Source organism: Coenobita brevimanus, chromosome 49, assembly GCF_032717465.1.
Source record: "Coenobita brevimanus isolate Jiangsu-jjx chromosome 49, ASM3271746v2, whole genome shotgun sequence".
Lineage (NCBI taxonomy): Eukaryota > Metazoa > Arthropoda > Malacostraca > Decapoda > Coenobitidae > Coenobita > Coenobita brevimanus.
The window spans coordinates 8,305,266-8,377,354 of record NC_137002.1 but is presented as its reverse complement, the minus strand read 5'-3'; the positions used below and the strand labels follow the sequence as shown (position 1 = coordinate 8,377,354).

The 72,089-nt window shown below is 43.3% G+C and overlaps 2 protein-coding genes and 1 non-coding gene across 6 annotated transcripts in view; 1 reads left to right on the top strand and 2 right to left on the bottom strand.

Annotated features, from left to right (window-relative positions):
- Positions 1-23,143, bottom strand: part of mahj (LisH and WD40 domain-containing protein mahjong) — a 104,094-nt gene extending 80,951 nt beyond the window's left edge. Inside the window, exons 1-3 of the mRNA XM_080272103.1 lie at positions 22,991-23,143; positions 19,106-19,336; positions 15,509-15,704 (exon numbers count right to left, since the gene is read on the bottom strand). Coding sequence (XP_080128229.1) covers positions 15,509-15,704; positions 19,106-19,336; positions 22,991-23,143 — 580 coding nt within the window. The remainder of the gene's footprint in view (positions 1-15,508; positions 15,705-19,105; positions 19,337-22,990) is intronic.
- Positions 21,888-22,006, bottom strand: LOC145399585 (5S ribosomal RNA). The gene has a single exon (XR_013897329.1). It is a non-coding gene; the product is annotated as a 5S ribosomal RNA (ribosomal RNA).
- Positions 23,144-33,560: 10,417 nt separating the features above from the next.
- Positions 33,561-66,859, top strand: Samtor (S-adenosylmethionine sensor upstream of TORC1). 4 transcript variants are annotated; one of them, XM_080272134.1, is made up of 6 exons: positions 33,561-33,670; positions 43,834-43,924; positions 50,481-50,593; positions 53,577-53,716; positions 56,360-56,471; positions 65,443-66,859. In XM_080272134.1, exons 2-6 carry the CDS (start codon positions 43,849-43,851, stop codon positions 66,475-66,477), a joined length of 1,476 nt encoding a protein of 491 aa, XP_080128260.1. In that variant the 5' UTR covers positions 33,561-33,670; positions 43,834-43,848; the 3' UTR covers positions 66,478-66,859. The 4 variants fall into 4 exon arrangements, with proteins under 4 accessions (XP_080128260.1, XP_080128259.1, XP_080128262.1 ...); XM_080272133.1 differs by lacking the exon at positions 33,561-33,670 and having other exon boundaries at positions 43,759-43,924; XM_080272135.1 differs by lacking the exon at positions 33,561-33,670 and having other exon boundaries at positions 43,923-43,940.
- Positions 66,860-72,089: the final 5,230 nt, after the last annotated feature.

The window sequence follows — 72,089 nt, the reverse complement described above, 5'->3', positions numbered from 1 at the left end:
GAGCTCGCCTGCCTCCCAGGATGCACAACCCCTACAGCCACTGTTCACCCTGCGCTCACCCACATCATTCTTCTCGCAGTGAGGAGCTCTCTTACACTCACCCACCCTGCATTGTGTTGCATCACCACCGTTATGCAAGCTGCTATTGTAGTGCATCGTAACTATTGTAAGTACGAGCAGTGCTGTGAGCACAGCAGTGATACTATACATGTGTAGAGTGCAATTTTGTGTGAATTTTGGCCTAAATAAGTGATCACGTCTGGTAAGGGAAATACACATGGAGGTGTTAGTGGAGACCCTACGCGGGGTGGTATGCGGCCTGCCAACACAGTGTTGGTGCTGGTGATGTTCCCGCGAAGCATGCTCGTAAAACAGTGTCTCTGGAAGTGAAGCCAGATATTCTTAAGTGCCACGACAAAGGCGAGGGTGTGTATGCCATCACCTCAGCTGTCCACCTGGCCCAGTTGACTGTCTCCACCATTACCAAGAAGGGGGAAGCCATTAAGGCTGTAGCTGGGAGGTTGCAACCTTATCCATCTCCAGTATCACCCACCAAAGACAGCCTGCAGTGGAGGAGATGGAGCGGATGTTGCGCATGTGGGTGAAGGACCAGAACAGGAGGAAGGTACCCATGAGTCAGGTTATCATTTGCACCAAGGCTCCCTCATCACAGGAGGAAGTAAAGGTGAGATGGAATCTTGACGATAGTGAAATATTTAAGGCTAGCCATGGGTGGTCTGACTGCTTCAAGAGGCGCGCAAACCTGCACCATGTGAAGATGTATGGCGAGGCGGCGAATGCGGATACGGTGGCGGCAGCAGTGTTTCCTGACAAGCTGAAGCGCATCATCGCGGAGGGTGGCTACAGTACGGAGCAGGTCTTGAATTTTGACGAGACTATGCTCTTTTGGAAAAGAATGTCCTCAAATACATTCCTTGAAACAAAAGAAAAGTCTATGCCCGGGTTCAAGACCTCAAAGGACGAACTTACACTGCTGATGGGGGGAAACGCTGAGGGCGACCTCAAGCTGAAGCCGCTGCTGGTCTACCACCCCGAGAACCCCAGGGTTCTGGTGGGGTATGTGAAGGAGAATTTAGGGGTGATTTGGAAGTATAACAAGAAGGCCTGGCTGACTTCCGACATCTGTTCTTCATATATTCACGCCTACCTCTCTCATGTCCCCAAGAGGCATGCCTCCTGGAAGAACTTAGCCAACAGATTTCTCGTGGTGGTAGACAATGCGCCTAGCCACCCTCCCATGACGAAGGACTGGGCAAGCAACGAGTGGTGATCCTGTCCTCCAACACCACGTCCTTGTTGCAACCCGGTGATCACAATGTTTAAGGCGTATTACCTCCACTGCATTATGCAGCAGTTGATAAGGGCCTGTGACAGCGACAACAAGACGACAGTGCAAACGTTCTGGAAAGAGTATAATATACGCCATGCCACAGAGAACATCACTGCTGGTTGGAGGAACTTAGCCAGCCCACCATGAACAGTGTGTGGTGGAAGCTGTGGCTGGAGTGCGTTCACTCCTTCACCGGCTTCCCCGTGGACATGCTAGTTCTGACCGTGCAGTGTGTGAGGCAGGAAATTGTTGAACTGTTGCACGAGGCGGGCTTCGGGAAGGTCGACGAGGAGGACATGGAGGAGGTCGTGGAAAGCCACAGGGAGAAGCTCAGCAATGAGGAGCTCCTCAATATGGAGATTCAGAAGGTGAACCAGAAGGCACAGGAGGAGGAGGTCATCCCTGAACTGAGAGCCCTCAACATGAACATTCTCAGGCAGATGGTGACCAAGTTGGACGAGTTCATTGCGCTTATGCGCACACATGACCCTCCTCCAGGATGAAGCATGGATGCAGCTGATTGGCTGGAGAAGGGGATGAAGGTGTACAGGACGACACTAAAGGAAAAGAAGAGGGCAGCCAAGCAAACTACAATCACTACCTTCTTCAAATAGGCCCCCACCATGCCAGCAACCCACAGAGGATCTCCCCAGCCCTCAACAAGCAGAGCATCTCCTCAGCCCTCAACCAGCAGAGCATCTCCTCAGCCCTCAACCAGCAGAGCATCTCCCCAGCCATCGACCAGCAGACATACACCCAGGGCCTCCTCCTACCGAGGACGTGCTTGGCCCCGAGTGCTGGACCTCACCTCCAGCCGATCCCTGTCTCCCATGTCACCTGTGTCTCCGCTGCAGCACTCTGCCACTCCGTCGGTGCCTTCCTCACCCCAGCCTCCATCTCCCACACCATTTTGGCCACCGCATCTGTCTCCCTCGCCACCTCACCGGTCATCGCAGCTGTCCCCCTCACCACCTCCTGTGTCACTGAATCGAACTCCATCGCCACCCCCGGAGCCATAGCATACCCCCGGAGCCATAGCATAGCACCCTATTGCCACTGCCTGACTGAGTCATTGCATTGCACCCCACTGCCACTGCCTGTCACATTGCACCCCACCGCCACTGCATGAGTCATCACATCGCACCCCATCACCACCCCCAGAGCCAGTGCATCAGTCTCCCACTACAATCACCCCACCTTGTCACGCTTCCCCCCCCCAACCCACCCCTGGAGATGGGGTTTGAGGGTTTTGAGGAGGAGGATTGAGTGCTAGGGAGCACCACATGTCCCCTGGCCTCAATTGGGAATGGCAAGGACGACAACCAGGACTGGACATGGACTAACAAGAAGAACGTGATGAAAGGTGTTACATTTTCTGGCCTAGCTATCTTTTATGATTTTTCAGATTTTATTTGTTGGTTTTAATGAGTTTGGAGAAAGCATATGACAGGGTGGATAGACAAGGATTGTGGAAAGTGTTAAGAATATATGGAGCAGATGGGAAGTTGTTGAATGCTGTGAAGAGTATGTACGATGGTGCGAAGGCTGCAGTGCATGTGGATGGTGAACTAAGTGAATTTTTCTCTTTGAAAGTTGGTTTGAAACAGGGATGTGTCATGTCTCCATGGCTGTTCAATCTGTACATGGATGGGGTAATAAGAGAGGTACTGTACAAGGTAGGGTAGTGGATGTTGGAGTGGCCCTGGTGAGAGAGGATAGTGTTTGGAAACTCCCTGTACTGTTGTTTGCAGATGATACTGTGTTGTTGAGTGAAGATGAAGGGGAGCTGCAAGGCTTGGTGGATGAGTTTGAGAGAGTGTGTAAGAAACGGAATCTAAAGGTGAATGTAGGGAAGAGTAAAGTGATGGTCTTTGAGAGAGGTGAAGTTAGTGAATGTAGAGCGAGGTTGGATGGTGAGGAATTGGAAAATGTGAGTACGTTTAAGTACTTGGGTAGTGTGATGAGTAAGGATGGAGGTTTGGAGGGTGAAGTGCTTGAAAGGGTACAGCAGGGAAGAAAGGTTGCTGGTTCTTTGAAAGCAGTGATAAGAAACAGGGAAGTAAGCATGGAAGTGAAAAAGTTACATTTTTTTTTTTTTTTTTTTTTTAACGTGTCCGACTCCAGGCAAAGGCTCAGGGCCTATTTCTTGGGGGCAGTGGCCTATCCCAAGGCCCAGTAGTCCTCCTACACCTCCACATGTCACCACTTCGGCGCTAACACCCACCGTCCATACTGAATACATGCTAGGGCTGTCTCATACAGGACTGGTGTATTAGTATTAGCGGGGGTAATTTTACGACATGTCGGCGGGTCATCTGGTAGATCAGGAAAGTCTGCTTTTTAGGAAATTCAAATCCTTAAACTGTTCCCTGCCCCAGCCGGGATTCGATCCTGGGTCCATTAGGACTGCAAGCCGCCTCTCTACCGATTCAGCCACCGCCTCAGTATTGTGATACCAACTCTAATGTACGGAAGTGAAGCTTGGACATTGTTGGAAGGACACAAGTCGAGTGAGAGCAGTGGAAATGAGTTATTTAAGAGGAGCCTGTGGAGTCACGTGGAGAGACAGGCTGACGATTGAGGATATAAAGGAGCGTTGTGGTGTGGATGTGGATGTGATAGGAAGCGTTATGAGGAACACACTGAGGTGGTTTGGCCATGTGGAGAGGATGGAGGGTGAAAGACTGACGAAGAGAGTGTATGTGAGTGAGGTGGAGGGGGGAAGAGGGAGGGGGAGGCCGAGGATGAGATGGAGGGATGGGGTGGAGAGGTATATGAGAGAGGGGGGTGTGAGTTGGGAGCAGGGCAGTGAAATGGTGGGGGACAGGGCGACTTGGAGGCGATTTGTTTGTGGCCACCCCAAACGGGATTGAGGCGTCTGGCAATAGATAGATAGATAGATAATGAGTTATTTACTGATGTCAGGCGTATGTTAGCATCTTTTATGGCTGTCAGGCCATTGAGACTGGCTTTAAACTTCTTTTTGGCCTCATTTGGGTGGGTTTTACAGCTGTTAGGCCATTGAGACTGGCTTTAAACTTCTTTTTGGTCTCATTTCGGTGGGTTTAGGACTTGGTTGGGGGTGAAACCCAAGGCTGAAAACACATCCCTATACATGTTAAATTTACCTCAACATATGATACCCTGCCCAGCGATGGGTTTTTACCTAACCAATTACATAATTAAACTAGGGTATACCTGTATCCGTTCTCGCAATATCTGGCCCAAAGCAATATCCACCACTTTTTGCTCAGCCCTATTAAAACAATATCCAGTAAAATTACGCAACATTCGACTCAGAAATGGGAAGCAATCAGCCCTCCAGCTCAGGCACGGGCCCCAATAGGCGCGTGGGCAGACTGCACACCGAGCCAATCACAATGCATTACAGAAGCAGCTCACCCGGAGTGCCAAGCCTACCACCACTCTCTCAGTCTCTTCCATGGACACCATACAATGACATATCGGTGAGCCCTGACTGCGGTGGCTAAACCCTAGTGCTGTGAATTAGTCTGTGGCCTCACATGCTTCACTCACTGCTGAAGTGCTGTGCCCTAGAGTTCTGACTACCGTATACAGTAATCCCTCCACTATCCGACGTAATAGAGCCAAAGGCACGTTCGGAAAGTGGTCCTGTCCGGATAGTGGACACCAGCCTCCTGGACTGGTACTTATGGATCCTAACTCAGCCTAACTTTGAAAGCCACCTAAATAACTCCCTACCGGACATGCATAGCACCTATTTAAACCTATTTAAGACCCTATTCACACCAATAATGGACATAAAGCATGAAATAAATGAAAAAGAACCAAAGAATGTGGAATTAGAAGTGACTGTACCTCAGCCAGGGTACTTACATCACTGTGGCTGCCTTTCTAAGGTTTTGGCAGTGGTGAAAATGCTCCTGAAGCACGTACAGTAATCCAGTGTTGTGCTGCACTTAATTCTTTACACTGTGAGTTATAATTGTTTAACACTGCACATTGTTCTTAAATGCACCGCTGCAGTTCTACCCGCCAGTTTAAACTGCCAATTTGCACTCCACAGTTGATCCTTTGCACTCTAAGTTCAAATTTCTTAACACTGCACAACACTGTAAATTCCCATGTGGTCTAGAGGCGAGGTATTGCAGTATATTCACTGTTTATTCACAAAAAACGAGCACGTGTGGCTTCCAGTGCGATAAGCATCTATTCACAATCGAAGTTAGGGAGTAACCGTTGATGTCGGTGAAACAGAGTTGCCAGATCGCAACAGCCACATTACCAATCTCCTCAGCTTTCATTACCAAATTTAACTTTTCATTACCAAATTCATAAAGTTAGCATTTATTCTTCAATAATTATATATACAAGTGGAAATACATGTAATCACTCTCCTTATAATTAACACCATGTTGATTATTTTCACGCTATGTAGGGTAGCAGATTAATCAGAGAGAGCAAACAATCCACCATCTCCTTCCTGTGTATCCTCATACATGTGAAAAATCCGTCTGGTAATGCATTATTCTGATTCATTACCAAACGAATTTTTCATTACCAAATTGGCCCACATTTGGTAATGAAAAATGACAAACGGCAACCCTGACAGGGAAGGAGGTAGGGGGCAGGAAGGAAAGAAGGGGTGAAGGGGCCATGGTGTAAGCAGCTGTTTGGCACCGCACGGCAATTTCAAATTACAGGTGGGAAAAAATTCAGATTTTGGGGGGATTTTTTTCTTTTTTCAGCCATTTTTTGGTTCCGATGGTCAAGGCCCACAATGACCGGTAAGTGGGGATGTCCGGAAAGTGGGTGTCCGGAAAGTACAGGGATTACTGTAGTGAGGACGTATCTGTAATTATCTAACCCCCACTGATGCAAACATTAGGTGGGTACAATATGATTATATTACATACTGTATAACTGTACTACATGTACTGTATCAATATGTATGTTATGTTTAATTTTAATCATTTACTGATGGGTAATATTAATAATAATAATCTGGCGTTTTGTTTCTCAAAAGCGCCAGTTCTTCCTTAGGGGAATTCACTAGCTCTCGACACATACATTATTTTTACAATTACAAGACTTGTGACATTTCTTGTATATAATACAAGCTACATCATATATACATGAAAGTGGCAATAATTAAACCCTATAATCATCCATCATAGTACCTCTCTCCAGGTCATAGCATTTTGAAAAAAGAAAGGCTTTCAGCTGTCTCTTAAAGGATTCAACAGTAGAGAGTTGTCTTATGGACAATGGCAATCTGTTATATAATCTAGGGGCTCTATATGCAAAAGAACGATCAGAGAAAGATGACTGGTGAATGGCTCCTGGCTCATCAAGACACAAGGAATCATCTTCATTGCGTAACATCACACCTGGGCGTGTCGATGGGAGTTTTAACAATTCAGCAAGATACTTCGGTTCACCAAACTTAAGAACCTTGAATGTAATAAGACACTGTTTAAATTCAGTTCTAGCCTTTACTGGTAACCAATGCAACTCAATCAGAAACGGGGTAGTTGAGGATCTCGGGGAGAGACCAAAGATAAGCCATGCCACCCTGTTCAACACAGACTGAACTTTTGTTAGTATATTATTTGGAAGACCAGCCCACAGTGAATTACAATAATCAACACGAGACAAGACCACTGCATGGACCAATGTTAAGAGGCACCGTCTATTCAGGAATTTTCTCACAGAGTACAGATTTCTGATATACAAGTTAATGAAATGTTTTTAGGATATAGGGTCAAGAACGATAGCAAAACATTATCCAGCTTGATGCCAAATGGACAGCCAGTTGGGGATACTATGTCATATTCCACGTGGGGGTTGGCTGAATAGATGAGTTTCCGGTCAATTTTTTTTTAAAGTAAGGTATTTGTCTATCTATCTATCTATCTATTGCCAGACGCCTCAATCCCATTTGGGGTGGCCACAAACAAATTGCCTCCAAGTCGCCCTGTCCCCCGCCATTTCACTGCCTTGCTCCCAACTCACACCCCCCTCTCTCATATACCTCTCCACTCCATCCCTCCATCTCATCCTCGGCCTCCCCCTCCCTCTTCCCCCCTCCACCTCACTCACATACACTCTCTTCATCAGTCTTTCACCCTCCATCCTCTCCACATGGCCAAACCACCTCAGCGTGTTCCTCATAACGCTTCCTATCACATCCACATCCACACCACAACGCTCCTTTATATCCTCAATCGTCAGCCTGTCTCTCCATGTGACTCCACAGGCTCCTCTTAAATAACTCATTTCCACTGCTCTCACTCTTGACTTGTGTCCTTCCAACAATGTCCAAGCTTCACTTCCGTACGTTAGAGTTGGTATCACAATACTGTCATGTAGTAACTTTTTCACTTCCCTGTTTCTTATCACTGTTTTCAAAGAACCAGCAACCTTTCTTCCCTGCTGTACCCTTTCAAGCACTTCACCCTCCAAACCTCCATCCTTACTCATCACACTACCCAAGTACTTAAACATACTCACATTTTCCAATTCCTCACCATCCAACCTCGCTGTACATTCACTGACTTCACCTCTCTCAAAGACCATCACTTTACTCTTCCCTACATTCACCTTTAGATTCCGTTTCTTACACACTCTCACAAACTCATCCACCAAGCCTTGCAGCTCCCCTTCGTCTTCACTCAACAACACAGTACCATCTGCAAACAACAGTACAGGGAGTTTCCAAACACTATCCTCTCTCACCAGGGCCACTCCAACATCCACTACCCTACCTTGTACAGTACCTCTCTTATTACCCCATCCATGTACAGATTGAACAACCATGGAGACATGACACATCCCTGTTTCAACCCAACCTTCAAAGAGAAAAATTCACTTAGTTCACCATCCACACGCACTGCAGCCTTCGCACCATCGTACATACTCTTCACTGCATTCAACAACTTCCCATCTACTCCATATATTCTTAACACTTTCCACAATCCTTGTCTATCCACCCTGTCATATGCTTTCTCCAAATCCATGAAAGTCACATACAACTTCTTTCCCTTCTCTAGAAACTTTTCCACTAAAGATCTAAGAATGAATATCTGATCTACACAACCTCTTCCCTTCCTAAAGCCTCCCTGTTCTTCTCCGACTAATTTCTCTGTTCTTTCTCTAACTCTGTCAATAAGTATCCTACCATACACTTTTCCTATTATACTAAGAAGACAAATGCCCCTATGATTACCACACACTTCTTTTTCCCCTCTTCCTTTGTACAAGGGAATAATTATACCTGACTTCCAATCCTCCAGGACTCTACCTTCCTCCCAGACCAATCTGCACATCTTCCACATCCATTCTACTACTATCTCTCCCCCATGCTTCAGCATTTCACCACACACTCCATCAATTCCTGGGGCTTTCCCTGATTTAACTTTCTTCATTGCTTCCACAACTTCTATCCTACTGATTTCTTCCTGTCTTCTCACCTCCCTCCTTCTCCCAGCCATTCCCCAGCCACTTATACTCGCATTACTTCCATCCTCTATGTTCAACAATTCCTTAAAGTGTTCTCTCCATCCGCTCACTTTTTCTCCCTTCTCCACTAGTAATCTACCATTTTTATCTTTCACTCCCCTGCTAACTTCACTTCCACCCTGTCTTACTCTTTTCACTTCTTTCCAGAACATTTTCTTACAGTCCCTCCACTATACAGTAAACCCCCGCTATAATGTGGTTCAGATATTGCCGGTTCACTTTATCGCGGGATTTTCATTGGAACCTAAGTATTTTTACATTGCGGGAAACCTCGCCTCATCGCTGTTTCCGCAAAGCCTACTACGGCTATTTTTAGGGTACAGTACATATTTTACATCTTTATTTTCAGTACTGTATTCTGAAATTAATATGTTTATGGTATTTTACATCTTTATTTATTCTAAAATATTAATAGCTGTATTAATTAAAATAATAATTAAAAATCGGCCAACATATCTGATAAAATACAAGTGAAATCGTGGCACGGGGTGAGGAAATACCCAGACTCATTGGTAGGTGGCACACAATTGCCTGGAGCCTTACCAGTAGCCAATTCAAACATGCTTTACATTTTTACTTGCCGCTGATTGGCTGCTGCCGACGCGCCCTCCTCAAAGGAGAAAGACCGCACCGCACCTCCCAGTTTACCTGACAAGCACAGGCGTAGGTGGAGACACTTCAGCAGTCTGATGCACAAACTCTCACTGCCTCCCATATGCTACATTCTGCCTTCTTTATTGTCCAAACAGTTGACTCATTCACCCCAAACATACGGTTCTGAGCCAGTTCACAGGCATAGGTGGAGACACTTCAGCACAGTCTGATGCACTAGCCCACACTGACTCCCGTTTAGTCCCGTATGCTACGTTCAGTCTTCTTTATTGTAAGAACAGTTGACTCACCCCAAACACACGGTTCAGAGACAATTCACCATCAAGTCAATTCACCATCAAAACATGGATGATTCCCTGTCATTCTATAAATATACTTATTATTGATTAATTAATACTTTAATAACTAATTTTCAGGGGGATTTTATAACTCATATAATTAAAAAACTAGTGTACTGTACTTGCTGAATAAACTGGTATGTAAATAAATGACGGGGAATTGTCCTGACGGAGAATTGTCGCTGACATTCCCCCCTTAAGTTTGTCCAACACTTTAACTTTCTCTGTCAGCAACATCACTTTACTAGTCCGTTTTGGTGTGTTACCACATGCATCACTAGCACTACGCTTAGGCCCCGTGTTGACAGACAAGGCAAGCAATCACTGGAATGCAGAAAAATAAGCCACAAATAATGATTTGCGAGTCACGCATGGTTCGACCATCGGATTCAAACTAACTGTGTGGTGCGTGGTAGACCGACCTCCCACACTTACGTTTCGCTCACCGCCCGCAGAAATGTCGTCATAGGCGCCCTCTCAAGAGCTGCACAACTAATATACACCTTGTACTGAACTTCATGATCATCATCATCTTCAATTCATCTCATTCATCATCAGTGAGTACCCGTACTGGTTTTTCTTATTAATAGACAATAAATAGCCATTTTAGGGGTAGCGTCGATACATCGCGGATTTTTGCTTATCGCGGGTGCCTTTGGAACATAACCCCGCGATAAAGTGAGGGTTTACTGTACACTCAAATTCCTTCCAAATTCCTCATCCAATCTCTTCTTACTCTCTCTTACTAATCTTTTCACCTCTCTCTTTCTTTCTACACATAACTCTCTCTTCCGCCACTCAACTTCTTCCACGCCCCTATTTCTCATCCATTCATTGTATGCTTTCTTCTTTTGTGCCACAGCCTGTCTCACCTCTTCAGTCCACCACGCTGTTCCTTGCACCTCCCTCCGTCTTCTCTTCCTTCCACACACCACATCACATGCTGCACATATTTCTTCTGTAAATATCCTACACACACCTTCCACGTCTCCCATTTGCTCTAATTCATATTTGCCCAATCGTTCCTCCACTTCTCTCTTATACTCTGCCTTTTTCTCATCCTCTTGTAACCTTTCCACTCTCCTTGCAACAGGTAAAAAATACACAGAAAATTACTGTGCAAACCATTTTTTCCAAAAAAAATTGTGCAGATATGAAAAAAATAACAGATAAAGTAGCTGAAAAATCACGTGACTAGGAAATGGTCTCTGATTGGTCGTGACGTCACTGCTCACACTGAGGCAGCATAGCAAACTTTGTTTACGTCTAGCACGCATACACTACGCATATTTCTGATCTCCAAGAGTGCCCAGTGACAAGAGGAATGATCGCAAGTGTTTCGTTCCAGTGTGTAAGAGCACAGACAAAAGTACACCTGGGAAATTATTCCTCTGTGTACCATCCAATAAGAATAAACGAAAGCAGTGAGGGCTGGCTGCTCATCGGAAGTTCCCAGTGCTGGAATGCAGTCTTTACTATCTATCTATCTATCTATTGCCAGACGCCTCAATCCCGTTTGGGGTGGCCACAAACAAATCGCCTCCAAGTCGCCCTGTCCCCCGCCATTTCACTGCCCTGCTCCCAACTCACACCCCCCTCTCTCATATACCTCTCCACCCCATCCCTCCATCTCATCCTCGGTCTCCCCCTCCCTCTTCCACCCTCCACCTCACTCACATACACTCTCTTCGTCAATCTTTCACCCTCCATCCTCTCCACGTGGCCAAACCACCTCAGTGTGTTCCTCACAACGCTTCCTATCACATCCACATCCACACCACAACGCTCCTTTATATCCTCATTCGTCAGCCTGTCTCTCCACGTGACTCCACAGGCTCCTCTTAAATAACTCATTTCCACTGCTCTCACTCTTGACTTGTGTCCTTCCAACAATGTCCAAGCTTCACTTCCGTACGTTAGAGTTGGTATCACAATACTGTCATGTAGTAACTTTTTTACTTCCATGCTCACTTCCCTGTTTCTTATCACTGCTTTTAAGGAACCAGCAACCTTTCTTCCCTGCTGTACCCTTTCAAGCACTTCACCCTCCAAACCTCCATCCTTACTCATCACACTACCCAAATACTTAAAAGTACTCACATTTTCCAATTCCTCACCATCCAACCTCGCTGTACATTCACTGACTTCACCTCTCTCAAAGACCATCAATTTACTCTTCCCTACATTCACCTTTAGGTTCCGTTTCTTACACACTCTCTCAAACTCATCCACCAAGCCTTGCAGCTCCCCTTCGTCTTCACTCAACAACACAGTATCATCTGCAAACAACAGTACAGGGAGTTTCCAAACACTATCCTCTCTCACCAGGGCCACTCCAACATCCACTACCCTACCTTGTACCTCTTTTATTACCCCATCCATGTACAGATTGAACAACCATGGAGACATGACACATCCCTGTTTCAAACCAACTTTCACAGAGAAAAATTCACTTAGTTCACCATCCACACGCACTGCAGCCTTCGCACCATCGTACATACTCTTCACAGCATTCAACAACTTCCCATCTACTCCATATATTCTTAACACTTTCCACAATCCTTGTCTATCCACCCTGTCATATGCTTTCTCCAAATCCATGAAAGCCGCATACAACTTCTTTCCCTTCTCTAGAAACTTTTCCACTAAAGATCTAAGAATGAATATCTGATCTACACAACCTCTTCCCTTCCTAAAGCCTCCCTGTTCTTCTCCAACTAATTTCTCTGTTCTTTCTCTAACTCTGTCTATAAGTAACCTACCATACACTTTTCCTATTATACTAAGAAGACAAATGCCCCTATGATTACCACACACTTCTTTTTCCCCTTTTCCTTTGTACAAGGGAATAATTATACCTGACTTCCAATCCTCCGGGACTCTACCTTCCTCCCAGGCCAATCTGCACATCTTCCACATCCATTCTACTACTATCTCTCCCCCATGCTTCAGCATTTCACCACACACTCCATCAATTCCTGGGGCTTTCCCCGATTTAACTTTCTTCATTGCTTCCACAACTTCCATCCTACTGATTTCTTCCTGTCTTCTCACCTCCCTCCTTCTCCCAGCCATTCCCCAGCCACTTATACTCGCATTACTTCCATCCTCCACGTTTAACAATTCCTTAAAGTGTTCTCTCCATCTGCTCACTTTTTCTCCCTTCTCCACTAGTATATATAATTTTCTTCACCATATAGGTTCATACACACCTAATTATCTCAAATCTGGTCAAAAAATTGTGCTTAATTTAACTATTAATAAAAAATTAGGATTCAGTGCACAAATGTGATGAGGTTAGAGAGTATTTCTGCTTTAGTTCACCAATACGCCTTGACAGACTTCTACTATGCACAAATACTGATTTACAGTGCAAATAAATGTATTTACATGTTATTTTTATAGACAGAGTTAGAGAAAGAACAGAGAAATTAGTTGGAGAAGAACAGGGAGGCTTTAGGAAGGGAAGAGGTTGTGTAGATCAGATATTCATTCTTAGATCTTTAGTGGAAAAGTTTCTAGAGAAGGGAAAGAAGTTGTATGCGGCTTTCATGGATTTGGAGAAAGCATATGACAGGGTGGATAGACAAGGATTGTGGAAAGTGTTAAGAATATATGGAGTAGATGGGAAGTTGTTGAATGCTGTGAAGAGTATGTACGATGGTGCGAAGGCTGCAGTGCGTGTGGATGGTGAACTAAGTGAATTTTTCTCTTTGAAAGTTGGGTTGAAACAGGGATGTGTCATGTCTCCATGGTTGTTCAATCTGTACATGGATGGGGTAATAAAAGAGGTACAAGGTAGGGTAGTGGATGTTGGAGTGGCCCTGGTGAGAGAGGATAGTGTTTGGAAACTCCCTGTACTGTTGTTTGCAGATGATACTGTGTTGTTGAGTGAAGATGAAGGGGAGCTGCAAGGCTTGGTGGATGAGTTTGAGAGAGTGTGTAAGAAACGGAACCTAAAGGTGAATGTAGGGAAGAGTAAAGTGATGGTCTTTGAGAGAGGTGAAGTCAGTGAATGTATAAGCGAGGTTGGATGGTGAGGAATTGGAAAATGTGAGTACGTTTAAGTATTTGGGTAGTGTGATGAGTAAGGATGGAGGTTTGGAGGGTGAAGTGCTTGAAAGGGTACAGCAGGGAAGAAAGGTTGCTGGTTCCTTGAAAGCAGTGATAAGAAACAGGGAAGTGAGCATGGAAGTAAGAAAGTTATTGCATGACAGTATTGTGATACCAACTCTAACGTACGGAAGTGAAGCTTGGACGTTGTTGGAAGGACACAAGTCAAGAGTGAGAGCAGTGGAAATGAGTTATTTAAGAGGAGCCTGTGGAGTCACATGGAGAGACAGGCTGACGAATGAGGATATAAAGGAGCGTTGTGGTGTTGATGTGGATGTGATAGGAAGCGTTGTGAGGAACACACTGAGGTGGTTTGGCCATGTGGAGAGGATGGAGGGTGAAAGACTGACGAAGAGAGTGTATGTGAGTGAGGTGGAGGGTGGAAGAGGGAGGGGGAGACCGAGGATGAGATGGAGGGATGGGGTGGAGAGGTATATGAGAGAGGGGGGTGTGAGTTGGGAGCAGGGTAGTGAAATGGCGGAGGACAGGGCGACTTGGAGGCGATTTGTTTGTGGCCACCCCAAACGGGATTGAGGCGTCTGGCAATAGATAGATAGATAGACATGTTATTTTAATATTTATACAAGAGAAGAGCCTCACGAAATGGGGAGATGAAATGAAGCACAAGGTTCTGAGGGTAAAATTAACTGCAAAAAAAACAAAAGTGATGACATATAGGGCAGGTGGCAGTACTATCAAACCAGAGAGAGTGTAGCCATATGCAGTTTGCCATTTGGGTGTCGGAAGTAACACCATCTTGTGCAGTGTTTGTGATAAGCGGATGCATAAGAGATCTAAAGGTATTAGGGGTTGACTGCGAAATATAGCTACTTTCGTGTGTACAGCGTGTTGGGGAGAGCATGTAGAGACTGTCAGATGTGAAAGGATTGATCTTGCCAGAAAGACAGTGTGAGAAGGAGTTCTGTTAGTTGGGGGACATGTTATGTGCTGGAGATGGGGATGGAGGAAGTTCAGAGAGCTGTTGCCTCTCCTAACATTGTGAGGGCTCTCCCTTCAGGCTACAGGATCTTTGTATGTGGTATGTGTTAAGGGTGCAATGCTGTACAGTAGTTAGACCTGGGCAGTAAAGGAAGAGGATATTCATAGGTTCAAACATACTGAAATGAGAGTGATTAGATGGATGTGTAATGTGTCTTTGAATGCGAGGCCCGGGGGAGCTAAGAGAAGTAAGGGACTGGAAAGTATTGGTGTTGTGATAAGGAGGGGCAGACTGAGATGGTTTGAGCACATTCAGAGGATGAAGGATGACAATTCGGTGTGGAAGAAAAGAAATGCAAACTCTGGAGGTAAGGGTGTGAAAAGCAGACTGAAAAAGACCAGGGATGAAGTCACGGAGTGTGATCTCAGGAATGAGAGACTGAATGGGAGGCTGCCACAGATCAAGCAGCATGAAAAGCTGCCATTAGGTGACCAAGGTTGACATATGCAAACATGTTGGAGGCTTTATAAATGATACAGAATGAAGCATCTCAACTGCCCATCTCTCTTATGTCAAAATACATCAAATGATGATGAGGTACTGAGAAGCCTCCTAAGCCACAAAGAATATAGCCTTGTCATCTACCCTTACCTTCATCCTTAAGCTGCCACAGTCTCCTCAACATAATGGGAACAAGGTGGTTGTTGTGATCCCTGAAAGAAGCTGCAATCTCTGGTACATCCATGGCCGCTGCAAGCAACCCCGTCGCATACGTCCGAAGGGGCTCAGGGCCTTTCTCAGCCCAGGTGTACAGGCGCATCACTGTAGTTTCAGACTCATCGAACACCTGTGGAAAGTGATCATCATCATTATCGCCATCATCATGCAGATCTCTTTTTCCCACTTAAATGTTGGGTGAGGTAGAGTATATAGAGAAAGAAAAAAAAAATCAGTTAGGACAAACCAACAAAAAGTCTGCCCAACTTAATTCATCACATGCTCCACCCACCATTCAAGTCCTCAGAATCCTGACTCCACCTCATGGCAAAAACATCAACACATACAGTACACAACTTAAAAATGTGTGTGTAAACGTAAACTGACAATGGTTACAAACATATATTTATCTGAATCAACAGAGAAATGTTAGACTTGTCAAGCATTGGGCCAGAAGGGAGATATACAGGGCAAAATCTGAGTCTCAAAAACTTTTACTGAATAACCTAAATAGTGCCAAAAGGAAGGCTGTGGTATTTAAAGTGGTGAGTCAAATGAAGTGGGAAAACATGGATATCACAGGTGAGCAATGTGTGAACATGAATGAAAGGTAGTGGTGGACAGCAAGGATACAGAAGATGCCAGGAGAGAGCATATAACTGGCTGCTGAGTGAGGAATTTGACTGGAACAGGGGTCTGTAGTCAGCGGATCTAGCATTTGGCCCTTGGCCTCTGATTGATGATGGTACTGTGAGCAGGGCAATAGGCATGATGCAGTTGGGGAAGGCAGTAGGTATGTCTGGGTTGACTCCTGAAATGATGAAGGCCTCATCAGATACAGGAGTGGAGTTACTGACTTGATAAATACAGTTATATATATATATATATATATATATATATATATATATGTGTGTGTGTGTGTGTGTGTGTTGTCCCGGATGGCTGGCTGAGAAGTGTGACTAAATATGTACAAGAGGAAGGGTGATGCCCTGGAAAGAGGATATTATTGAGGCATAAAACTTTTGGACCAGACAATGAAGGTAATAGAGAGAGTTCTAGAAGGTATGATTAGAGAAAGAGTGAATACTGATGAGATGCAGTTTGGATTTATGCTAGGCAAAGGGACTACTGATGCCATATTCACTGTTTGACACCTTCACAAATAATACACAGAAAAGAATTGGGATCTGTACTTTGTTTTTGTTGATTTAGGGGAGGCCTTTGACAGAATTCATTGTGAGGTGGTGATATGGGCAGTGAGAAAATTTGGGACTGAGGGGTGGGTGGTCAGAGAGGTTATGTCTATGTATGTGGGTGTCTGTACTCAAATGAGAGTGCATGGAGATTTGAGTGACGAGTTTTCTGTGAATGCTGGCATGAATCAAGGGTCAGTCTTGAGCCCCTTACTGTTTGTCAAGATCACTGAAGTTCTCTCACATGACCAGAAAAGGACTATCATGGGAGAGGTGTGCTGATAACTTGGTGCTGACTGCTGAAAATGAAAGGGAGGTCCAGACACAGAATGGGGCACATGGGTTTAAATGCAGATAAAACAAGTGATGATATACAAGGCTGTTGCTGGTGGCATAAAAGAAAAGGGAGAAAGGCCACGTGCAGTTTGCCACAAGGGTGTGGAAGGTAATTTCATCTTGTGCTTCCATTCTTCCTCTTCCGTCTTTCTTTCCTTCATTCTTTCCTCTTTCTTCTGCCTATGGGTGACTTTACATTCCCTCTTGTGTCCTTCTTTCCTTTTCCTTCTGCCTATGGGTGACTCTACACTGACAGACAAGCCAAATGGTTGCCCTTATACCAGGAAACCATTTACTATGCTGGGCAGTAACTATATAACCAAATTATGGCACCCAGTGGTTTAGTGGGTAAATAAGGTGCTCCAATCGGATTGAGCCTTGTGATGAGGAGGGGAAGATTGACATGGATTGGGCATGTTGAGAGGACAGAGGATGACAATTGGGTGCACAACGTGAGAGATGAGAACACTGAGGGTAAGGTTGCAAGGGGAAGACCAAAAAGGACCTGGGACAAGATCATGGTGTGACCTCAGGGATATGGGACAGAACAGGGAGGCTGCCACAGATCAAGCAGCATGGATAGCCACTATTAAGCAACCAAGGCCAAAGCATGCAAGCATGGAGCCTTTGTAAATGATACCAACCAACCTGTGGAATACCTAGATCAAGGCTACTGAAGTACTATAGGACTAGAGCTGGATTATGAAACTGAGACTGACAGAAGGGCCATACATTTATTTGAGCTCCATTTTTTCCTCTACCTAACCAGTGACATACCGGTACAACAAAACGAAAAATTCACGTGTAATTTGCCTTTAAATTTTCTGCTAAGCACATAAATAAAATGAAAAATGTAAAAGTTTCTGTTTTACGTTTATTTGTTTATCTGCATTCTTCTGTGTCTGTCAAAGGGTCAATGAAAAACAGTGCAGGCCACTACTTGAACAGTCCTAATCTTAGTTCGTTTGTTTGTTTTTGAAGGTTCCAACATGCTTGCATGCATTGGCCTTGGTCGCCTAATGGCAGATCTCTATGCTGCTCGATCTCTGGCAGCTTCCCTATTCACTCCCTATCCCTGAGGCCACACTTAATGACATCGTCCCAGTTCTTCTTCGGTGTACCTCTTACAACCCTACCCCTAGCATTAACACTTCTCACTTTCTGCACCCAGTTATCATCCCCCATCCTCTCCACATGTCCAAACCATCTCAATCTACCTCTCCTCATCACAACACCAATACACTACAGTCCCATCCTACCTCTCAACTCTTCCTTCGTAAACCTTGCCCCCCCAAAGGCCTCACACCCAGGGACGAACTGCACATCCATCTCATCATTGTCATTTCTGTACGTCTGAGCCTGCGAATATCCTCTTTTACTGCCCAAGTCTCACTACCATACAGTATTACACTCCAAACACATGCTGCATACGAAGATCCCTTGGCACAAAGGAGAGGCAGCAGCTGCCTGAACTTCTTCCAACCTCTCCTCACTCTGGCCAGAGAGCTAGCTCCAGCCCCACCTCCAGGACATAACATGTCTCCCAAACAACAGAACTCTTCCACACACTCAAGAGACTCACCAGCAAGTTCAACCCTTTCATGCCTAACAATCTCCACCTGCTCTCCCCAACACACCGCACACATGAAATAAGCATCATCTCGCAGTCTACCTCTAATACCAATACATCTCTTATGCACCCACTTATCATAGACACTGCACAAGATGGAATTACTTCCTATGCCCTTGTGGCAAATCGCACATGGCCACTCTTCCTCCTCTCTGACAGTACCACCACCAGCCATAGATACCATCAATTTTGTTTACCTGCATTTACTCTTAAGGCAGTAGATGTCTACAAAACACCCAGTAGATGTCTACAAGTAGCAGTACAGTATTGAATTCTGCTAAGTCTCCTGCACATTCCAGTGAAGAGAAATAGATGGAATTAGAGGGATAGGAAGGGGAACTCTTATTAACTCTCTCAGGCTCCTACACTTACCTCTGGGATATCTAGGCCATACAAAACATCCAGCAGCAGTCTACTAGCAGCAGTATTGAGTTCTGTTGAGTCTTGTGCCAGTCCTAAGGAGGTGAAGTAGTTGTCACGTAGATAGTGTGAGACCAGCTTGGTAACGAAGGCCTCTTTCTTGAAAAGCACTCGCAAAATCAGACCCACGGCACACTCAGGGTCTAATGTAACAGGATGGCGGTCGTCAAAGGGGTCAGGATCCTTGAAAGAGAGGAGAGAAAAAAGAAGCAAAATTAGCAAAAGAATAAGACTGGGGATCATGTCAGTTGGAGGGAAGGCAGCCTGATGGTGGAGGACACAGTGACAAGAAGGCAACTTGTCTGTGGGAACCCCTTCTAGGATTAAGACATCTGGTTATACACAGATGGAAAAAAGGACAGTGTGTATCACAATTAAAGTGGTGTTATGAGTCACTGCAACACCTTTACCTTGGCAATTAATTTTGTACATTGCACCTCAATATCCTCTTGTATATTACTGAAGCAATGACAATACACGCAATTTACAACAGTATTATTATTATATAAATAACAAACAAAAAATGTTACGATGTGATATGCAAAGTAAAGCAATAAGGAAGAGGTGCTATGAAGCCTCACATTTCACCTGGAATACAGCCATGGGTGTGTTAGAAAGAGGAACAAGATGACTTATGATATCTTTTCTGAGGAAGTTTTTTGTTTCTCGCTCAAATAATTCAAATTGGCTGATCAGGCATGGTTTGCTTGGGTTGGGTTATGGTGGGTTAGATTAGATTAGATCAGGTTAGGTTATACTATAGTCGTTCTATTTTATGAAGGCAGTTTGGGTGGGACGCTCTGGGACCTCACACTGTTAGCTCTGTTGTCACATCCCCGCCGACACACGTAATTATTTGTGTTCACCTCTCTCTCTCTCTCTCACTCTCCTATTTGAAGCTAGTAACTACTTATAAATGAATTTTAAACACTCTGTATAGATGTAATTCAATAAAAAAGCTGTAGTATAGTATACATCTCATAAGACTTGTCAGAGTTGCCTTTGAGACGTTGTCAGGTGGTGACACAAGGGACAGCCCTGCATGAGTGGGTCATACTCGGTCAGTCTCCCGCCATGGAAGCTATTTAAAAAAAGAAAAAAGAAAAAAAAAGAAGCACCTATAGACTTTTACCTCAGGGGTGGTGTGGAAAAAAAGTAGGATAGAAAAAATTAAGAAAATACAATTAGTAGTAGTTAATATATAATATGAGAGAGAGAGAGAGCGCACGTGTGTGGCGACGATGTGGCAACAGAGCTAACAGAGTGAGGTCCCAGAGAGCCCGACCCAAACTGCCTTGATAAAATAGAACGACTGTAGGTTAAATTATATTCATGCACGTTTGGTTAGGTTAGGTTAAGCTAAAAGGAAAAATATTATGAGAAATAAGAGGTGATTCATTTGCATATACCCCATATGGGTTTAAAGCATGTGGCTGCAGATAAATAGACAGACAGATATACCGTATAGACATAGAAATGACAAAGAACAAACCTTTCTAAGGAAGTTAGAAGCTTCTCTTTCAACCATTCACACAAGCTCATGAGGTGTGGTGTGCAGTAGATTAGGTTAGGATGGTTTTGGTTAGGTTAGGTTGGGCTAGGTAGCAAGGTGGCTTAGGTTCAGTCAAAGTACGTTACAGTAAACTGATTATGTTAAGAAAAATAATAAGAAAATTAATAAATAAGAAGACAATCCGACCTTTTCAGGAAGTAGGTAGTTTCTCACTCAAACAATTCACACTGATGATGTATGGTATGGGTAACTTAGGTAAAGGTTTGGTTAACTTAGCTTAGGTTCAGTTATGTAAGGTTAAGATTAGTTTAGGTTAAGTTAATTTGGTTAATCTATGTTAAGAGAAACAGTAAGTGAAATGAGGCGATTCATTTGCAGCTACCCCTTCCAGGATAAACAGACAGGTAGACGTAGAGACAGACTGACAGATAAACATACACACACATGGACAGACACATACTGTGGAATCTCATAAATCGCTTGATACTAAAGAGCAGAATCATAAAATGTGGCAACATCATACAACAGTTGGCAGCATAGGTAACTCATGGAAGTTACACAAAATTTGTGGATGCAGCCTCAAAAAAGACAGTTTTCCGATGCCCCATTTATTACACGCCACCATTACCTCAAAGTCAGCATGTCTAGTCAGGCATAAACCAATCATAGTCAAGAGTGTTAATTACTAAACCAATCATATTCAGACACAGCACTTCCTATAAGCCAATCACAGTGTTTCCCTCCCATGCTAAACATGAAGGACATGTGCACTTGATGCCCCAGTGCCCGGTTGTGTCTCCTCTCCATTGTTAGCATGAGGTTCTAGTGTGGTTTATGAGATCCCCCCCTCCCCACCCCGGTGCTTCCTCTGCCTGCCCAGTGTTACCATGGTCAACCATAACCCTCCTAAGCCTACAACTTCTTTGAGGAACAGGAAGCAGCCAACATTAACTTACACCCAAATGTTAGATATGATAAGGAAGACTGACAGTGGTGAGAAGATAGCCACAGTTGCCCACCATTACGGACTCAACAAGGTAATTCTTTACCAAATGGGCGCGGCGATTCCACCTATAACAAAATCACGATCTCACGTTATGTCCATCCATCCATCCATTGCCAGACGCCATGTATCCCAAATGGGGTGGCCAAGGGCTTAGAGTTAATTGTTTTACAGGGAGGGGCACTAATCCTCCACCAACCCCACTTGACACGTAGGGATGCCAACAGCATCTGGTGTTCCTAGGCGGTCACCCATCCAAGTACTAACCAGACCCAACGTTGCTTAACTTCGCTGATCGGATGGGAAGCGGTGTACTCAACGTGGCATGGCCGTTGGCTAATTCCGGCATATACAACACAGATAGTTAACTGCTGAAGTGTGACTGCAAGAAGTGAGAGGAAAAAACAGAATACAGTACAGTATATCTATTTTGGGGTATTTAAGGAAGTGGGCAGGTTGCCCATGGTAGTGTTTACTGATGATCTCTCCAACTGGCCACGCTGTTTACCAACCACCACTCCATCTGGACGCGTCAGTGTATTCTGTGTCAAAGCTATGGGAAACTTAATGAATTAACCTAACCAAACCAAACCTAAACCAACCTAACCTAACTTGCCTTAGACGGCCAGCTTTCGAATTTAAAAATGTGCATTAGGAATGTAAGATATGGCCATCTACTGGGAGACATAGGCAGAATATTTATGCATTCTAAATCCTAATTTATAGCTTTCAGAGGTAAGTTTATTAAAATGTCCAGTGGCTGTGGTAATCCAGGAATAATATCAAGTAACCTGTGGATGACTCATTTCAATAGAAAATATAGAAAAGTTGTGCCCCTTTGGTAAAGAATTAATCTCAGCGAATCGACAACTCTTACAACAACATGGAGGCAGCTGAGGGCGACAACAACACCACTTCCGTTGCCTCCACACTGGACTCTGAGGGATTCCTGATGAGGAAGCAGCACACTTGCCTAGTGATGAGCGGCTGTAGTCCACCTCAAGCCTCGGAACCTCTCCCCCCTCCCCTATCCATTCAAGCGACGTTGTGAGTCATGGTCAGGTAAGAATCTTACAATATTATTCATTCCCATTAAATATGATTTACTAATTTCTTTTCCAGGTTGTTAGCGTTTCCTGGTGACCAGTTTGATGTAAGTTTGGTGTAAGGGGGACAACACTCCGAGATGACAGATCCATAAGTAATTTCTACTTGTGGAATTCTCAAATCGCGGCATGAGCTCAGTACCATAAAGCCGCGATTTAGGAGATTCCACTGTAGACAGATAGACAGACAGACAGAAATAAAAGGACAAACCAACCTTTTTGAGGAAGTTGGTGGTTTCTCTCTCAAACAATTCACACAGGCTGACGAGGTGTGGTGTGGGGTCACGTGTGGGAACTGCTTGGTCTTCCTCCCACTGACGGATGATCTCCTGCAACTCGGCAACCACATCCTTGTTTGAACCTGGCATCTTCCTGACTTCTCTCTCTATTCTTTTTTTAAGTACCTTCTGTGTTCTGTGGAGATACCCAAAATTAGAGAAGAAAGGTAGTGGATGAGAGGTAGATTGAAGATGATGCAGATGGATAGGTGGAGTATGAAGAATGGGTGACCCGATGACGGAGAACAGTGATTTGTTAGAAGGTTAGATTAGGATTAAGTTCTCTCTCCCTTTCCTACAACTTGTCAGCCATATCCTTTGTCTGAACCCAACATCTTGACTTAGTAGAGGCATCTGTCTCTCATATACACTCAATCCTTGACTAACACGATTTTGTTCTAACGCGCTCAGTATAATGCAATAAGTCATACCAACAGGAAGAAAAACTTGGGTTCATGCAGGAAGTCAGCTGGCCTGGTGACAAAATTTGAGAGTCGCACACGGTGACGTCACCTGCCAGACTCGCCAAGACTGGCCAGCTTACATCTGGGTACCTGTCCTGGGCACACTCAAGGCTGTATGGTTAGACAAAAATTTATGAGTTTTGCAAATTTTGGGGACGAAATGGAACAAAAATGTCTGCTAATCAGGAAAAAAATTATAGTAGTTTCATCCATGCGCTCTTGTATACTAGCATTCAGTTCTAGGTACATTCTTCATTCGATTTCATGCTTCAATGCCCTCCCTTCAGCTCACACCCCCACTCTCTCATAAACCTGTCCACTCCATCCCTCCATCTCATCCTCAGTCTCTCCCTCGCTCTCCCCCCCTCCACCTCACTCACATACACTCTCCTCATTAGTCTCTCGCTCTCCATCCTCTCCACATGGCCAAACCATTTCAGTGTATTTCTCCAATGTTTTCTATCACATCTGCATCCACATCACAACTCTCCTTCGCTTCCTCATTTGTCAGTCTGTCTCTCCAAGTAACTCCATATGCTCCTCTCAAATACCAGTAACTCATTTCCACTACTGGTTGGTGGTGGCGACCATCATCCACTCACTTGATGTAGTGCTGCCTACTTCTTCCTTAGCCTTTATCATTCTTTTTCTGTTCCTGCCCTCCTCTCTTCCTATTTCTCTCATCTTTCCTGTCACTTCTTATTGCTTTTCTTTCCTTTACAGGTGGCTTTACATTGAATGATAAGCCAAATGGTCTCCTGTAAGCCAAGAAACCATTTACAACATTGGGTGGGAACCATATAACCAAACCATACGTGCTCCCTACGTATCAACAAGTGGGTTGGTGGAGGGTTAGTGCCCCTCCCCGTAAAACGAATAACTCAAATTCAAATGGCAACCCCTTACGGAATTATGGCATCTGGCAATAGATAGATAGACAGATTAATTCCACTGCTCTCGCTTTTGACTTGTGTCTTTCCAACAAGGTCCAAGCTTCACTTCCATATGTTAAGACTCTATCTATCTATCTATCTATTGCCAGACGCCTCAAACACCTCCACGTTGCCCTGTCCCCCACCATTTCACTGCCCTGCTCCCAACTCACACCCCCCTCTCTCATATACCTCCCCCTCCCTCTTCCCCCCTCCACCTCACTCACATACACTCCCTTCATCAGTCTTTCACCCTCCATTCTCTCCACATGGCCAAACCACCTCAGTGTGTTCCTCATAATGCTTCCTATCACATCCACATCCACACAACACTCCTTTATATCATCATTCGTCAGCCTGTCTCTCCATGTGACTCCACAGGCTCCTCTTAAATAACTCATTTCCACTGCTCTCACTCTTGACTTGTGTCTTTCCAACAACGTCCAAGCATCACTTCCATACGTTAGAGTTGGTATCACAATACTGTCATGTAGTAACTTTTTCACTTCCATGCTCACTTCCCTGTTTCTTATCACTGCTTTCAAAGAACCAGCAACCTTTCTTCCCTGCTGTACCCTTTCAAGCACTTCACCCTCCAAACTTCCATCCTTACTCATCACACTACCCAAGTACTTAAACATACTCACATTTTCCAATTCCTCACCATCCAACCTCACTGTACATTCACTGACTTCACCTCTCTCAAAGACGATCACTTTACACTTCCCTACATTCACCTTTAGATTCCGTTTCTTACACACTCTCCCAAACTCATCCACCAAGCCTTGCAGCTCCCCTTCGTCTTCACTCAACAACACAGTATCATCTGCAAACAACAGTACAGGGAGTTTCCAAACACTATCCTCTCTCACCAGGGCCACTCCAACATCCATTACCCTACCTTGTACATCTTTTATTACCCCATCCATGTACAGATTGAACAACCATGGAGACATGACACATCCCTGTTTCAACCAAACCTTCAAAGAGAAAAATTCACTTAGTTCACCATCCACACGCACTGCAGCCTTAGCACCATCATACATACTCTTCACAGCATTCAACAACGTCCCATCTACTCCATATATTCTTAATACTTTCCACAATCCTTGTCTATCCACCCTGTCATATGCTTTCTCCAAATCCATGAAAGCCGCATACAACTTCTTTCCCTTCTCTAGAAATTTTTCCACTAAAGATCTAAGAATGAATATCTGATCTACACAACCTCTTCCCTTCCTAAACCTCCCTGTTCTTCTCCAACTAATTCCTCTGTTCTTTTCTCTAACTCTGTCAATAAGTATCCTACCATAAACTTTTCCTATTACACTAAGAAGACAAATGCCCCTATGATTACCACACACTTCTTTTTCCCCTTTTCCTTTGTACAAGGGAATAATTATACCTGACTTCCAATCCTCCAGGACTCTACCTTCCTCCCAGGCCAATCTACACATCTTCCACATCCATTCTACTACAATCTCTCCCCCATGCTTAAGCATTTCACCACACACTCCATCAATTCCTGGGGCTTTCCCCAATTTACTTTTCTTCATTGCTTCTATTTTGCATAAATATAGTAAGGTCCCGGGTTACGAGAGTTCCGTTCCGGAGACGTGACATGAGGCAATTTTGTTTGTAACTTGAGTTTCTGACTGTATATCGTACATTTATACCTACTTCAACAAAATTCATTGTTTGGCAGCTTCAGGAAAATTACAGTATATAGGAAAGAAAAGGGAACTGTACTTCATTTTTGTTGATTTGGAGACGGCCTTTGACAGAGTCCCTAAAGCGGTGGTGAAGTGGGCGATCAGAAAGCATGAGATCGAGGAGTGGCAGGTTAGGGTGGTTATGGTCATGTATGTGGGTGCTCGCACCAAGGTAAGAGTGATTGGAGATTTGAGCGATGAGTTTTCCGTGAACATTGGTGTGGATCAGAGGTTAGTTGTGAGTCCCATGTTGTTTATCATGGTACTTAAAGCCCTCTCACATGACTTCAAAAACGGACTCCCATGGGAGATGTTGTATACTGATGATTTGGTGTTGATTCCAGAGAATGAAAGGGAGGCGTTGGAAAGATTTGGAAAGTGGAGAGATGGTATGAGGCACAAGAGCTAAGAATAAATTCAGATAAAACAAAAGTGATGATATCTAGGGCTTGTGGCAGTACTGTCAAAGAAAAGGGAGAGTGGCCACATGCAATCTGCCACAAGGGTGTGTAGAAGAGTTTTGTTATTTGGGAGACATGTTATGTGCTGGAGGTGGGGCTGGAGCTAGCTCTGTGGCTAGGGTGAGAAGTGGTTGGAAGAAGTTCAGGGAGCTGTTACCTCTCCTGACACTGATAGCACTCTCCCTACGTGCTAAGGTGCCTTCGTATGCAGCATGTGTTAGGAGTGTAATGCTGTATGGCAGTGAGACCTGGGCAATTAAAGAAAAGGATATTCGCATCCTCAAACGTACGGAAATGACAATGATTAGGTGGATGTGCAGTGCATCCCTGTGTGCAAGGCCTGGGGGAGCTGGGTTTACAATGGAAGAGTTGAGAGGTAGGATGGGACTGGAATGTATTGGTGTTGTGATGAGGAGAGGTAGACCAAGATAGTCTGGACATGTGGAGAGGATGGGGGATGATAATTGGGTGCAGAAAGTGAGCAGCATTAATACTGGGGATTGGGTTGCAAGGGGTAGACCAAGAAAGATGTGGGACAAGGTCATTAAGTGTGATAGAAAAATTTCACCCAGCTCACAATCCAAATGTACTGCAGCCTTAGCACCCTCATACATACTCTTCATGCCATTCAACAACTTCCCAGTTACTCCATTTATTCTTAATATTTTCCATATTCCTTGTCTCTCCACTCTGTCATATGTCTCCTCCAAATCCATGAAAACCACATACAACTTCTTTCCCTTCAATCAGATATCAGATAGAACCTGGATGTAGGCCAAAGGCCTCTATGTCCAGGTCTCCATAAACAATCCACGTACTGTACTAGCGTTGTTTGGTGTCTAGCCGGCACAACCTCAAGTCTGCCTTGAAATAAAAAACTACCTCCTGCCTTGCCCAGTATCTATCTAGTCTAGCCTTGAATGCACCCAAAGTTGAAGCACCTAGAAACTTTTTCACTAAAGACCTAAGGATGAATATCTGATCTACACAGCCACTTCCTCCCTATTCTTCTCCAACTAATGCCTGTGTTATTTCCCAAACTCTCCCAATAGGTATCCTATCATGTACTTTTCCTATTACACTAAGACAAATGCCCCTATGAGCACTGTAATAATTGTCCGTAAATACGGCAGGAACACGAAAACAACAAAAAGGCCACAATAAAAGCCGGCTGGTGGGCAGTCTCCAAGAGAGTCTATTTTGTTCTAATGATGTTACAGGAGCTTTCAGTTGGCAACATAAGTATAAGTGTTTTAAATAAATAACAATATATTACTAATAGATTTAAGAATAATAATATTGTATTTCCGGTACTATAAGTAAAATATAAGCCAATAATATTACATCTTCCTTTTTATACTAAAAGAAAACTTCAATATGGTAAAATTGGAAAGATATCCTTATAAATAAAAGATGCTTGTGAAATTACTAAACATATCAATATTATAACTCAAGTTTACTTGGTGGACGAACAACTCTTCCAGACCTAGTTATAGTCACATTTTCATCTGTTGGCAAATCATGGATTTCAGGATAATCAGGGGTTCTTACAGGTACAGTATGTGACTGTGTAGGGACTCTAGACTTGGGTAACGATACATGATTATAATTCTGAGGGGTAGAAGGCCTAATACTAACTTCATTATCTAATTCATGACTCTTACATAGGGGAGGGGACTCTTTAGTTCTAATCAGATGCCTTCTATTCCTTCTGTATATCTGACCAAAGTTGTCCTTCACCAAGTAAGACCTGGGAGCCACCACAATCCCCTTTTTAGATTCCTTACTTTGGCCATCATTAATCCTAACCACATCCCCCTGTTTCAGATCAATTAAAGGTTTGGCATTCTGATCATAGTAGAATTTCTGTTTATCTTGGCATTCTCTTAACATTCTTTTAATGATTACATGGTCTTGAGTTTCTGGTTTCAGCAATCCAGGAGCTGTGGGGAGAGTGGTACGGGTTCTGCGGCCAAACAACAACTGAGCAGGACTGACATCTCCAACTATGGGAGTATTTCTATAATCTAGTAAACTCTGATATAGATCACCACCATCCCGTAATACTTTCATCATAAGTTTCTTTATAGTCTGAACACTTCTCTCAGCTAGTCCATTACTTTGAGGATATCTAGGGGAAGAGGATGTGTGTTGGATACCATAAAATTTACAGAATTGCTCAAACTCTTTAGCAGTAAACTGAGGTCCATTATCACTGTGTATAGTTTCAGGTATACCATGCCTCGCAAACTGACGCTTACAGCATTTTACTACAATACTAGCATGGGTTGTTTCTAATTCATCAACTTCCACAAATTTGCTGTAGTAATCAACAAGGATTAGGTATGATTTGCCATTTAGCTCAAACAGGTCAGCACCTAACTTTTGCCAAGGTAAATCAGGTACTGGGTGAGGCATCAATGGTTCTTTCACTTGTTGGTTACTGAAAGCATTACAAGTATCACAAGAACTAATCAGATCTTTCATTTCTCCATTCATTCCAGGCCAATATACAAGGTCCCTAGCTAATCTTAAAGTTTTCTCAATACCTTGATGTGACTTATGCAGATTCCTCATCACTTTATTTCTCAGCTCTTTAGGTACAATTACTCTATCCATCTTACTTAACAGTCCATTAGAATAACTAATCTCTTCTCTAAAGTTCCAGTAAGCATGTATTTCTACTGGGGTTTGATTCTTACTATCAGGCCATCCTTCAAGAGTGTATTCCTTTAGCATCTGCAGAGTAGGGTCATCCTTGGTTTTCTGTTTCAATACCTCAACTTCCAGTCCAGTACCAACATTCAAGTCCATGGAAACTACACTAACATTAACTTCATCAAAGGATTTATCAAGTTCCTCAAACCAGTTGACTCTACTCAGAGCATCTGCTACATACATCTCTTTACCTTTCTTGTACTTTACCTCAAGAGTATATTTCTGAAGTCTGAGCAACATTCTTGTAACCTTGGAGGAGCTAAGGAAAGAGGCTTCTTAAAAATGGTTTCCAATGGCCTGTGGTCTGACTCGACAATAACATCTGATTTTCCATATATGTAAGAGTGAAATTTCTCTACACCAAATACAATGGCCAGAAGTTCTTTCTCAATTTGAGCATAATTTTGCTGTGTTATAGTGAGTGAGGTAGCTGCATAAGCAACTGGTTTATCATCTTGCAAGATACAGGCCCCTATTGCATATCCAGACGAATCTACAGTTAGAGTTACAGGTTTTCGTACATCATAAAATCTCAGAACAGGAGCCTCACTAACTAGTTTCTTTAATTTCTCAAAACATTGTACTTGTTCATCACCCCAATGGAAGTCAGCATCCTTCTCTAATAATCTTCTTAATGGTTCATTTATGTTTGACAACCTAGGAATGAACTTGGCTAAATAGTTAACCATACCCATGAATCTGAGAAGTTCAGTTTTGTCCTGAGGAGGTGGAAATTTTGTAATAACCTCCACCTTTCTAGGATCAGGCTTCAATCCATCAGGGGTAAGAACATGACCTATATATTCTACCTGATCTGTCTTTAATTTCAGTTTATTTGAGTTTAGCTTCAAATTTCTTTCTCTACATCTCTGTAGCACAGTCTTCAGTCTTTCATCATGTTCTTTCTCGTCACTTCCATATACTAAAATATCATCCATTATAACCTCTACACCTTCTAAATCATCAAACATCTCGTGCATCCTCCTTTGATAGATTTCTGGAGCTGGACTAACACCAAAACCTAAGCGCAGATACCTGTACCTACCAAAGCATGTGTTGAAAGTGAGAAGTTTTGATGACGCTTCATCTAATTCTAACTGCCAAAATCCTTTGGTGGCATCAAGGACAGAAAATACTTTAGCATTAGACAATCTAGTGGAGATTTCTTCAATGGTAGGAAGGGGATAATGTTGTCTCTTTAAAGCTTTATTGAGATCTCTAGGGTCTATGCACACTCTGAGTTTGTCACCTTTCTCAACTATCACCATACTATTTACCCAGTCAGTTGGTGTACTTTCTTTTACAACTACTCCATTTTTCTCCATTTCATCTAATTCTGCCTTCAGTTTAGTTCTAAGTGCTACAGGTACTTTCCTTGGAGGATGCACTACAGGGCTTACACTGGGATCCACCTCTAGGTGAACTCTACCATCAATGCAGCCTAACCCTTGAAAAACATCAGCATATTCTGAAATCAGTGACTTCATCGACACTGGTATTGCAGATTCTGTTGACTTTGCCGTTACTTGTTTCATAAATTTAACAACACCAAGAAGTTCACAGGCATTCCTACTTAGCAGAGGCTTACAATCAAGATCAACAATATGAAACACAAGTTTGTACCTTTGACTATTATGTAGGCATTCAATCCAAATTTTACCAACTGGAGTAACTTTATCTCCTGTAAAAGACACAAGAACAGTCTTGGTTTTACCTAGTGTTGGTTTGGGCTTCATCATATCAAAAATCTTCTTTGGTAGCACACTAACCTCAGCACCAGTGTCAATCAAAGCCCTAAATTCACACTGATGATCTGGAAACTCAAGTTCTATTAAATCATGTTTCTTACCAGACTTACAGTAGTTTATATTGGAGGATTTACTCTCAGCACACAGATAACCCACTGTCTTATCTTGATACTCATCAGACCCAGAAGAGTAGTCCTGTTCCACACATGCGTTCCTTACGGACTTACTTCGGGCCTTGCGCTGTCCTTGGGAGGTGCATTTAATCTTGAAATGGCCCCGTCGCCCGCACTTGTGACATTCTTGATCAGCAGCAGGGCAGAATCGGCGATTGAATACGTGCTGGAATCCACAGAACTTGCAGCTTTGTGCATCGATTGGGTTGGGTTCACTTTCATTCCTCTTGGTATTCCTTGCATTGGCCTTGGTGGCTTTACTTGTAACATTAACAGTGGACTGGAAAGCTGCATTAAATTCCTTTAGGTGTTCCTCACTAACTTCATGGGTTCGGCACTGGTTCAGAACCTCTTCTAAACTAGGATCATCAATTCTCAAAAGTCTGCTCCTTAAAGTATCATCAATTATACCACAAATAACTCTGTCTCTTAATAATTCGTCATGCAGGGTACCATAGTTACAGTTCTTGGCCTTCTTTCTTAGGTCTGTGACGAAGCTATCAATACTCTCACCTGGCTGTTGTGTCCTTGTATTAAAACAAATATCTTTCATATGTGGTATACTTCTTTGGTTCAAAGTGCAAATTTAAACTAGCCACTAGCTTTTTGTAGTCTTTCTTTTCCTCTTCAGACACAGGAAGTGTGTTGTAGATGTCCAGCAGCTCACGACCACCACAGTGAAGGAGTAATGCAACCTTAACTTCATTCTTCTTACCTTCTTTTTCAGAGCTAATTAGGTATATTTCGAACTCCTGGATAAATCTCCTCCAGTTCTCAGCACAGTTACCTTCCAAAGAAAGAGGACCCGGCAGGCGATTATGGTCGGCCATCTTCACTTGCTAACAATAACAACGACAACGAAGGCCTTGGCTATCTTGTTACAGCTGTTTCACGGAAAACCCTCTTCTTTCGGGTATACAGTCATAATTAGCTTATTCGGGAGACATTCGAGGAAACCCCACACCTGACACCATGTAATAATTGTCCGTAAATACGGCAGGAACACGAAAACAACAAAAAGGCCACAATAAAAGCCGGCTGGTGGGCAGTCTCCAAGAGAGTCTATTTTGTTCCAATGATGTTACAGGAGCTTTCAGTTGGCAACATAAGTATAAGTGTTTTAAATAAATAACAATATATTACTAATAGATTTAAGAATAATAATATTGTATTTCCGGTACTATAAGTAAAATATAAGCCAATAATATTACACACTTTTTATTCCCTTTTTCCTTTGGACAGGGGAATAATTATGCCTGACTTCCAATCCTCCAGGTCTTTACCTTCCTCCCAGGCCAATCTGCACATCTTACATATCCATTCTACTACTCTCCAATTTCATCATTAGTTAATGGGAGCTCTCCTGCAGTTTGTCCAAGTCTCCAAATCAATTATTTCTTTTTTTTTTTGGTGTGTGTGTGTGTAAATATTTAAGATGTGGGTCCCATATCTCCCTGAAGTATGCCAATCTTACCTATAAACATACTGAGATGTTTTATTATGTATTATAGGCTACATAATAATTTAAAAGAGGAACAAAACTCAGGTGAAAAGTTTGAACACATAAAATACCATTAATTCCAATAATCTAGAACCTGCAGAGCCTCACAAATACCCGCAAAGAACTACAAAAAGTATACTGATTAACGATTTACCTTATTAGCGAATTAGGCTAAGCGTGGAGGAACATACGATGGTGAGCATCGTGTTCTCACATGCTCCTGCCAGCCATTGTTTGTGTTCGTCTACTCCACACCGCTAACTTCGCTACAAATGTCTCAAAATTACCTAGTTGCATATTTTTGTCTGGATGCTTTAATAATTCTCTGTGTACTTCGACTCACTACAACGAGCTTTTAAATATATTCCAATACTAATGACTGGAAAATTATCAAAAGTCATATTGAAAAAACTTGTAATTGACAATTACTACCAAACAGCTATATTTCCTAAAAATATTGCTAACTTGCTCAATGTATCAATGAATTGTTATCTTTATAACTGATAAATTTCACTAAAGAGAATGAGCAGGCTACAGTATAATCTGTCAGATATGAAACGGTTGCTGTAAACTGATAAATCCAGTCTCAATATAAGCAATTTCTTTAATATTCATAATTATCACGCGTTATTGGATCATGCTTTAATATACAATAATTTTTAAATCAAATAAATATATTAAATGGAGGATAGCAATTACTGTACTGTAATGCAAGGGTCCTTAATGCATTCTATGCACTGCAGACGACGCCACTCCAAATCTGAAGCGAAGTTCATCCCTTCAGTCTTCCACCTAGTCTTTTCTTCTCTCTGCCAAGCCACCATAGTTTAACTGTTATCCTGAGGTGACCTGGATGGTCTGGAGGGTGGCCGTGACGCCCCTTCAGTCAGAATCTGAAACTAGCTCAGGTAAAATGGAAATACCGCAGGCCTTAGGCGATGACCGCTATGACGGTGAACAGGTTCCTTGTAAGCAAAGATGTTGATTAAGGTGTCATTGTTGGAATAGGCCCCACTGCCTGATCGTCATCATAGTCAAAACGGTTCCAATTTGTCACCTGGCCATTTGTGATGCCAGTGACGAGATATCTCTGTGGGTTCGTATCAAGGTACATCAGCTGATGAGTAGCCACCTCTCGTCTGTTGCGACAATAGAGTTTTGCGGGGTTTATCATGTCATAACAATGCATTTCATTATTTGTTCGTATTACAGAGAAGGCCTGGTTCCATCAGCAGCAAACTGGAAATGGGTGACACCTTCCATTCCGGCAATGAACTGCCTTGTCAGTGTTGTACAAAGCAATGGTTCCAAGGTAACTGCCAGCCACTCGAGTGACAGGATCTAAAGGTGGAATACCATACAGGAGATGTTACCCCGCTGACTTGTTTCACCTTTTTCATTAGTAGTTATAGCATCAAAAATGTGAAAGATTCTCATGCATATATTAACTCACATATTAGAAGGGTGCCATCTAAGTTCAATCCAGTAGTATTAGCAGCCACCACCTGCAAAGAATAACCATCTATCAGTTCATCATTCCAAGCAACCCATAGGGGAGCACGGTAGCTCTGGGGTAGGGTTTCTGGCTCGAGATCATGAGGTCGAGAATTCGTGCCCTGCGCTGGTGGCTGCCATGCAGGGAGGGGTAGTGTTCTCCCACCATCCTAGCAGGGCTACTTACTTGATGTTTAGAGATCGAAGCCTCACAGCCATGGTGCTCCACTGCCGCATCCCAGTCCTGTGTCCCTCTTCTTGAGGTTCAGCTGGTCCGGGATAGAATTTGAAGACACTCTGCACAGATGAATGTATCTCTGGACGGGTGGTTCATATTCTATAGGAAACTGTCCAGCTTGGTCTTGAATTTGTGCACTGAGCATCTGGTGAGGTTTCTTAGTGCCTGTGGAAGACTAATGAAAAGTTTTGCGCCATTTATGCTGAAGCTGGCCACTAGCAATGTCTGGACTTTTCAGGGTGCCTGGCTGGGCAGTGTTCTCCTCTCACACTGTCATCCAGCACGGTCTGTATAGTATGGCACTATGCCTGCAGGATCAGATGGATTTGGCACAAGTTTTTTGAGGATTTTCCACACACAGATTATAATATATCTCTCTCTCCTTCTTTGTTGAGAGTACGTCTTGAGTGTTTGTAGTCTGTTCCAGTAGTCTAGGTCTTGAAGCCCTTATTTGTTGTGTGAAGGAGCATTGGACTGATTCCAGAGCCTGGATATGTTCTGTCTTATGTGGCAACTAGAGCTGGCTGCAGTAGTCTAGGATGGGCTGGACCAGAGATTTCCACAGTGGCATGGGACATTCTTCCTTTCTGCTCTGATATGTCTGGAGAACCCACCTGGCCACTCTGTTTGCCTTTTTCAATGGCAAACAGAGTGGCCTTTGAAAAAGGCTCTAGAAATCCCCATTTTCACACATAGATACCCAGACATTTCACCACTGGGCTGGCCTCGATTTTTTGCCCCCATTCGGTCATGAGGCATGTCAAAGCTTTGATACTGTCTTGTGGTCCACATCTGAGTGCCTCAAATTTGTCCTTATTGAAGACCATGTTTTTGTTTGCCCAGTTGTAAACAGTGTCTAGGTCCTCCTCCAGTTTTCTAACGTCATCAGGTGAGGTTACTTTCATACTTATGTTTGTGTCATCGGCAAAGGATGAAAAGGTAATGTGTTGAACACCTCTGTGTCTACCATTAAGACTAAGAAGAGGAGAGGCCCCAGGACTATACCCTGGGGGACTTCACTTACCACTGGACATTGCTTTGAAGATGCACCATTGGTGGTTACTGTCTGGCTTGTGAAGCCAGACACCTAGGTTGCTCAATATTCCGAGATTTTTCAGTTTGTGTGCTAATATGCCTTGATCAACCTTGTCAAGTGCCTTCGCAAAATCAAGGAAAACGATGTCGATATTTTCATCAGCAGATAGTTGGTTTAGTAGGTGATCTTGGTGCTCCACGAGTTGTGAGAGGCACGACCCCCTTTTGCGGAATCCGTGCTGTCCTTTACTCATAAGGTTGAAGGTTTCCAGGTGGGTAATGATACGGTTCCTTATAACCTTTTCGAATATTTTGATTAGATGGGATGTCAGTGCCACTGGCCGATAATTCTTGGGGAGGCCTCACTCCCCACCGTTATGTATTGGGGTTATTGTGGCCTTTTTAAATTCCATTGATATAATCCCCATGTCCAGTGATTTTCGCCAAAGTATTGCAAGAGTTTTTGTGAGTGCATCCTTTCAGGGGCGCACCCAGAAATTTTCTAAGGGGGGGGCCCGTAGTGAGGTGAGGTCAGGTAATCCGATAATTACTGGGAGGACATATGCAGGTTTAGAGTCAGAGAGCTGCTGGCTCATGTGTCACTCTTTGTTTGTACTTGCCAATTTTTCATGTTTTGCTGTTATCGAAGAGCTAATGAAGGCCCCCCCCCCCTGGGTGCACCCCTGCATCCTTTCCATTTTCAGCAGTACCACTGGGACACCATCTGGTCCAGCATCTGAGCTACTCTTCAGTTCATGTATTGCTTGAATGATGTCCTATTAGGTGAAGCTGAAGTCTGTCAGGATTTGTTGTACCTCCGATGCTGATGGTTGATGAAAGAAAGCCCGTGGATTATTGATGGTCGTGGAGTTATCTGGAATGCTGAAAACTTTCTCATATTGCGTGGCAAGAATATCACATATTGCCTGCGGTTCTATTTCCAGCTTGCTCTCGTCCGATATCTGTGGCCTGACTTGTGACTTGTTTCTGGAAAATCTCTTTGGATACTCAGAAAAGTACTTGGAGGTTGGTTTTAATAGTTGAGACTGCTTTGGCTTCTTCTCTCCATTGCTGGTCTTCGTGAGATTTCTTTATTTCTTTCTCTATCCACAATTTTGAATAAAGGAGCCAGCAGATCCAGAGTTTGGCCCTTGGCCTTTGATTGATGCTGCTGCTGTGAGTGAGGCAATAGGCAGGATGAAGGTGGGGAAGGCAGCAGGTGTGTCTTGGTTGACTGCCGAATGTTGAAGGCCTCAGGAGATATAGGGGTGAGGTTAGTCACTGACCTGATAAATATGATTATTTATGAGTGTGTTGAGAGGTTGGATGGTGAGGATATGGAGAATGTGAGTGCATTCAAGTACTTGGGTAGTGTGATGAGTAAGGATGGAACTTTGGGGGATGAAGTACGTGAAAGGGTACAGCAGGGAAGGAAGGTTGTTGGTACACTGAAAGCAGTGATGAGAAATAGGGAGGTGAGTATGGAAGTTAAGAAGTCACTGCATGATGGTATTGTGATCCCTACCCTAACGTATGGAAGTGAGGCGTGGACCTTGCAAGAGGGGAACGAGTCAAGAGTGAGAGCAGTGGAAATGAGTTACTTGAGAGGAGCATGTGGAGTGACGTGGAGGGACAGGTTGACGAATGAAGAAGTGAAGGAACGTTGTGGGGTAGATGTGGATGTGGTTGAGAAGATTAGGAGAAATACACTGAGATGGTTTGGACATGTGGAGAGAATGGAGAATGAAAGACTGACTAAGAGGGTGTATGTAGGTGAGGTGGAGGGAGGGAGAGGGAGGGGTAGACCGAGGATGAGGTGGAGGGATGGAGTTGAGAGGTATATGAGGGAGGGGGGGGTGAGTTGGGGGGAGGATAGTCAAATGGTGGGTGACAGAGTGACTTGGAGGCGTTTTGTCTGCGGCCACCCTTTGTGGGATTAGGGCGTCGGGCTATAGATAGATAGATAGATAATATTGTCCCAGATGATTGGCTGAAGAGTGTAATTGTAACTGTGTATAAAGGGAAGAGTGATGCCCTGGTAAGAGGAAATTACAGAGGTATAAAGCTTTTAGATCAGATAATGAAGGTAATGGAGAGAATTTTGGAAGGTATGATTAGAGAAAGAGTGAATATTGATGAGATGCAGTTTGGGTTTATGCCAGGTAGGGGGACCACTGATAACAGCTTCAGGAAAAATATATTGATATGAAAAGGGATTTGTATTTTGTTTTTGTTGATTTGGAAAAGGCCCTTGACAGGGTCCCTAGAGAGGTGATGAAGTGGGCAATGAGAAAGCTTGGCTTGGAGGAGTGTCTGGTTAGGGTGGTTATGGGTATGTATGTGGGTGCTCACACCCAGGTAAGAGTGAATGGAGATTTGAGTGATGAGTTTTCCGTGAATGTTGGTGTGCATCAGGGGTCAGTTTTGAGTCCCATGTTGTTTATTATGGTACTTGAAGCCCTCTCATGTGACTTCAGAAACGGACTCCCGTGGGAGATGTTGTATGCTGATGATTTGATGTCGATTGCAGAGAATGAAAGGGAGGTGAAGGAAAGGTTTAGGAAGTGGAGAGATGGTATGGGGCACAAGGGCTTAAGGGTAAATGCAGATAAAACAAAAGTGATGATATCTAGGATTGGTGGCAGTGCTGTCAAAGACGAGGGAGAGTAGCCATGTGCAGTTTGCCACAAGGGCGTGGGAAGTAATTCCATCTTGTGTGGTGTTTGTGATAAATGGGTACACAAGAGATGTAGTGGTATCAGAGGTAGATTGCGAGATGATGCTGATTTTATGTGTATGGCGTGTCAGGGAGGGCAGATGGAGATTGTCAGGCGTGAAAGGATTGAACTTGCTGGTGAATCTCTTGAGTGTATGGAAGAGTTTTTTTTTTTTTTTTTTTTTTTTTTTTTTTAAAATAACAGAACGGAGGAAGGAAAAACAAATGGAGAAAAAAAATAATCCATACACCAGATTACTGGTGTCCTCTGTTCATAAAATGTCTGTAACAGTTAGACTTGAACAGTTGTAGGTTGAAATTTGGAGGAAAACAACTCTGGGGAAGCGAGTTCCAGAGAGATGCAGTTCGGGGAATGAAAGAATTCTGATAGGCAGAAGTTCTGCAATATGGTTGAGTGACATTCCAGTCATGAGCGCTACCAGATGCCCGTGTAGCACGAGGGAAGGCATGGAGAGGTGGCACCATGGACGCAACTTCATCTGAGCATTTGCCAAAAAAATATCTGTAAAATAATGCAAGGGAGGCAACATTCCTTCTTACTTGCAGGGGAGGTAATTTATATGTAATGGCAGGGTTGTTAATGATTCTAACAGCTTTATTCTGAATTTTGTCTAGTTGTCTTAATGCAACCTCTCCACAACCATTCCACAAGGGTGAGCAATATTCAAGCTGAGAGCGCACATGACTCTTATAAATTATAGCTAACTGCTCATCGGCGAAGAAGTTACGGACTCTGTACAATAATCCAAGTTTCTTTGAGGCGGTTTTAGCAAGTGATCTGACATGAGAGGTCCAGCTGAGGGCACTGTTAAGTGAGACACCAAGAATTTCCATACTTTTGGAGATGGGAACATTAGTAGCACTGAAGGTAATGTACTAATCTGGCAATATCTGTCTATTAGTAAACTGTATATATTTAGTTTTACTAGCATTAAAAGAGACAAGGTTGTTTTGTCCCCATTCACTGATTGTAGATAGATCTTGATTTATGGAGATGGCTGTATTGAGCTGAGAGGTAGAGATATTAGACTTTGTAAATGGATGTCTGAGTGTGAATGAACTATGTAGTGTTGAGTCATCTGCATATGAGTGAATGGGATTGTGGTGACAGATAAGATATCATTAATATGAACCAGAAATAGGGTTGGCGCCAGAACTGATCCCTGCGGCACGCCGGCGTTAATTGAGTGGAAATTCGAATATACATCATCTACTTTTACTCTTATTTTCCTGTCACTAAGATAAGAAGAAATCAAAGGAACAAAAGACGTTAGTCCATAGCAAGGGAGTTTGGACAGCAGGGAACGGTGCCATACTCTGTCGAAAGCTTTAGAGATATCAAGAGCTACTGCATGAGTTTCTCCAAAAAGATCAATTGATTGATGGATGGTATGAGTTAAGAGATTGAGTATGTCAATGGTGGATCTTTCGTGGCGAAAACCGTATTGTCTATCATTAATTAAGTTGTTGGATTCAAGATGTTTAACAATATGCTTATTAATTAAAGTTTCAAATACCTTACCAAGAGAAGATGTGATAGCTATTGGTCTGTAATTGGAGGGTCAGACGAACTTCCTTTCTTCGGAACTGGGTGGATATTGGCTTCTTTCCATGAATTTGGGAATAAAGAAGTACGTATGCATAGTCTGAATAATTTAGCTAGGACAGAGGCAAGTTCAGGGAACACTTTTTCAAAACAATTGGCGGAATTCCATCTGGACCTGGAGCTTTGTTGGTAGGTAAATTGTCTAGGATGGATTTTACAAATCTTGTCTGTATTTTAAGTGGGGCAATTTCGGGAGAATCAAGTTCCAGTACTGAGACATTCTGGCTGGTATCATCTATTGTGTAGAGTTTCTTGCAAAGGTACTAGCAAGATATCTGCTTTCCACGTGGGTCATTTGTAATATTGCCATCTGAAGATTTTAGTGGGGGAATGGAAGATGACTTGTTAAAGTTATTATTGAAAGAATTAAGAGTTGACCAGAATAATCTATTGTCATTAGGGTTGTTAAGTAGTTTTGATGCTTGCTTTTGAAGAAAGTTTGATTTAGATAGATTTAATACAGCTTTTTGCATGATTTCTAGCAATTTTAAATTGGGAGAGTGATTCAGGTGTTTTTGATTTTAAGTAAGAGTTATATGCTAATGACTTTTGGGCTGTTGCTCTGGCACAATTGCCATCAAACCATTTTGGAGAGTTTGATCTTTTAGTGAATTGTTGACTTGGTATGAATAAATCCATACCAGCTAGTATTAAGTCACAAATGTGGGACTGGGTAGAATTGGGATCACTAGAGAAGAAAGACTGCCATGGAACATCAGCAAGATAATTTCTAAATCCATCCCAGTCTGCCCTGTCAAAGTGCCATCGGGTCACCCTGACAGGTTCGGAATGGGGAGGTGTAGGAGGGTTAACTAATGAGGCTTTGATGAGATTGTGGTCAGAGGATCCAAGTGGTGACAGTACCTCTATCCTGTATTGATCTGGATTATTTGTCAAGAATAAATCCAAGAGATGGGCATGTGCAGGAGGTGGGGCTGGAGCTAGCTCTGTGGCTAGGGTGAGATGTTGGAAGAAGTTCAGGGAGCTCTTCCCTCTCCTGACATTGAGAGGACTCTTCCTACGTGCTAAGGGGTTTTGGTATGCAGCATGTGTTAGGAGTGTAATGCTATATGGTAGTGAGACCTGGGCAGTAAAGGAGGAGGATATTCGCAGGCTCAGACATACAGAAATGACAATGATTAGGTGGATGTGTAGTGCGTCCCTGCATGCAGGGTCCGGGGGAGCTGGGTTTACGATGGAAGAATTGAGAGGTAGGATGGGACTGGAGTGTATTGGTGTTGTGATGAGGAAAGGTAGATTGAGATGGTTTGGGCATGTGGAGAGGATGGGGGATGATAATTGGGTGAGGAAGATGAGAAGTGTTAATATTGAGGGTGGGGTTATGAGAGGTAGACCGAGAAAGACATGGGACGAGGTCATTAAGTGTGACCTCAGGGTTAAGGGACTGAACAGGGAGGCTGCAATAGATCGTGCAGCATGGAAAGCCACCATTAGGTGACCAAGGCCGACGCATGGAAGCATGTTGGGGCCTTTAAAAGAGAAACAAAATGAATGGGATGTGCTGCCTTTGGTCACTGTTTGACGATGAGCTATTTTTGTAAGCATGCTCACCCTCTCATGAGGATTTTTCTGATCCTTAGTATTGTCCAAATTTGGAATGTTCCAGGTGCTTTCCTTGGTGGTATGCGGCATTTGCATATGCTGAGTTGTGTAGAGAGGAATGTTTCCAACATGATATCCACATTTTCTGTACTTGATAATTCATCCCAGTCCACTTCGGACAACTGAACCTTTTCTTCTTTCCAGTCAGTATTTTCACTGAAGAAATTTAGGGCTCTGAAGTCTTTTAGCACATTAGACTCTGTCATCTTGTAAGTTCCAACCTTCCTAATTTGCCTACGGACTGAGATGATCTTATGATCAGAGAATATCGTCTTTTCAAGCTCATAACCATTTTTTTTTTTTTTTTTTTTTTTTTTTTTTAAATGTGACTGACTCTGGGTATAGGCTTCACAGCCTGCTTTCAGGGCCCAGTAGCCCTCCTATGTACCACACACCTCTACATGTCACATGTAAGTTCAGGGTTGTTGGTAAAGAGCAGATTTAGTGTACTGTTTCCTCTTGTGGATTCCTGTATGATCTGAATGAGGAAGTACTTCTCAGCAAGGCTGATCAGTTGCTTAGCTTGTTCTTGGTCGTCGCCACCACTAATTTTGTGTGACGGCCATTTAATTATAGGTAAGTTGAAGTTCCCAACTAACATTATCTCCGGCGTAGGTTCTGGTGAGGCGTCAAGTGCTGCTGTTATAGCACTCGGGGCTGCTCCAAAATTACCATACTTGTGTTGCAGTTTGGAGGGTGGTAAACATTTATCAGTACCAGCCGGCTGTATCTTATCAGTACTGTACCAGTTTTATTCTCTTGATGTGGATGATGCTTGTCTTAACCACTCCATTTGATTGAGGAAGGAGCTTCTCAGTCGTTGAAGCCAAGTCATTTCTGACATAATTTATTACCCCTCTATGGTTTCTCCTGCTTTTGTCTGTCCTGAAAGGAGTGTAGTTTTCTAATTTTATTTCCGCATCATATATTTCTTGGCTGAGATGGGACTCTGTTAAGGCAACAAAAGCGAACTATTCCCCCTTTGATAATTCCGAAAAGAATGGGACTTGGCTTTGGTTAGACTTGGGGAAAAAGCCTTGGATGGTGCCTATCAGTGCACATTCTAGTGGGTTTTCAATGTGTTAAGCAAGGGGAACATTTGGGGCTGGAGTTGACTCGGTGTTTGTTGTCCTCTCATCATGTGGCTGGATATTATGGCCGCTTGGCTTTCTATATGATCTAATGAGGTCTAGCTCGGAGGACTTCCTTTCCAAGCATCCCATAGGTTGAGAGGCTGATCTCAATATGTCACAGCACAGCAGCATCTTTGGTGATTATAGGGCTGGAAACCAGGCCGTGAAGGTAATGTATGAATGAGTAGTTTTTTCCCCAAGTGTCGCATAGGTCAAGTAGACCCCAACTTGCCTTGGATTTAAACCCTTATGAGCCTTGTCAGACTGGAACCATAATCTAGTAGACTGCCAGTCATTTGCTGCACTACATTGCGTGAGTGGATATACAATATAGTGTATATAGACAAATTTTGGAGGATCAAGGATATGTACAGGGAGCTGCATTGAGAGAGATATGGGAGCAACAAGTATGAGGGCAAGAATAATGGAAGGACAGTGGGAATACTTAAGCCGAAAATTTAGTGGTGAGAGTAATGACTTAATGAGTATAACTGATGAAATGAGAGAACAGGGGAAGAGTAAGTGGTTGAATGAGCTTATCAAAGATCTGAAAGGGGCTGGAATAGAGTGGAAGTATAAGTAATGCAACTTGTGAAGAAATGAAAAAGAGAACGGGACACAGAAGTGTGGAAGCAGGAAATAAGTGAAAAAAAAACAAGTTTGAGAATAACTATATTAAGAATGGAGAAGTGAGACTGGGGGACAAGAAAGGGTGTATGGTAACAGAACAGCTTCATTAATATTGTTTAAGTGTAGGACAAACAATTTGAGTTTGAAGGATGGGAATAGGTTTAAAAATGATGAGACAAGTGATGATTTGTTTGGAGAAAAGGAGAAGACTTGAAGCACTTCATTATGCGGTGTCCAGCCAGTGCAGCAGAAAGACAGAAATGTGCAAGACTTCATCTACCTTATGAAGAAGAGGAACAAGTTACAGGAAAATTTTTATTCGACAATGACAGTATAGAAGAGACAAAGAGAACACTACACAAAATCTGGAAACTAAGGGAATGAAGGTTCAGGGGAAAAAAAAAAAAAAAAAAAGACCACAGAAAGATAAAAAGCAGGAAAGAAAAATAACACATCAAGAGTGCCATTGCAAAGGCAATACATCTGCATATCAACTGAACTGAACTGGGTAGTGAATGCCCCCTACCATCACACTCGTCATCATTCATGGTGTTAATCATCCTTTGTTTCGACAGGCTTGTGTCTGCAAGATGACCGCTGAAGCCAAGCGTCTGGCAGAGGTAGTGAAGGCAACGCACAAACGACTGAGGCGACGCTACAGGCAGGGTATGACAATATTGATGTAAGTTAATTGTTGAGGATATGATTAGTGTTGGGATGCTGCCACTGATGATGACTAATAATTCAACTCAGTCCTGCTTCATTTTTAAACATACTTGGGGTTTCATTCTCTCAGAATTTATATTGGTAAGAGGTGGAGGGATGGAGTTGAGAGGTATATGAGGGAGGGGGGAGTGAGTTGGGGGGAGGGTAGTCAAGTGGTGGGTGACAGAGCGACTTGGAGACATTTTGTCTGCGGCCACCCTTTGCAGGATTAGGGCGTTGGGCTATAGATAGATAGATAGATAGATCATATTACCTCTCTTGTAAAATCTACTTCCAACACATTGTGTTAGGCCAACTCCATGCCTTCTTTAACCCTGCACAGTTGTTGACTTCATACACTGGTTTTAGTAGCCAGTGTAGAGCACAACTCTCTTATGGGGAGGTTCCCCACATACAGCTCTTCTCAACAAGATGGAGTCGGAGTTAGAGGCTTTTTGTCTCTAACTCTCCTCCTCTTACTGGTTCCCTTCAACCTGTTTCTTTAATGTATTGTTGCATATTTATCTCTTTTCTGTCAACTCTTCAATGGTCACTTCTCTGAACTCTGTTTGCATCCCTCCACCACTACATCAGGTGTGTAGCACCCGTCTAGCAACAAACTCTCATCCCTTTTCTGTCCAACCCACAAATGTAGGAGTTAACCATTACTCCCAGTGCAACTGATCAGCTCTGGAACTGTCTTCCTCCATCTGTATTTTCTAGTGCCTATGACCTCTAGTCTTTCAAACGCAATGTGTCCTGGCATCTTGAAATGAACGGATCTTGAATTTGGTTCTCTGTTGTCTTGTTTTTGTTTTTTCTTAGAGGGAAAAATTTTGCGGGCTTCTGGCCTTTGGTTCCTTCTTCTTTGCGTAAAAATTAAATAAATAATAATAATTTGGTGAGGATATAATTAGGGGGTTAGGATGATGAATTTGAACGGCGGGAGCTGGACGTGTCTAGCAAACTATCTATCTATCTATTGCCAGACGCCTCAATCCCATTTGGGGTGGCCACAAACAAATCGCCTCCAAGTCGCCCTGTCCCCCGCCATTTCACTGCTCTGCTCCCAACTCACACACCCCTCTCTCATATACCTCTCCACCCCATCCCTCCATCTCATCCTCAGCCTCCCCCTCCCTCTTCCCCCCTCCACCTCACTCACATACACTCTCTTTGTCAGTCTTTCACCCTCCATCCTCTCCACATGGCCAAACCACCTCAGTGTGTTCCTCATAACGCTTCCTATCACATCCACATCCACACCACAACGCTCCTTTATATCCTCATTCGACAGCCTGTCTCTCCATGTGACTCCACGCCCTGGCTAAATCATTAAATGATATTTTTGCCGTCTTTCAAATTTGCTCTGTAAAAGCATGATTATTAGTGTCTGGTGGATCCATAAGGTGAATTACAGTGAGACAAAAACACTTAGTTAAGGAGAATGACGGAGAAAAAAAAATCAGGAAAAGGTGGAAACTACTACATGCAAATTGATGTAAACAAAACCATGGTCAGCACAGCAGGAGACTACTCAAGATGACAAAGATAAGTGTGGCAAATGTGAAATAATAGTTTCAGAACAGGATAAAGCTATATGCTGTGAAATTTGTGATTGCTGGTTCTATACAGTATATAATGTGAAAATGTCCCAGAATCGATAATGATTTCATGGTGACTGAAGAAGCAAAAGCTGTTGTTCTGGACCTGAGTATTGCAAGAAAGGCTGTGATAAAGTGGAGAAATGTGTAAAGAGACTTGAAAAAACAATCTGAGATCCTAGCCCAACAGTCCTTATTTCAGGAAGAAATTCAGGAAGTGAGAGAGAGTCAGAGAGTGCAGTACATGATAAGGGAACTGTAAAGGACCTGGAGAAGAGACTTGTACAGTAGAGGCTAGAGGCTTTGAAATGGTTGAGAAACTAAAACAAAAAGCTAAAGAGGAGAATTCCCCAGAAAACAGATTATAAATTCTGGAGGCTAAAGCAGTATGGGCAGAAAGGGGGCAAAACGAAGGGAATAGGGAAGATAATAATGATTCAACAGCAAGATTGGCTAGTAAGTCCATAACAGATTTTAATGGAGAGATTCATGAAAGGAAGTCAAGGGAGAACAATATTGTGATTATGGTTTTCTGGAATGTAAATCTAGTGATGTCAAAAGAATCAAGAGTGATAGGGAAGTTGTGACAAATTTACTCAAGACTTGTGAGGTGGATTACTCACCTGGGAACATATTGTTATTAGGCTGGGTAAGACTTGTGGTGTAGTTCGCAAGAGGCCCTTACTTGTAGTACAGGTCTCCCTCGTTTTACGATTGGTATGCGTTCCTAGAAAGGCAATCGTAAACAGAAATATCGTAAAGCGAAATTAAGGTTTAATGGGAAAAATAGGGATGCATTCCTGGACTCGTGTATAAGGAACCCAAGACCCATACAAGTGATCTAATATGCAATAACATTGATGATGTTTTATGTATTGTAGAGTCGTGCTTGTCTCCCCAGCTTTCTTAATGTTGACAGCATGCTTTATAACAGTCGATACAGTCAACTGTGCATGGAACGAGCGATGGAGTCAGCCCCCTCACCTGCTTCGTGCTGCTTTACAATATTAAGCTTAGACTCCAGGGTTAAGGACGTTCTTGCTTTCTTTGGCTTCATATCACCAGCACCAGATGTTGCAGGGCGTTTACAAGACATCACGGTGGTGGCACTAGGGGTGCAAAATATGAAGAACAGGAGGAATAGTAATGTCATGGGCACTGATGCACACAGATGCACAGAGGTTGTATGCTGAACAAGCACACGGATGAGACTGGCAAAAGCGCGGGAAACTGTGTGGGTGGGGCGGGTATGTCACGCATCTCTCAGCTGATCTGCCTGTGAGTGCAGGATTTCCACATGCTCCATCATAAATGCAAGGGAGCTCGATCGTAAAATGAACACTTGGTACTAAAGAAGAAGGATCGTAAATGCGAAACATCGTAAAACGAGGGAGACCTGTATTGGCCAACGCAGACATTAAATCTGTCTTGTTCCGGAACATACGGAAACTGAGTGATAATCCTGAATACACTGGGATAACAGAACACATGACATGACCAGGCAGGAAAGAAAGAGAGCAAGAGAAAGCTTTATGGACCGAAGCAAAAAACCTGACCAATTCAGGAAAAGGAAAATACAGTATAAGAGGACCACCTTGGAGACATGGGGTGGTAAAGGTTGGGGAGGAACAGTAGATGACACAAACACCAGTGTAAACCAAGATATACATGTAAATTGTGTAGATAGATTTACTATTATGTTTACTAACGGAGATGTTTTAGTAGTGATAAAGTTAATGAGTTGAAGCTTAGACTTAAGCATATGGTTAATGTGTCCAAAGTTATAACAGTACAGGTAGCCAAGCTAGAAAATTGCAGATACAAAAGAAGTTTAGAGGTGTACATGTTGAGTACATGCGTGAGACAAATGTAAATAGCAATGAAGGAATAGGTTTACTGCTCTTTATTAAAAAGGGAATAAGATATAATGTTATGGAGTTTAAGTTTTGTGACTATTTATCTGTGGAAATATTTGCAGAAAAGTGAGTTTCCTTCTGACAACAGTATATAGGAGCCCTTACAATGATAACAGAAGCAACAAGGATCTGCTGTTGTTGATGCAAGACATAAGCTGCTGTACTCACGCGGTTGCAAGCGCTGGTTCGAAGAAACCACAACAGCTAACAAAGGTAGAGAACTGGGTCTGGTTAGTGTGGCCCGGGATCGAACCATACAGAGGCGATGGTTTCTTTTCATCCCTACGTGTCAAGTGGGGTTGGTGGAGGATTAGTGCCCCTCCCTGTAAAACAATTAACTCTAAGCCGTTGGCCACCCCGTTTGGGATACATGGCGTCTGGCAATGAATGAATGAAAAATGAATAATTGGAGATTTCAATCTTCCCAAAATTAACTGGACAAACTATACCACCAATGCAGGATTAAATGATTTACACAACGCATTACTTACATTACACAATTCAGAGGAACCAGCACTGGCAGTACCCTTGATTTGGTGTTTAGAAATAATGACACACGTATTGAAAAATATTGGCTAGAATCGCCCCTGGGAAAGATGTGACCATTCATGTATACACTTTCAATATGACTTTGAGGAGCAAGAAGAAAAAGGAAAGAAACAGATATACATGTACGATGAAGCTGACCACACTCAAATGAGGAAGGATCTGAACGTTGATCAGACTGAAATGCTGTCACAAGGTAATGATAAGGAAGCCAAGTGGAATGCATTTAAAGACAGGGTGCAGAGAGCTGTAGATAAATGTGTACCAAAGAGGACCTTTGGTGGAACAAAAAAAGAAAGAAAGAGGACAAATAATGCCCTGCCAATGAACAAAAGACTTTGGACCAAGATCTAGAAGAAGTAGAGACTGTGGGTTAAACTTAAGAACATGAGGAACACAAAATGTGGAGGAGAACTAAATGGTAGAAATTTATCGTAAGTGGAAAATGAGTACAGAAGAGTGAACAATCAAGTCAGAAAAACAAGAAAAGCTATGAAAATGAATGAACAACTCATTACTAAAAATGCAAAATCAGACCTTAAACTGTGTTGGAAGTATGTTCGTATAAGAACAAGGGTAAAGTCAAGAATCCCTGAGCTGAACAAAGACAGGACAAGATGACAAAAACAGCAAGTGATACCGAGAAAGCAATAGTTTTAAGTAATAATTTCCCTGAGGTTTTTATTAGAGAACCTGATGGTGCAGTACCACAAAGCACTAAAATGAATCTGCTAACTGCGATATCCCAAAAGTTTACTTAAGATAAAATAAATAAAAAATAATATGATGAAAAGCTAATCACCTGGTCCATATGGGATACACCCAAGGATACTAAAAGACTGTGAACAAAATACTTGAGCTATTGCAAATACTGTTTGAATATTTGAGAGTCAAACAACCATCAGATTGGAGGGTTGCCAGTATTACGTCTGTTTACATAATGGGAGACAAAAGTGACCCGTGGAATCAAAGACCTGTCGGCTTGACAAGTGTAGTCTGTAAAATTATGGAGGCACTTCTGTGGGAAGAAATTGTATCTTATATGAAGAAATATAATCTCTTCATACATCACAAGAAGATCTATGGCCTTACAGCTGATTAAGGTTATAGACGCCTGGACAGCAGAAGTAGATGTAGGGTGTGATATAGATGTAATTTGTTCAGATTTTATGTAGGCTTCTGACAGGGTGCCCCATAAGAGACCCCTAGAGAATATTACCAGTTACTCTATTGATGGAAAATAATTTATTTAGATTTTATGAAGGCTTTTGACAGGGTGCTCCATAAGAGACTCTAGAGAAGATTACCAGTTACTCTATTGATGGTAAATACTATAAATGGATTAAGGAGTTCCTAACATAGGAAGCAAAGAGTGATGGTTAATGTGGAAACATCAGACTGGAAGGAGGTGATCAGTGGAGTTCCCCAGGGTTCAGCCCTTGGTCTCACACTGCACTGGTCATGACAGTGAAGTGTATCTGTATGCTGGCGATACAAAGATACAGGAAAATTAAAAGTAAAGAAGATTGCTTAAAGTTACAGGAAGATCTGAATGACATGATTGAATGGACAGAAAAATGGCTGCTAAATTTCCATCCAGGGAAGTGCAAATCCATGAGAATAGGAAGGAATAGTATCAAATAACACAACTGCAAAATAACTACACACCTGGATAAATTTCAGAGAGGGACTCAGGAGTTGGTATTGATAATGAGCTGGCTTTCTCTGACCATTTAGCAGAAAAAATAAACAAGGCAAACAGGATAGTAGGCATAATCAGGAGGAACTTCCTTAGTTTGGATAAGGAAATATTCAAATCTTTGTATGTAGCATTGGTGAGACCTCATCTCGAATACACCGACTAGATCTGGAATCTGTATCTGGTGAAAGATAAAGGGGCAGTGGAAAGGGTTCAACGCAGGGCTACCAAACTGTTACCAGGGATGAGAGAGATTCCATATGAGGAGAGACTAAGGACCCTAAATCTACCATCGTTAGCTTACACGAGATAACATGAGGTTTTAATTGAAACATGCAAAATTTTACATGGAAGATACTGTATGATGCAAACTGTTGTGAGGGAGTGTTTCAGCTGCCGGAAGATAGTCTAACAAGAGGCCATTCATTGAAAATATACAAGAAAAAGTCTGAAGCAAGAAAATACTGATTCCCATGCAGAGTTGTAAACATGTGGAATGATTTACCAGAGAGTGTAGTGATATAAAAAACAGTGGAGGAATTTGAGAGAAGGCTTAATGAATTTTGGGAAAGTCAAGAACAGAAATTTAATTATGAAGCACAAATAACGTCTGCCTCACTTACCCACCACCAAAAAAAGTTGCCAGGATATAGAATTGGAGTTGCAAGCTCAACAACGAGCCTCTTCCAGTAGCACGACTGTATGAAACTATAAATGATGATGATAATTGTAACAGATCTAACAAATTCCAGAGTGTGATGAGAGAAGTGTGTGGGATGATCATGTAATGAGGTCTGAAGAGCTACGGGAATACTCACAAGCCATGAAAACACTCGCAACAGACCATTGGATGCCACACTCACAGGTAACATAACACTGACTTTATTTGTCTGTATGTCTGTCTGTATATCTGATCTTATAGAAATGACAATGATCAGGTGGATGTGCAGTGCGTCCTTGAATGCGAGGCCTGGGAGTGCTAGGTTTGTGATGGAAGAGTTAAGAGGAAGGATAGGACTGGAATGTATTGGTGGTGTCATGAGGAGAGGTAAATTGAGATGATTTGGGCATGTGTAGAGGATGGGGGATGACAAATGGGTGCAGAAAGTGAGAAATGTTAATGTTGGGGGTAGGGTTGTGAGAAGCAGACCAAAAAAGACCTGGGACAAGGTCATAGAGTGTGACCTCAGGGATAAGGGATTGAACAGGGAGACTGCCAGAGATTGAGCAGCATGGAGAGCCACCATTAGGTGACCAAGGCTGCCACATACAAGCATGATTGAGCCTTTATAAAGTAAAAGATCTGTCTCTGTCTATTTCTATATCTGTTCCTTTGTCTGCTTACCTATCTAGCTACCTATCTGTCTGTCTGTCCATCAGTTTGTCTGTCTACCTGTTTTCCTTTCACTTAGTTTAAAAAGGTTCTAACATGCTTGCATGCATCAGCCTTGGTCACCTTAATGCAGCTTTCCCCACTGCTCAATCTATTCTGTCTGTCTCTCACAACTCTGTCTTCACTGTTCACACCTCTTATCCTTTGTACCTAGTTATCATCCTCCTTCCTCACCACATGTCCAGACCATCTCAGTCTACCTCCTCATCACAACACTAATACATTCAAGTCCTATCCTTCCTCTCAACTCCTCATTCACAGTCGTGTCCTCCAGGCCTGTCATCCAAGGATGCAAAACACATTAATCTACTCTTTCTCAAATGTAATGTTAATAATCATTCATTCATTCATCATCTAATCCTGTGTTGCCCTATGAGGAGCGTAGGAGCCCCGGGCTAGGCATGTTTATCCTGACATTTAAGATGAGAGTGACCAGCCTCATTCATCCCCGAGTGGCATTATGAGCAATAAACCCCAGCCATCCCTTGGATTTAACCTGCACCGGCTCAATCCAATTGCAGCGCCTAAATTACCCACTAAACCACCAGGCGCCATAACTTGGTTATATGGTTACCACCCAGCCTAGTAAATGGTTTCCTGGTGTACAGGAAACCATTTGGCTTGTCACTTAATGTAGAGTCACCTGTCGGCAGAAGGAAGAGGAAAGAATGAAGGAAAGAAAGACAGAAGAGGAAAGAAGGGAAAGAGGAAGGGTCATGCATCCGAGAGCAGCACTACATTGAGCGAGTGGATGGTGAGTGCCCCCACCGTCCACTGATAATCATCATCATTATCATCATCCGGACCTCCATTCCCACCCTAGGGCCGAGTGATGAGCAGCAGTGTCCAGAAAGCCCAGGTTTACCCACTCCAATGGGCCGTGCTTCCATTCACTCATCATTCAAGCCCTCAGAATCCTGGCTGTATCTGATACGTCAGAAACTTTCACCACATTCTGTAGCTTCATGTAAATGTATCCGATAGTCAATCCGAACACTGTCGTGTTAAGAAAGGGTGCCAAATCCCTGATCATGCATTTCTTCTCATTACATTCATCCAGTCAGTCCCCTAGCCCCACCGCCTTCCATACCTCTCTTCCTCACAGTTTCACCTACCATATCCCTCCACCTCCTTGGCCTACCTTGCCTTCTCCCTCCTTCAAATTCACTCAGATATACCTTTTTTATCACTGTATTGCTATCCATTCTCTCCACATGACCATACCATCTCAATACACTCTCTTCGATTCAGGTGTCCACAGACTTCCTCACTCTGCACCTTTCATGAATCACATTACAGTATTTTGTATCCTCTCCACTCTCTGTACTCCACATATATTCCTCAGCAGTCCCATCTCCACTCTGCTGTCATTCTTGACTTTTCATTTTCATGCCACACCATAGTCTCAAATCCATATGTTTAAGTTGGCACTAACACTCCTTCATGTAAACTTCACACTCAAGCATGTTCCTTATCAAGGCCCTTCAGAGCACCAGCTACTTTCCATCCTTATGTCACTCTACTTTCAGCTTCTTTTGCACATTTTCCTCTCTTTTCTATCACTTTACCGAGGTATTTGAACTCTCACCAATTCCAGTTACTCTCCATTCACTGTAACATCACACTGGGCGCCATCTTCTCTCTTGAATACCATCATTTTACTCTTTTCTACATTTACTCTCAAGGCACAACGCTCACAGACATCAGCAAAACTCTGCACTAGTCTACAAAGTTCTTGTCTGGTTTTTGCAAGTAGCACTGCATCATTAGCATACAACAAATTTGAGATTCCATCCATCACCGTTCATTATCAGTGCCATTCCACTCTCCATTACCCGTGTTTTTACTTCTCTCATCGCCTCATCCATGTATATATTGAACAATCATGGGAACATCACACAGCCTTGTCACATGCCCACGCCGATCGTGAACCATTCACTTAGATGCCCATTTACCTTTACACATGCCTCACTACCATCATAAAGACTTTTGACGGCACATAGCAGCGTACCATCTACACCGTACATGTGCAAAACCTTCCACAAATCTTCTCTGTCTACTTTGTCATATGCTTTTTCCAGATCCATAAATGCCATAAAAATCTTACAGTCCTTCTCACAAGCCTTCTCCACTATCTGTCCCACTGCAAATATTCGATCCACACATCCTCTGCCACTCCCAAACCACCTTGTTCATCACTCACTCTCATGGCATAAAATGGTATACCCAAGACTTTCTAAGGTGGGATTCCTTGTGGGAGCCATCTTCATCCCTCTTGTTCTGGCCCCAGACTCATCTACATATGAACCTAGTGGACTGCACAATGAAGTTTCATATCTCTTACAGTCTGCCATCTTCGTTTGGGGGAAGGGAGGGAGTCTGAAAGGATTGGGTAGACGATATACTGTAGTAGTGTTATTCAGACTGAAAGTACAGTATTAATGTTTGTCACCAGAGCCAGTCACGAGTGCACTGGGTCCACAGTGCCATAACACAATACTACTATGAGGGTGGAATGCAACGTGCAGTTGACAAGGAGATGAGGAAATTGTTCCACCTTAGTCTGTCCCCTGACTACACCGTGGATGAGGAAAGGTGAGAATAGTGGGTTGATTTTAACATGATAGAGGGGTGGGATGCCTTTGTGTGGTGGCACCAATGTAACAGGGTGGCTATGCAGCCTAGTACTGCAAACATCCCCAATTTATTTCCCTAACCTTCAAAAGGAAGGTGGTGGACTGCAGAAAAAGGGCAACTTTGGCCAGCAGTCTATCGGTTTCATTCATATTCATTCATATGAACCTGGGTTGCAGCTACTGTACCTGACAGAGATCCCCCCCCCCCCCCGGGGGGTGTGGTTTTTTTTTTTTTTTTTTTTTTTTTTTTTTGCTAGGAAGAAGGAACCAAAGGTCACGAGCCCGCAATAACTGTTCCTTCCAAGAGTAAAACAAAATACAAGAGAGAGCCAGATTCAAGATCCTATCATTTCAGCTCAGTTGATAGCCAGGTATAAGCAGACTGAAGGGTTGATTTGGGTGGTAACCAAGGAGACTCATTTCTCCCTTACAGCTAAGGCTCATTGAATTTCATGCAACAGGGCTAAATCTTAAAAATTTTAAGTGGGCGGGCTCCCCCTCCCCAGAAATTAAGACACCAATTGTTATACGCTTACCAGGTACACCATTCAGATTTATAAATCATTTTTTCATTGTTATTGTACATTGAATATGACTCAGTGAAACATTATTTGTATTTGACTGCATATTTTTTTCAACAAATATTTTGTAAAGAATTTTGCGATTTGTAAAGCAGTCTTTTATATTTAAATTTTTAATTAACTGTAAACATAAAAAAATGCTTAAACCATAGAACATGAAAACTGAAACTTGCATAGGAACATACATTAATAATGTTATAAATACAGCGAATGAAAACAGAATTTTAGTGTTACGGTACACAAGTGTTACACTGCAAGAATTTCATCACAGACAAATTGTTTCTGCAGTCTGGCATCTGTGACTCCTTGTATCTTCGATTCTTTGCTTACAGAAATGTTGCTACGGTTGACCTAGAATTAGAATTACCTGTACCATTAAGGTAATGAATAATCTAGTGTTTGCATTTTGAAGAGACATCGAAAGCCTGTCGCCATTTCGAAAAACATGATAGTGAGGAGAAACAAATCATTCTACTACCACTGAATGTGGGGCTGCAGTGCAGACAAATTTGAGTTGGGAGAGAAGATTCTGCATTTACTGTTATAGCCTTAGCAGTCTGTTTGAATCTCGTCTTCAGATTATGTTGCTGATCTTTTAGCTTTGGGTTCTGAATAACTATGGACTAATCATATGTCAGGCATTTTGTGTGGGTGCGTGTGTGCGTGCACGCGTGCTCAGTACAAGAGTTATTGTATCATTTGGGTGAATTCTGTTTGGAATGTGGGCGGTTTCTTTTCGTAGGTGGGTACTCGCCTACCCAGTTAACATGTTATGCATAGGTCTGTCATGTAACCATACTTAGTACAGTACAATCCCAGCTATCCGGTATCCAGACAAACGGAATACTCAGAAAAACAGGAAAATTCAAGGGCTGGTAAAAATGTCAATAAGTTATAACTGTGCGCCAATTTGAATGGACCGCCAAACCGCCATTTGATCGTGTCACGCGAGGCTGGGTGAAGTCAGACAAAGCGAGGTGAAGGCATTTCCGGCTAATGTAAATCCCTAGCAAATCCTCTTAACCACCCCTCCTCTCCCCCTCTTTCCCGTTCTCCCCCTCTTTCCTGTACTTGAATTCAGTCATCCTCCACACCCTCCAAAAATCACCAGTCTGCTTTTTGCCACCAGACAGTAAACAAGCTCTCTTGCTATTGTGTTCCTCTGATAGACGGTAATTTGTACACTCCAAAATGCCTAAAGTGCAAACTAAACGTAAGCGTATCGTGCTTACCTTGAAACAGAAGCTGGATATATGCAACAGACTTGAAAAAGGCAAACATTATAAAACACTAATGGCTGAATATAAATGTTAATAGGAATGAAAGTTTACTTTGTTGGAAAATAAATAAATAATATGCCTGCATTTCATACGTACATCATTTATTTTATTTTCTGCAAAACAGCTGAGTGGCGGGTGAGGGGTGGAGTGATGGAGGTCAGGTGGGGAAGAAGAAGAACAGTCGGGGTCAGAAACGTAAACAAACTCACGTGGGGGCACAGGTGTCGTGATAATTCTACAGTGCAGTCTTAACACATCATCAGTTCACTAATAAATGTTCAAGCTTTTATTTCTTTATTTTATTTTTCAGTTTTTATGAGTACAGTACATATAATGAATACAGTAATTCGGTAAACAATGGACTGGTGCAATTTGCAGTACTGCAGATTGCTAGACATTGTACGCACGTGCGTTATGACCGTGGTGTGTGTTTACAAGGCAGTTTTTCAGGCGGAATCTCTTAGTGTAACCCGTAATGTGACTGGTGAGTACCTGAACTGTATTTACTGCTGTGATAGCCTTTGTATAGATTTGACTTGAGAATCAGAAATACGGAAAAAATCTGTAACCGGGAAGGTAAATTCCTCAAGCCACCCGGTTAACTGGGATTGTACTGTATTCAGGTTGTGGGAGTGGCCCATTCTGTCAGGTGAAACAAACTGACTAAGCAGGACACACCAGGAAGATTGGAGTAGCCCAGGTCCATCAGGTGAAAGACATTAACTATGCCCATACTTACAGACAGAACCTGCCTGGAAGATTAAAGGTGCTGGATGTCGGCAGCTGCTACAACCCGTTTTCCGTATACAAGGAACTGGATGTGACTGCTATTGACCTCTGTCCTGCATCTCAGGTATTGTGTAGTCCCAGGCTCACTGGAATGTAAACTTGGTGGACTGCAGGCTGAGGTTGGCCTGCTGCAGTCCACCATCCTCTCTTGGGGGAGATAGGGAGGGACCATTTATATTAATTCATTCAGGTAGTGTATTAATGGCTGTTTCCTGGTTTGCTTCCATTACTACATAATTATACAGTATACTGTATACATATATATATATATATATATATATGTGTGTGTGTGTGTGTGTGAGTGTATGTATGTATGTATTATATATCTTGTATGAAACAAAGATGAAAAGATGTGAAGTGGAGGAGTGGGAGAGTGTGAAATGTGTGAGATCAGGTATGAATGGGCGAGGAGGATGCAAGGAAGGAGTTGCTCTGTTGATGAATGAGGTGTGGCAGAGTGGAATCAGAGATTACACGTGTCAGCTCGAGATGTATGTATGTCAGGTTCAAGTTTGAGAAGGTGAAAGTGGGAGTGATTTTAGCATGCACCGTGTGATGACAGGAGTGAGAAAGACAGGTTTTGGGGATGAGCTGGATGAAACAGTGGGAGAAATGCCTAGGAGCTATAACGCAATCGTAATGGCCGATATGAATGGAAGAGTAGGCATTGGTCCTGAGGATAACATAATGAGTTGTAATGGAGTACCAGGAGAAAATGATAATGGGAAGCAACTGAAGGATATGTGTCAGGAAAGGAGGTTGTGCATTTGTAACTCGCATTTCAAACACAAAGATGCATATAAATATACATGGTATAGAGGGAACGGGGATCATGTTGAAAGAATCCAGAATGATTACCAGTACATGTTCGTAGCGAGGTCGATGCTGGGAATGGTTGCTGATACTAGGGCCATAAGAGGACGATGTGGAGGTCTGTCAGATCATATGATTGTGGTTTGCAAAATCAAGCTGAGAGGAATGAGGTGGACTAGGAGAGAGAGAGTAGCAGTCAGGGTGAAAGACTGAAAGTTCAGAAGCTGAGGATCAAAAAAATGGCAGTTGAATATAGGACCAAAGTGGGGGAGGAGTCACTCAGTGAATTAGAATGAAATGGATCTGGACAGCTTTGGAATGCATATAGGAACTGCTTAGTTAGGAATGCTATATATTGAGAGGAAGAGGCACATAAAGAGACTGGTAGAGAAGAAAAAGGAGGTAAATGATGATGTAGGTAGAAAAATGAATGCAAATTACTCTGAAAATCGGAAGTTATTCTGGAAAGAGGTGTGGAAATGTTGAGGTGACAGCAGAAAGATATGTGAAAGTGTGAAGGATGTAAATGGTAGATTATTAACCCATGGGGATGAAGTAAGGACCAGATGGAAAGAATATTTTGAAAGCCTGATGAATGGTAATAGAGAGAACAGAGCCGCTGTAAACATGATTGGTTTGGGGGGTATGCAGAGAAGGAATGCAGTTCCAGAAAACGTGACACTCGCACACGTGTAGAACGCTGTGAAGCGGCTGATGAGGTGTATGCAAAGACGATTAAGTGTAGTGGAGAGAGTGGAATGAAGTGCTTGTTGGCAATATGTAAGAAGGCATGGATGAATGAAACTGTGCCAACAGAGTGGAAAAAGGCTGTGATTGTACCCCTGTACAAAAATAAAGGTGAGCGAAGTGAGTGCAAGTTTTATCGTGGCATAAGTTTATTGAGTGTGGTAGGGAAGGTATATGGAAGAATTATTATAGAGAAAGTAAAAAGAGATATCAGAAGTCCTAGTGAGTGATGAACAGGGCAGCTTTACAAGTGGCAGAGGATGTGTGGAACAAATATTTGCAGTAAGACAAATAGTGGAGAAGGCTTGTGAGAAGGACTATAAGGAGTTTATGGCATTTGTGGATCTGGAAAAGGTATATGACAAAGTAGACAGAGAAAGATTGTGGAAGGTTTTGCACATGTACGGATTGTTTAGTTTTTGAAGGCTCCAACAAGCTTGCATGCATCAGCCTTGGTCACCTAACGGCAGCTGTCCATGCTGCTTAATCTCTGGCAGTCTCCCTGTTCTGTCCCTTAACCCATAATATATATATATATATGTCTGTCATCATCATCCAGACCTCCTTTCTCATCCTAAGGCAGGGTGAAGAGTAGCAATGTCCAGACAGCCCAGATTTACTCAGTCCAATAGGCCACGCTTCCATTCACTCACCATTCAAGCCCCCGGATTCCTGGTTGTATCTATCTATCTATCTAATGCCAGACGCCTCAATCCCATACGGGGTGGCCACAAACAAATCACCTCCACGTCGCCCTGTCCTCCGCCATTTCGTTGCCCTGCTCCCAGCTCACACCCCATGCTCTCATATGCCTCTCCATTCCATCCCTCCATCTCATCCTTGGCCTCCCCCTCCCTCTCCCACCTTCCACCTCACTCACATACACTCTCCTCATCAGTCTCTCACCCTCCATCCTCTCTACATGGCCAAACCACCTCAGTGTGTTCCTCCTAACGCTTCCTATCACATCCACATCCGCACCACGACGCTCCTTTATATCCTCATTTGTCAGCCTGTCTCTCCATGTGACTCCACAGGCTCCTCTTAAATAACTCATTTCCACTGCTCTCACTGTTGACTTGTGTCCGTCCATCAACATCCAAGCTTCACTTCCATACGTTAGAGTTGGTATCATAATACTGTCATGTAGTAACTTTTTCACTTCCATGTTTCTTATCACTGCTTTTAAGGAACCAGCAACCTTTCTTCCTTGTTGTACCCTTTCAAGCACTTCACCCTCCAAACTTCCATGCTTACTCATCACACTCCACAAGTACTTAAATGTACTCACATTTTCCATTTCCTCTCCATCCAACCTCACTGTACATTCACTGACTTCACCTTTCTCAAAGACCATCACTTTTCTCTTCCCTACATTCACCTTTAGATTCCATTTCCTACACACTCTCCCAAACTCATCCACTAAGCCTTGCAGCTCCCCTTCATCTTGACACAACAACACAGTATCATCTGCAAACAACAGTACAGGGAGTTTCCAAACACTACCCTCTCTCACCAGGGCCACCCCAACATCCACTGCCCTACTTTGTACGTCTTTTATAACCCCATCCATGTACAGATTGAACAACCAAGGAGACATGACACATCCCTGTTTCAACCCAGCCTTCAAAGAGAAAAATTCACTCAGTTTACCATCCACATGCACTGCAGCCTTAGCACCATCATACATACTCTTCACAGCATTCAACAACGTCCCATCTACTCCATATGTTCTTAATGCTTTCCACAATCCTTGTCTATCCACCCTGTCATATGCTTTCTTCAAATCCATGAAAGCTGCATACAAGTTCTTTCCCTTCTCTAGAAACTTTTCCACTAAAGATCTACGAATGAATATCTGATCTACACATCCTCTTCCCACCTAAAGCCTCCCTGTTCCTCCAACTAATTCCTCTGTTATTTCCGTAACTCTGTCAATAAGTATCCTACCATAAACTTTTCCTGTTACACTAAGAAGACATATGTCCTTATGATTACCACACACTTCTTTTTCCCCTTTTCCTTTGTACAAGGGAATAATTATACCTGACTTCCAATCCTCCGGGACCCTACCTTCCTCCCAGGCCAATCTTCCACATCCATTCTACTACTATCTCTCCCCCATGCTTTAGCATTTCACCACGACCTCCATCAATTCCTGGGGCTTTCCCCAATTTGACTTTCTTCATTGCTTCCACAACTTCTATCCTAGTGATTTCTTCCTGTCTTCTCACCTCCCTCATTCTCCCAGCCATTCCCCATCCACTTATACTCGCATTACTTCCATTCTTTATGCTCAAGAATTCCTTAAAGTGTTCTCTCCATCTGCTCACTTTTTCACCCTTCTCCACTAGTAATCTACCATTTTTATTTTTCACTCCCCTGCTAACTTCACTGCCACCCTGTCTTACTTTCTTCACATCCTTCCAGAACATTTTCTTACAGTCTCTCCACTTTACACTCAAATTCCTTCCAAATTCCTCATCCACTCTCTTCTTACTCTCTCTCACTAATCTTTTCACCCCTCTCTTCCTTTCTACATATAACTCTCTCTTCCACCTCTCAACTTCTTCCACGCCCCTATATCTCATCCATTCATTGTATGGTTTCTTCTTTTGTGCCACAGCCTGTCTCACCTCTTCATTCCACCACACTGTTCCTTGCACCCCCCTCCGTCTTCTCTTCACCCCACACACCACATCACATGCTGCACATATTTCTTCTGTGAATATCCTGCACACACCTTCCGCATCCCCCATCTGCTCCAATTCACATTTACCCAATCGTTCCTCCACATGACTCTTATATTCTGCCTTTTTCTCATCTTCTTGTAACCTTTCCACTCTCCTTCCAACTACTTCTTCCTCCCGTCCTTCCCTTCTTCTATTTCTCCACCTTACTTGGATCTTGATTCTGGCCACCACCAAGTAGTGGTCAGAAAGTCCACTCCTCCAACTTCTGTAAGCTCTTGCATTCATTACACATCTTCGCATCCATGCTCTGTAGCTTCTCATAAACATGCATGCATATATTTGTGTGTGTGTGTGTGTGCGTGTGTGTTTATTTATATATATATATATATATGTATACTGTATACAGAAGGCTGTAGCACAGGCCGAACAGGGTGGTACTCCCGAGGGGAATGGGAATGCTGGTGATAGGGAGAACTGGAGCTCCTGTTTCACTAGCTATCTAACCATCCCCCTTTGCTGACCTTTTCAGTGTGACAGTAACATGGAGAGTAGTCCAGCATACTTTCCCAAACATTTCCTCTAACTATCTTATGCACTACATTACATGCACTTTACATTTCACACAACATATCCCACTATGTTACAGGGGTTGGCGCCAGCAAGGGCATGTGGCCAGAAAACTTTGTCCCTGCTACTAGTGGCGGACTTCTGGGGGGAGGCGTGACGGGGGTTCCGCCGGCATAGATCATGGGTCCAGGGCAAGATGGGGCTTGGGCCTGTGCTAGAGGGTACAGGGCATTGCGGTTCCCAGGCTGCCACTTCCACCCAATAGAGAGGGGCCCGAACCTGGGAGTAGCACCCCAGGAGGCTGCCCTATCAGTGGGTGTAAAATGGCGGGATAGTTGCAGTGCCAAGGCGCGCTTGGAGGGTGTCCCTGCAGCTGTCCTGGCAGAGTGCCCCGAGGCCACTACTACAGCCACTGGTAAGCTGGTGGGCTAGGGGTCCCAGATCCATTGCCTGGACATGGGACTGTGCAGTGAGTGGGGCCTGTGGTATGTCTATCCCCCTTTATTAATCCTGACTATAACAGAACACAAGAATAAGTTTCAAAGCAAGCCTGAGGACAGTAAATCACCCAGGGGGATGAGGGTGGGTTCATGGAATGTGGGAAGTTTGAGGGGAAGAGCGGGGGAAGTCGTTGAGGCATTCAGTAGGAGGTGGGTGGATGTGGCGTGTTTGGAAGAAGTCCGGTACAGGGGTGGATCGGCCAGAAAGATTGTTGGGAAGGACTGTTGCTATCAGTTGTTTTGGGAGGGGGGGACAGACGAATAAGGGGGTGTTGATGTGATGGTTGCGGAGAAATGGGTGGAATATGTCATGAATGTTGTAAGAGTAAGCGATAGGATATTGGTAGTGAAAATTCTATTCGGTAGAAAGATAGCTGCAATTATATCGGCATATGCTCCACAGGCAGGATTGGATGAAGCAGAGAAAGATAGATTTTGAGATGATTTAATACGTGTAGTAGGTGGTATGCGGGGTGATGAGATAGTGGTTTTGGAAGGGGACTTAAATGGTCATGTAGGTGAAGCAGCACAAGGTTATGAAGGAGTACATGGGGGATGTGCGTATGGTATAAGAAATGCGGAAGGGGAAAGGATACTTAAGTTTGGGGAGGCAACAGACATGATTGTGTGCAACACACATTTTGGGAAAAGAGAGTAGGTTAATTATGTATGAGTCTGGGGGAAATAGCAGTCGGATAGATTATTTTCTGGTTAGGAGGGCTGATAGGAGGTTAGTGAGGGATGTTAAAGTTATAGGAAGTGAGGAATGTGCAGCAGCACAAACTATTGATTTGCGATATGGTGCTTAAAGAACGAGTGATGAAAAAGAGGACTTATGTACCTAGGAGGAAAGTATGGAAGCTGAAAAACCAAGTAGTAAGGGATGCCGTCTATAGCGAGATGAGGAGAGTGGTGGCTGAACAGGGAGCTGTAGACAGAGGCGTTAATGAACAGTACAGAGCCCTCAAGAACAATCTCTTGAGAGTTACTGATGTAACATGCGGTTGGACAAGAGGACCACCAAGACATAAAGTAACTTGGTTGTGGGATGAGGGTGTAGAAGCTGCAGTTAAGGAGAAAAGAGGGCTTTTCCGGGAATGGAGGAAGGGTGGTAGCAAGGAGGAATACTTGGCTGCCAAGCATAGGGCTAGAAGAGAGGTATACAGGGCGAGGTCTGAGTCACAGAGGCTTTTACTTGATAACCTAAATCATGGGGAAAGGAAAAATATGATATTTAAGGTAGCAAATCAGATGAAGAGGGATAATCGGGATATTATAGGTGAGCAGTGTGTGAAGAATGATGAAGGAAGGGTAGTGGTGAACAGTGAGGATATTAAAGATGCATGGAGAAAGCATTATAGCCAGTTGTTGAATGAGGAGACTGGGACAGGGAAGGTTTGGAACCAGCAGATCCAGTGTTTGGCTCTTGGCCTTTGATTGATGCTGCTACTGTGAGTGAGGCAATAGACAGGATGAAGGTGGGGAAGGCAGCAGGTGTGTCTGGGTTGACTGCCGAAATGTTGAAGGCCTCAGGAGATATAGGGGTGAGGTTAGTCACTGACCTGATAAATATGATTGTTTATGAGTATGTTGTCCCAGATGATTGGCTGAAGAGTGTAACTGTAAATGTGTATAAAGGGAAGAGTGATGCCCTGGAAAGAGGAAATTACAAAGGTATAAAGCTTTTAGATCAGATAATGAAGGTAATGGAGAGAGTTTTAGAAGTTATGATTAGAGAAAGAGTGAATATTGATGAGATGCAGTTTGGGTTTATGCCAGGTAGGGGGACCACTGATGCCATATTCATTGTTCGACAGCTTCAGGAAAAATATATTGGTAGGAGAAGGGATCTGTATTTTGTTTTTGTTGATTTGGAAAAAGCCTTTGACAGAGTCCCAAGAGAGGTGGTGAAGTGGGCAATGAGAGAGCTTGGCTTGGAGGAGTGGCTGGTTAGGGTGGTTATGGCTATGTATGTGGATGCTCACACCCAAGTAAGAGTGAATGGAGATTTGAGTGATGTTTTCCATGAATGTTGGTGTGCATCAGGGGTCAGTTTTGAGTCCCATGTTGTTTATCATGGTACTTGAAGCCCTCTCACGTGACTTTAGAAACGGACTCTTGTGGGAGATGTTGTATGCTGATGATTTGGTGTTGATTGCAGAGAACAAAAGGGATGCGGAGGAAAGGTTTAGCAAGAGGAGAGATGGTATGGGGCACAAGGGCTTAAGGGTAAATGCAGATAAAACAAAAGTGATGATATCTAGGGTTGGTGGCGGTACTGTCAAAGACGAGGGAGAGTGGCCATGTGCAGTTTGCCACAAGGGTGTGGGAAGTAATTCCATCTTGTGCAGTGTTTGTGATAAATGGGTGCACAAGAGATGTAATGGTATCGGAGGTAGACTGCGAGATAATACTGATTTTATATGTATGGCATGTCGGGGAGAGCAGGTGGAGATTGTTAGGCGTGAAAGGATTGAACTTGCTGGTGAATCTCTTGAGTGTGTGGAAGAGTTTTGTTAATTGGGAGACATGTGTGCTGGAGGTGGGGCTGGAGCTAGCTCTGTGGCTAGGATGAGAAGTGGTTGGAAGAAGTTCAGGGAGCTCTTGCCTCCTCTGACATTGAGAGGGCTCTCCCTATGTGCTAAGGGGTCTTTGTATGCAGCATGTGTTAGGAATGTAATGCTGTATGGTAGTGAGACCTGGGCAGTAAAGGAGGAGGATATTCGCCAGCTCAGACGTACAGAAATGACAATGATTAGGTGGATGTGTAGTGCGTCCCTGCGTGCAAGGTCCGGGGGGGGCTGTGTTTATGATGGAAGAGTTGAGAGGTAGGATGGGACTGCAGTGTATTGGCGTTGTGATGAGGTGAGGTAGATTGAGATGGTTTGGACATGTGGAGAGGATGGGGGATGATAATTGGGTGATGAGGAAGGCGAGAAGTGTTAATATTGGGGGTGGGGTTATGAGGGGTAGACTGAGAAAGACATGGGACGAGGTCATTAAGTGTGGCCTCAGGGTTAAGGGACTGAACAGGGAGGGTGCAATGGATCGTGCAGCGTGGAAAGCCGCAATTAGGTGACCAAGGCCAACGCATGCAAGCATGTTGGAGCCTTTAAAAATGAAACGAAATGAAACGATATATATTCTGAAAATATACATTGCATTGTTAACAAGGGCTCCAACATGCCTTATGTGTTGGTCTTGGGTCACCTATTGGTGGCGCTCCACATTGCTTAATCTCTGGCAGCCTCCCTATTCTGTCCCTTATCCCTGAGGTCACACTGTGTGACCTTGTCCCAAACCTTTTTATGGTCTTCCTCTCACACCCTACCCTCAGTGTTCACACCTCTCACCTTCTGTACCCAACTGGCATCCATCATCGTTTCATCATGCCCAAACCATCTCAATCTACCCCTCCTCATCACAGCACCATTCTTCCCCTCAGCTCTTACAGTCACAGTCCTAGCCCCCCGAGGCCTTGCATTCAAAGGTGTACTACACATCCATCTAATAATTGTCATTTCTGTACATTTGAGCCTACAAATATCCTCTTCCTTTACTGCCCAGGCCACACTACCATACAGCATTACACTCCCAACATAGATACCGTTATAACATTTTCCAAAAAGGTGTATCTGAAAAAGACAGTCATAATAATGATAATGATTTTCTTTTGAAAAACAATAAACTCACCTCTTTTTTTTCTTCTCTCCAGAGTGTGATGAAGGGAGATTTTTTGAAAATCCATGTGACAGAGCCAAATGAAATGAGAGAAAACCCATTAACCTTTAAAACTGCAGAGAACACACACACAGACCTGGTGCTAGCAGAGGGAAGGACAGACATCAATCAAGTACCAGCAGAGACAGGAAAAGATCAGTTACCAGCAAAGATAGAGACTGATGCAGAGATAAAAAGAGACAAAGATCAGGTACCAGGACAGATACACCTAGATCATGAGATAAGAAAAGGCACAGGTCAAGATAGTGAAAATCTGGAAGGAAATAGGATGTCTGAAGAAGAGGACTTCAAACAGTCAGATGAAACCAAATCAAGTGAATCCAAAAAATCACCTGAACAAGCTGACTTCACACAGTCTAAGGAAACCAAATCAAGTGAATCTAAACACTCCCTTGAATCGAAAGAAGTCAAAGAACAAGGTGAATTATGTTATGCTACATCAGGTGAAGCCACACACTCATTTAAATCCAAAGAAGCTACAGTACAGGGTGAAAGCACAGAACAAGTTAAAAGTGCATTAGGAACTAAAATTACAGAATCACCAAAATTCAAAGTGGAAAGTATTACGTTTCTGCCAAGATTGTATTTTGACGTGGTAATTTTCTGCCTGTTTCTCGAGTACATTCCTTCCCCAAGTCAGCGAATGGCATGCTGTCGAAAGGCATACCAGCTCCTTAGGCCAAACGGAATCCTATGTATTGTCACCCCAGACAGCAAACACCAAAATGCAAATGTGGTCCTCTACAAACTGTGGAAGATCTCACTCGAGTTTTTGGGGTTCACAAGAGTGAAGTATGAGAAATTAACGCACTTTCACGGCATGGTGCTGCGAAAGGGGCTGTGTCGTGCTGCCTGGGATATCGATGCAGAGAGGGAGCTGTCCGATGCAAGAAAAATTACTGTCCGTGGCAAGTTTGCTGGGATTGACTATGACAAAGTGCATTCTGAGATGTACATACCTCAGGACTTTCACGATCCCTCAGACAGTGAAAATGATTTAGATAGCTGAGTATCCAGGGGCAACAGCTGTTGTTGTAGCCCCAATCTCATCTAGACATGAACCCAGTGGACTGGAGGCATTAGTTGCCCTTCTTCTCCAGTCCACCATCTTTATTTTGGGAGATGGGGAGGGAGTTTTGGACACAAATAGGCAGTGGTGCAGCCTGGATATACAGTATCAGTGCCACCACATGAAGGCATCCCTTTCCAGCATCTTTTGGAAGTTACACACGGCACTGCATGACTGAAAGGATAAAAGAATACATATTGTAACTGCATTAGTATGAAAAATAAAACCATTTTGTTTATTACAGATGGTCTGTTTTATTCCAGTAGCAGTAGTTGCAACCTCAGGCTCATCTTGATTTGAACCAGGTAGGCTGAAAGCTGAATCGAAGCCTCCAATTTCCAAAATATTTTTTTCATGCATTATGAGGGAGTTGGTATCATCTGTCTTCACACAATCAATTTATATTTAAAGATGTTTATTTGTGGACAAGCATAATAACTGATAATTAACTACTAATATAAAATACTTTATTGCAGTTACCATTCAGTTAGCACAAAGAAAACTGAAAACAAGGAGGACTTTGTAAAAAGTCATTACACACACCTTTCTGCTTTCCAAAATACTTGACAGTACAGGATCACTGAGTCACTGACGTGCATTTTCACAACCTACGCTGCCATCACCTCCAACACCCAACAAATTCCTTCCTACAAAGAACAAGCAAGCATAATCAAACCACAACAAACACAAGTCACTTAACACCAATGCACCAGTCCTGTATGAGACAGCCCTAGCATGTATTCAATATGGACGGTGGGTGTTAGCGCCGAAGTGGTGACATGTAGAGGTGTACGGTACATGGGAGGACACACAGTGAGTTCATAAAACAACCCTCTCAACACAGGAAGTCCTTTCCACTCGATCACAATGCATCCCCCTTCACTCCAGAAGAGAGTGAACATTATAGAGAAAACAAAGAACTCTACAAGCACAGAACCAGATGGCACCAGCAACCTACACCAGATGAATTTAGGACCACAAGGCATTCAGGCCCTCAAAAACAACAGTAACTAATAGGCACAATGTAGCATTCCCAGTATTTGGAAACTGGGTACATTCATCACTACACTTAAACCAAACAAAGACCCAACACTCACTTTTTTGTACAGATCCATAACACTGCTTAGTACACCATCCAAAATGCTGTAACTAAATGCCTTATTCTCAACAGTCACTCTCCATGTTGCCCCCTTGCTCCTTTCCAACATGTATTCAAAGCATGGCACCCTACAAATGCCTTACTGACTACTCACACAACAACCACTGGATGGCATCACCTCTGCAACACCCACACAACACAACTTCTCACACCAATAGATAGTAGTAAGGCCTTTGATGCTATCCCCCAGCACAAACTAGTCACCAAGATACATAACATAGACATGGAGTACACCCAACCTGGGCTTGCCAACTACAGGTATTTGTCTGGCAGACAAGCACATGTTACATTCCAAGGCAAATCATCACAAACACAGAATTTCCCTAATGGAGTACCTCAGGGTTTCATTCTCTCATCCGTACTTCACCCAATACTTGCATGATATTCCCACACCCGAACCACCCACAGACATTGCCTCATATGCAAGTGACCACCATAACAACCACACCACACTGCAGACACAGTGGGTTGAGGACAACAGGCTAGTCAAATCCACCACTACTCTCATCACCAACAGTAAACATATGAACAAAGGTACTCACCCCTCATAACACAAATAAAGTATGTGTGCCACACATCCTCCACAAGATCCTTGGATATATAACATCAGACTCACCAAGGACTATATACAACACATCAAAAGGCAGTGCACTCCCAGACTCAAAACACTCAGGGCAAGTACAGGACCAGACTTAGGGCAACAAAAAGAAACTCTCCTAATTCTACAAACAATACTGTACAGTACATAGAATAGTGATGTCTCATTCATCCCCAGCAAGGGCTCCCATCCTATCTAATACCCACCACTGTACCTTGCAAATCACATGGAAGAATCCCCTTCGCATCACCACGAGCCGCACCAAAACCATTCTCACAGCTCACACTCTGAGACTAAACTCCTCCCTGTTAGAGACTGTCTGGATTTGAACACTTCTCCCTGTTAGACTGCCTTGATTTGAGGAGAACACAGTTCTATTCAACAGCCTGTTCCATTAGACAGTATCCCTGTCAGGGGACAGGGTGGCTCAGTGACAGTGCCTGACTCAAGACCAAAGGGTCGAGAGTTTGTGCCCTCTCCAGGTAGCTGCCCTGCTGGGAGAGGTAGCACTCTCCTGTCACCTAGCAGGGCTATATGATCTATGAAGGTCTAGCTCGGAGAATTCATTTCCCCATATAAAAAATTTCAAATTCCAAAACATCCCTGTCATTACATGACAGACACAACACACCTAGGCACATAAAATAATCACCACACAAATGAGGAATTTGACTGGAACATGGAATGTTTGGAGTCAGTAGATCCAGTGTTTGGCTTGGCCTTTGACTGATGATGCTACTGTGAGCAGGACAATAAGCAGGATGCAGCTGGGGAAGGCTGTGGGTGTGTCTGGGTTAACTGCTGAAATGCCGAAGGCCTCAGGTGATATAGGAGTGGGTTTAGTTACTGACATGATAAATACAATTTTATATGAGCGTATTGTCCCAGATGACTGGCTGAAGGGTGTGATTGTACATGTGTATAATGGGAAGGCAGATGCCCTAGAAAGAGGAATTATAAAGGCATAAAACTTTTGGACCAGATAATGAAGGTTAGGAGAGAGTTCAAGAAGGTAATGTTGAAAAATGGAATTAGCTAGTAAGGTAGTGCTGGAGTACTCCCGACATTTCTCGTAATTTTTTTTTTAGTTACGTGTAACAGTTGCCAGTTAGTCAGCTGTTTGTGAGGGGAGTTATTTTGTCAAGTTATGCATTAAATTTTATGCTCTTTTCCTCTTTAATGTTTTTATATATGTGATTATTATATTATGTAATTTCATCTCAGTTTGTGTGCTATATAATTTAGAGTCTTATACAATGTAAGAAAACTCTGGCATGTTAAGGATGTCTCCAAGATGGTAACTGTTGCTCCCTCAAGACTGCACGAGAACTTTGGAGAAGTAATAGATCACTCTAGAATATGAGAAGCTTATATAAGGATGAGGAAGAGTCAAGACCAGTTTCAGTCAGCTTCAGTTCAGTCTGAGTGTAGTTCAGTGTCAGTGCAGTGCATTTAGTGACGATTGTATATCACCAGTACTTGTGAAAACAGCAAAGTCTAGTTGGCAGACATTAAGTGTAATTGCAGTTAGTAAAGACTGCATAGCTCCAGTACTTGTGAAAACAGAGAAATGGAGTTGGCAAGCATTAAGTGTAATTATCTGGGAAATAAAGACAGTGAACTTAAGAGGCCAGTGTTTATTTACAATGCCTTAGCTGATCTTGTGTGCTGTACACCGAAAGGCTGACCATAGGAAGAACAACTCACTGAGCAATGTCCTTCCTATACTGTACTACTGCTGTTGGAGCCTGTGGCAGTACAGGACAGGGATGTAACAGTTGATTAGGGAAAGGGTGAATAGTGATGAGATGCAGTTTTGGTTTATGTCAGGCAAAGGGGCCATTCATGCCATATTGTCCAACAGCTCTTGAAAAAATATGTAGGAAAGAGCAGGAATCTGTACTTTGTTCTTGTTGATTTGAAGATGGCCTTTGACAGAGTCCCCATGGAAATCGTGAAGTGGGCAATGAGAAAGCTTGGGATGGAGGAGTGGCTGGTCAGAGTGGTTATGGCTATGTAAGTGGGTGCTCGCACCCAGGTGAGAGTGAATGGAGATTTGAGTGGTGAGTTTTCCGTGAATGTTGGTGTGCATCAGGGATCAGTCTTGAGCCCCTTGTAGTAGTAGTAGTTCCCTAGGCAGTCTGGCCGAACAGCCCCGAGTCTCTTAGGAAGGCCATGGCCGAGACCGGGCTTTCCCACAGAGCTCTCAAAGAGTGTATGTTGTGTTGTTGGTGTAGGTGAGTGTGTGCAATGCAGTCTTCCATAATGTGCTTAATAGTATGGGGTGCTGTGTTGCATCCTGGACAGGCATCAGCGACGGAGTCATCCAGCCTCTTCTGGTAGCTTAAGAGGGCTGGATGGTGCTCACATCTCAGCCTGGCCAGGTGGACCCTGTCCTCTCACATAACTTCAGGAATGGACTCCCATGGCAGATGTTGTATGCTGATGACTTGGTGTTGAATGCAGAGAATGAATGGGAGGTGGAGGAAAGGTTTGGGAAGTGGAGAGATGGTATTAGGCACAAGGGATTAAGAGAAAATGTAGATAAAACAAGTGATGACACCTACGGCTGGTGGCAGTATTGTGAAAGAAGAGGGACAGTGGCCATGTGTGGTTTGCCACAAGGGTGTGGGAAGCAATTCCATCTTGTGCAATATTTGTGTTAAGTGGGTGCATAGGAGATATAGTGGTATTAGAAGCAGACTGCGAGAATATGATGATTTCACGTGTGCAGTGTGTCAAGGAGAGCATGAGGAGATTGTCAAGTGTGAAGGAATTGATCTTGTTGGTGAGTCTCCTGAATAAGTGTAAGTTACTTGGGAGACATGTTGTGCTGGAGATGGGGCTGGAGCTAGCTCTGTGGCTAGAATGAGAAGTGGTTGGAAGTTGAGGGACCTGTTGCCTCTCCTGACGTTGGGTGGGCTCTCCCTCCACGCCAAGGGATCTCTGTATGTGGCAAGTGTTATGAATGTACTGCTGTATGGATGTGATATCTGGGCAGTAAAAGAAGAGGATATTCATAGGCTCAAACATACAGAAATGACTAATTAGGTGAATGTGTCCTTGAATGCAAGACCTGGGGGGGTAAGGCTAGGTTTACAACTGTGGAGTTGGGGGGAAGAATGAGAATGAAGTGCGCTGGTGTTGTAATGAGGAGGTGTAGACTGAGATGGTCTGCACATGTGGAGAGGATGGGAATGAGAATGAAGTGCACTGGTGTTGTAATGAGGTGTAGACTGAGATGGTCTGCACATGTGGAGAGGATGGGAGATGGCAGTTGGGTGCGGAAAGTGAGATCAGTGAACATGGGGTAGGGTTGTGAGAGGAAAACCATAAAAGACCTAGGATGAGGTCATAGAGGGTGACCTCAGGGATAAGGGACTAAATAGGAAGGCTGCCAGAGATCAAGCAGCATGGAGAATTGCCATAAGGTGACCATGGCCAATGCAAGCAAGCATGTTGGCACCCTTATAAACAAAAACAAAACGAAACCACCATTACTAAACCCTTCACAATATCCCACCTCCAAACAATGAAATGCTGGCACTGAAGAAATACCTACATACTTCATTTGCAGGGCAATACAACTCCTTGATCACAACACCAAACTACAAGCCCCCCCCTCCTGACATCCACACATCAGATGTGTCCTTAGAGATGATTGAGTTCACCTAGCTAAGCTCAGGGCAGGACATCAACCAGCTTAGATTTAGGTTGGATGGAATCACAGATAACACATGGCCAGCCTGTAAAATAAGCCCACACAATATAACACACATAATGGAAATGATGTAT

Excerpts from the sequence above, each read along its gene's own strand:
- Samtor (XM_080272133.1), top strand. The coding sequence starts at position 43,774 with ATGCCCCCTACCATCACACTCGTCATCATTCATGGTGTTAATCATCCT. Across the intron at positions 43,925-50,480 it reads GAGGCGACGCTACAGGCAGG|AGTGTGATGAGAGAAGTGTG; the intron begins GTATGACAATAT and ends AACAAATTCCAG. Across the intron at positions 53,717-56,359 it reads TACACCGTGGATGAGGAAAG|ACAGAACCTGCCTGGAAGAT; the intron begins GTGAGAATAGTG and ends CCATACTTACAG.